This window comes from Lactuca sativa, chromosome 3 (genome assembly GCF_002870075.4).
Source record: "Lactuca sativa cultivar Salinas chromosome 3, Lsat_Salinas_v11, whole genome shotgun sequence".
Classification (NCBI taxonomy): domain Eukaryota; kingdom Viridiplantae; phylum Streptophyta; class Magnoliopsida; order Asterales; family Asteraceae; genus Lactuca; species Lactuca sativa.
In genome coordinates, this window is record NC_056625.2 from 213158199 (window position 1) to 213230287 (window position 72089).

Genomic DNA, 72089 nt, shown 5'->3' on the forward strand with positions numbered 1-72089 from the left:
AAGAAGGACCGAACCGAAAGTACTGTTCATTACTGTTCACTACAGTCCCTTCGGTTCTGGCCTCACTTCGGACCGAACCCTCGCCTTCGCTTCGGACTACTTCTCGGACCGAACCTTCGCTTCGCTTCTCGCATCCGGTTCAGCCTCTCGCTTCCGAGACCAGCACCACTCCTGACCAAACCTCGGCCTAGGACCGAGAGGTCTCGCTGGGAGGCTCTTTTCTCCCGGTTTTCAATTGAATTCGCGTTTTAAGCCCGTTTTTAATTATTTTAACATAGGATTTTCACTCAAAACTTTATTTTAAAATATAAGACCCCTAAATTAATGATTTAATCACATTTTAAGGATAAAACCTTATCCAAAAGGGAGTTGGTAAAGTACAAAAGTAGAGTGTTGACCTTACTTTAGTTTATGACGCAAGCAACCCCCACACCCACTCCATGACAACCCACACTCCTCCCCACCATACCTTGTACCTTTTACCCCCTTTCACAAGCCATCCCCACGATCTAAGGGCTAATCATACAACCTCTCTCCTCATTCTCTTCAAACACTCTCATTACGCCAAAGATTGAACTCCAACTTTTTTTCTCTCCAACTTTTCTCTCTAACTCACGATCTCAAGGCTGATCATTAAGTGTTCTTCCACTCTTGGTAAGTGTAACCCATCCTCCTTGTGATTCTTACACTTCATTCTACTCAAATCATTGATAGCTTATACAAACTCCATAACTGTCATGCTAGATTCTCGAAAATCTTCAAGACATTTCCAAGTGTCCTTGAGTTAAACACCTCCATTCTTCAACAATCATCTACGGAAAACACTTAAGGTGAGTTCATACCCCTACATTTTTATGTTTTCTTAAGTTTTTAGGGTGGGAATACAAGCTATAACACCAAGAACATAACTAAAATTTTCTAACAGCCTTCATCAGAAAAGTTGGACTCCATTCACGGACTGTTTTGGACCACTTAAACATTTTAGTTTTCAAAACTGTTTTAGGTGTACGTAGTTCCAGTTCTTAGCTTTAAAATGATTACTTGCACATCTCCATACAATTTTTCTACAATTTATGGTGAATTTTACAAAACTGCCTATCATTTTAAATACAAATCCGGACCAGTCTGTGATTATGGACTTGGTTACACAAGTTAGAGGTCCCTAAAAATTATGGGAGAATTTATGAACCAACTAGACTCATTTTCCAAACTCCCAGAAGTTACAGAACTTGATTTGGACATTTTATGATTTTTCTATAAATTTTCTAATAACAGTCATAGAAAATGTTATAATCAGAAAAGCACTAGCAATTTCATTTCACCTTGTAACATGTTGAGCAAGGTGTATATTATTACGTGTTTATGTATATTTGTAATATATGACATTCTTGTGATAATATCTAGACATAAGCCTGTTAACAAATGGATTTTTACTCGATAAATCATAGATTACATAAAGCGTTATTATTGAAGTATACCCATTACACACAAACGTTAAATAAACTATGTTATGTAAAAATTACGTACCTTACTGTTACTACCTTCGTTTTGATAAACTATAATAGGTATAGTTTACGATGGATTTCAAAATGCATACATTACAAAAGGGAAACTTTCATTATGAAGTGTAAATTCGTTAATGACTTTGTGAGACATTCTCTTCGCATAAATCATAAGTCATGTATTGTAACCAGAGTCTCCTGGAGGGAGAGCGTGATAGTTGTATATAGATCTATATTGGGCTTGACAACCCACACCAGAGCTGCTTGCAACAGCTAGACCGGCAGGTCTGTGGTGACAAGTGTCATTTCAGTTCTACGAGGCCCGAAGAACGTCGTTTTCAGGCCACCTAGGTCATAGTATGGTTATAATAGCTCACAGAAAGTATTAACAAACTTAAGAATTTACGAGAGTTTCACTAATATCATACGCGTTTGGATTGAAATAAACACACATTATTTTCTGTAAATAAGGAAGATTACTCATGCATTTCAGTCTTTGGATACAAGACTACATTATTCATTTTAAGGAAAATATCGGATTTTTCTGGAACAACTATACAATTACATGACGAGCTTTTTCATAATTATATCCAAAAACTTATGAACTCACCAACCATTGTGTTGACACTTTTTCAAACTGCTTGTATTCTCAGGAAATCGCTAATCAGGTAACAAAGTACTTTTGAGGATGGGACGTTGAGGCGTCAAACTTACCATATTTTGTCAACATATTGTAATTGAATTTGAAACATGTAATTCATACAATGATGTAACTCTTTCAATTATATATATATATATATATATATATATATATATATGTTGGTTGTGTTTACTTTCATCACTATTACCATTGTTGTTATGATACTACACATGAAGTCCTCCACCCCCGGACGTTTCCGCCATCCTTGGTTCGGGGGTGTGACAGCCACTACCTCAGCACGGAAAGTGCTCAATCTCTCGTCCATCAACTCTAAGATACCCTCCTTGATCGAACCAAAGATCACAGGAGTCTGCTCAAGTATGGTGCGAGTAATCTCTGAAGAGAGAAACTCCCTAGTCTGCTCATCCATCTGCCCGACCTTCGGGTCTGATCCTGATCCCCCTTCGGCACCTGAACTGTCGACTGCTGGTCGAGGGCGCAATACCACCATTCTGAAAACACATCATAATAAACTTTAGGATCATAAATATATCTCGAGGGATCACTACTATCACAAGTTTCCTGGTCTCATCTCAGTATTCTTGATTTGAGTACGGATCCTCTGCTTTCAGTAGTACGGGCCCATACTACCTTCAACATCTATACGTACTTTCCTTAAGAACTGCCTTGACTCCACCAAGTCACTTTACAACTACTGATCTCTGCTACTACCTTCCTAGGCTCGCCCTAGGGAACTTCTGACTCCACCCAAACCAGTCCTCAGCTGCTGAAGGCCTCCTTGTAATGTCAATTAGCTATTACCTGAATACCATCACATGTGGCGAGACTCAGATAATCCTTCGAGTAAAGGCCCGTCCCTACTATGGTCAGACTCATACCAGAGCTACGCAATAGGGCCGAATCTGGCACTCTGAGATTATTCAACCTTGTTCACATGTGACGTGACGTATTCACCTAATAGCTAACTCCCATTACTTAGAGTCCCACAAAGCACAAAGCAAGCAACATTCAGACGCAGAAAAACTACTCAAGCAACTCTATCCTCATAACAAGGACCTATACTAGCATACAATGCTAAGCTCATACTATCAGACATAACCTAAACAGGCTATCCTACTGTTGTCTACTTAGTACTAACATAAAATTCTTATCAAGCTGAAACACATAAAGCAGGCATATAAGGCATCCCCCTAGATCCTTAGTCCTATACTAGCATGCTGTTCTACTGAGACTGAAGCTGAAACTAAAGCTGAAACTGAAACTGATAATCATAACATAACTTGTATGGGTAATTTGGGAGTACTTACTTGAGCTCGGCTGATCGCATGCACCACACCTATTTTCTCTTTTCAAGGTTCTTTCTTTCTAAAATTCTTTTTACTTTTCTAAAACTCTTTTCTTTTGAAAACATTTTACCACTTCCTTAGTTTGAGTCCAGACACACCCGAAAGTGTGTCAAATCCCTCAAACCAAGGCTCTGATACCAACTTGTAACATCCAAAAATACGAACGAAAATTTTTTGTTTTAATAATAATAAAAATCATATACTGATCGTCACAACATAAAAACCATGTGTCAAATATCTCAACCCATAATAAATTGTCATGAACATTTATGCCAAATCAAACTATGAATCAAAACAAACTCCCAGGAATAAGACTGAAGCTGTGGTGTGTGCGATGCCATCATCCGAAGCTCTTCCCTTTACTTGCGGAAGTACCTGAAACCAAAACTAAAACTGTAAGCACAAAGCTTAGTGAGCTCCCCCAAACTACCTCATACCATACAAACATATAAATCACATACTGGGCCTTACCCACTGCATCGGACCGAAGTCCGGAAACTGACTGGGACCTTCTCCCCTGCACCGGACCGAAGTCCGGACTAACTGGGGCCTTGCCCCCTACATCGGAACGAAGTCCGGAAACTGACTGGGACCTTGTCCCCTGCATCGGACCGAAGTCCAGACTAACTGGGGCCTTGCCCCCTGCATCGGACCGAAGTCCAGAAACTGACTGAACAAAGCATAACATAAACATATCAACTAACATGAACACACATATACTGCATACTGCATTGGGCCGTGGCCCAGAACACATAACACATAAATCCTGTCTAATCCACGAAGGCATCAAACATGCTAACTACTGCATCGGACCGAAGTCCATAAACTATTGCTAGCTAAACGGGTCGGCATTATGGCCTTAGACTCATTCCTACTGGAAGGAAACTCACCTCGTAGCCTAGCTGTTGAAGGAACTGCTCCGAAATCTGTCTGATGTGGCTCCGACTTCACCCCGGCTACAATTCTCATAAGTATCCTCAATCAAATATTGATAATAATACTGAGGGTAAAAGGACTATCTTACCCTTGGCTAAAGTCAACTAATCGATCAAAGTCAACATTCAGTTGACCCGAATCGTCGAGTTGGGTCACCTACTCGTCGAGTCCTTACTCTCACTTTCTTGTTTTAGCCCGTTACTACTCATCGAGTTTGGCATAGACTCGACGAGTTCCTCTTCGAAACTAACACTCAATCAATCTGCATCCGACTCACCGAGTTGTATGAACAACTCGTCGAGTTCTCCTTCAACATATGAACACTCTGACTATGACTCGCCGAGTTGTATGAACACCTCATTGAGTCTGTTCTTGAGGCATGAAGATTGCCTGGGACTCGCCGAGTCAGGGCATTGACTCGCCGAGTTCTTCCATGAATGAGTCTACCCTCCAGCTCACTGAGTCCATCTCTCACTCACTGGTTCCACTAGGCATAACTCGAAAAAGGGAAAATAGGGGACTCGCGACTCGACTCGTCGTGTCTGAAGAACGACTCGCTGAGTCATATGCATGCAAACACTAAATACTTGATTCTGCTCGAAACAGTCCATTCCATTCATAGATCTAGGTTCTTGGGGCTTGATTAACACGTAAAGTTTCCAACTTTACGTGTAAATAACATCAAATGAAGGTTTTAGGGTTCAAAGCACACTATAAGAGTAGATCTAGAGCTTTCATGCAAAATAGCTCCATAAAGGTGCTAGATCTAAGCTTCTTGAACTCAAACCTAGCTAGATCCGAAGGCTAATCATCTCAATGAGTCCTCTATGTTACTACTATGCCAAGAAATGGTTCAAGAATAGCTTTAATGGCTTTGAAAAGGGGATTTTAAGCATAGAAAGAGAAAGGGCCAAGATATACCTTACTATCTTCTGAAAATCCTCAAGGATCTGGATCTCCTTCTTCTCCTCTTGATCTTCCTTCCTTTTTCCCTCAAGATCTTCAAAGAAATACACCAAATCTCACTAAAATGCAAAGAGGGCTCTAGGGTTTCGAAGATCATGCTCTGAGGGGTGATGGGGGCTGACTAGAGGCCCTAAAAGTTGTTTAAATAGGGTGCAAACCCTTGAAATTAAGGTTTCATCCAGACTGGCGGACTCGCCGAGTCCGGACTATGGACTCGTCGAGTCGCCAACTTAAACGTGCTCGAAGTCCCGACTCTACTCGACGAGTCCGACTACTGACTTGTCGAGTTCCCCTTAAAACTTGAAGAACATAATTATATAAATATCATACCAGAATTGGGGTGTTATAATATATTAATAAATCATAATAACCTATTTCTCTATTATTTCTCCAGTCAAGTTGCTTTGGTGAAGGCAACCCAAAATGACCATGCACAACCGGGTCAAGTAGTTACCAAATATGGTTACGGGCTTAGACACTAATCCAACACAAACTTGGTCAAAAAGTCAATGGTTAACGGAAGTCAACAAAAGTCAAAGCCCAAGGCAGTTTAGTACGCCCGACGTACTCAACATACGTAGCCTGACCTTACTCCTTCATTAAGCATTTAATCCCTTAAGTAATTTTCACCCAAACTTAGATCTAGCCTTAAAACATTGCCTTAAGTTAGAAAGTTCCCACCTTTATGATTTTCCATGGCTAGGGATTGTCCAAAAAATAAAACCCCATCTTATTAATCCATTAAAAAGCTCCAATGCAACCAACGCTTCTTCAATGAGTTCCTTATTCTCTAAGGTGCACCAAGAACACTCCAAAGCACTTAAAAATACCTTTTTTCTCACAAGGCTCAAACTAGGGTTAAGGTTTCAAGGGAGGGTGTTGGAGAGGTGAAGGCTAAGAATGGAATGGGTTTGGGGAAGTTAAGGAGCTTAAATAGGGATTAAACAAAAAAAATAGGTTTTGGGCACTGGTTGCGTACACCTAGCGTACTAGGGATGCCCTAGTACACCCAACGTACGTGGCTAACCCAAAAAGTGCCCTAACTTCAAACGGTCGTAACTTCTTCGTTCCAACTTCATTTTTGATGTTCTTTATATCCACGAAAATGTATTGAGGAGATCTACAACCATATCTAAATATCCTAGACTAAAAACTTCTTAAACAAAATTCCATATTTCATGCAAGAACCCGACTTATGACTTTTCCCGTTCTACCCCTCAGCCGAAAATATAATTCAAAGGTTTAGATCTCATAACCATCATTGTTTCCTTCCAAAAGGTCTAAACATTATATCCTTAAGGCCCAAAGCGTTTACACAATCGACTTCTAGCCCATGGCCCTAAAATAAGAAATGATGGGAAACAGGATGTTACACTGTTAGATTTGTATCTCGGTATATAGGATGTTGTTATGCGGTAGTGATCTTGGAAATCTAATCGGGAGGTTGTGGGCCAAGGGTAATCCAACCGAGAGGTTGTGAACCCAGAATGTAGTATTTATGGCAATCCAACGTGGAGGTTGTGGGCCATGGTAATCCAACTAGGGGGTTGTGGACCCAAGGGTATTCCAGTCGATGACTGATTAAACCCAACATGCATGATTATATATGTTATATGTTGTATGGTGGTACTGTGGGGGGAAACTCACTAAGCTTCATGCTTACATTTTCAGTTTATTGTTTCAGGTACTTCAGATGATTGAGGTAAGGCGAAGGCTTGATCATACACATCCTTCGGATTTTATGATATTCGATCTTGGGATACTCTGATTTGTAATTATAACTTTTGGAAACAGTGTATTGTAAACAATTATAGTTATTGGGTTGTTTTTGAAAAATGAAAATTTTACCGTGATTTTTGGGATGTTACAATCCATACCCTAACCCATGCAAACTCAAACTCAAACCCTAACTCGTAAATGCTTATAAAAAGGCTTGAATCCTTTGCATGAAAAACAAAAGAGCTTAAATATGCACTTATTAAATTCCTAACAAGTCTAGAAGTCACCCAAGAACAACCATATGGTGTTGGAGTTCTCCAAACTCCAAGAACTTCAAAGAAAGAAACTTAAATAAACCAAAATCACTTCCCAAGCCTATTTATATGCATGAAAACGAATAAAACAATGAACTTTATGAGTTACAATGCTTATAGAGAGTCTCGAAGGGGGAACTTCAACTAGACAAGGCTTCTCCAAGCACCAATGGTCTTCTTCTTCAACAAGAAACTCCAAAAACTCTCATAAGGCTCACCAACACACATATAGGCTAGGGTTCTAATTCAGAGAGAATAGAGGTTGAGAATAAATCCAACCCTAAACTTCTTATTACTTAAATATGGCTCAAGGCTCGAGACTTAGGATTTTGGGTTGTGATTACGGCTTCGCGTCGCTACTTAATGACATGACGCGCATCACAACCATTAAGTAGCCGCATTGCGACCCTCCCAAAAATCAAAGCAGACTTAACACACACACACACACAGAGAGAGAGAGAGAGAGAGAGAGAGAGTATGTGAAGACTAAATAACGACATCTCTAATATACATGGTCGATGTAAATAATAAAAATTTTGAAAAACAAATTATTAAGGGAAAAATAGTATTTTTCATATCTAAGTAGACCAAATACAATGACAAATCTATAAATAAAAATCATGTGGTTCTCTCATTGAAACCACGTAGATCCTTAATTTTTTACAATACTAAAAGTTAGGTCTTAAAAAAATTTCTATATAATTTCTAAAAAATATTAAAATTTAGATAGGTCCTAAGTCTCACCTTAGATATACAGTAGCTACACTTTTAAAATACACAACAAAACTAAGACATAAGGATTTTCGACTTAACAAAATAAAAATAAAGAATCAAACATATTGTAGATGTCTACTTTAAACTACTTTTATAGACAAGCAAAGAGTTGACACCTATATATCCTGAGACATTCTTATCAAATGGTCGTAATCAAATTCATATCCTCTTATCAAATGGTGGTCGTAATCTAATTCATATCTATATCTATAATGAAACGAGGGGAGGTGATAATACCACTAGGTATGGCCTACTCTCCTTTTTCTATATTAATAATTTTTACAATATTGAAAATAAAAATAAAAAGCTACCTCTCACAATTTGAAAGCAACATCATATAAATCATATAAAACAAGATGCTAAATAACATAAGACATGATTTGATGACAATGTCAAGCTTCAAACTTTTCCAAGTCTTGGTGAACCACGTCGTTTGTAAGATGTAACTTAATGTGACAATTTTGTATATAATTGATATTTTTATATGTATTTTCAACTATTATTTATTTTTATACAAATTTATGAGTTAAGACGGTATTCTAGTAAAGTTTGGCGGCATGTACAAACTTTGGAGTCATAGCACACCATAACAAGCTTTTTAGAACCTTATTAAAAAAAGTAATAAAATGTTGAAAATTGATATACTAGAGAGGGAGACCCAAGTCGATACAATATATATATATATATATATATATATATATATATATATATATATATATATATATAAAAGCAAAAAAAAAATAGAGTTAAAAGAAGTTACAAAGTTGAAACATTAGGGTAGCTATGTGAAATATGAAAATAACTAACCGATAGATAGCTAAAAGTTGTAGGGGCAAAAGTTAAAAAGCGTAGGCATGCATGAAAACCATTGAAGGGTAATGATTAATGAAAAAGACATTAGAAATTTGGTTGAAGAGAAGATCCAGTAGTGGCGTGCATGCGAGTCCTACGCGAAGAACACACACAGAGTAATCTTTAACCCAATTCAACTGGAGCACAAAACCATACTGTGATTTGTGATAAGCGTTGTGTGAAAATGTAAATCAAAAATATGGAACATGAACTGAAGCTGATGATTGATGATGGATTTTAGAAGATTGAGGGATCATGTTAATGAACTGTTCATCAAAATGTCAATAAGAACAACAACACAAAGAAGGAGGTATGGCATACTTACTGCTTTTCTCTCTTTCTTTCTTCTTTCCTTCTGTCATGATGTTTAATGATGAATCATGGACATAACTGATATACAGTGACACTGACTCGCATGCATGCAGAGTAACTTTTCAGGTCAAGATCCACTGGGTTTTTCACTTCAAATCTGATGATTTCTTTCATGAACTTTCACATGATAATTCTGTAACCTACATTACAATGAGAAAAAGACTTTTTTGTTAAATTAGTCGGGAATCAATTTAATTTGGGAAGTATTGATTTGTCCTAAAAATTGAATTATAACTGTTTAGGCTTTATATTACTCAACATACATATTAGTCATGTGGGTTGTTTTGGATTAAAATTCTGTTACTTTTATTCGTTAAAATTTTAATGTTTTGTCCCATTTATTAGTGTGATTGTTCAGTTAGACACAATCATATTTGCCTCAATATATGTTAGAATTTCACATCTCCAATCAAATGATTTTTTATATTAAAAAAATCTCACATACCTAACGTGATACTAGAGGTGAAGTCACCAATGACTCAATGGATATGTTATCAGCTAGACAAGTCTTATAAATCTCAATACAAGTTATTTTATAGAGAAAATATATGACTCCACACGTATAACATGGCAAGAGCCCCATTCTCCCATTTAAGAGACTTAATACACGTCTAATGTCATTAAAAAAAACAAACAAATCATGTTTAATGATCAATTCCATCGAACTTTCATATCATTGACTCAATATATGTCTAGCCATCTATGTTACACATTGTCCTATATGTTTTTACATATTTTGGTGTTGTCAGAATGTGACTTGGATTTTAGCAACCCGAATTAAGTAACCCAATCAGAACAAAGTAAAGAAACATGAATAACGATTTCGAAAAGATAAATGTTCGAAGTAGACTAACTGTCCGGTTATTTTTTTCCGGATTCACTTGCATATGAGTTCGACACAATAGTTGATAGAGTTTATAGTTATAAGTATTCATAGTTAGGGATTCCAATGTAATTACATTGAAAATTGTTTAATAATAGAGTAGTTTTTTGATCCTTGTCTGTATACTAAATAACATCGATTGAACCATATTAATACTTTGTGTTTGTATAATTGCTTTTCCTTTGATTGCTTATGTAACTATAGTCAAACCTCTGACCAGAGAGCACATTTAACAACAACAACAAATGCTTTTACTTGGCTTGTTTTTATTTCATTCAAGACACATTGAATCTAGTCAACAAAATTATTAATTACCATGATTACTAATTTATTTCTCTTAATGTAGCGAAACAAATGTAGCATTTTCCCCTATAGTAGAGAAGCAGACCAGTCCAAAACACAAAATGACGTGGCCACTAAGATAACGCCACGTCACTTATTGACTATCCTGTAAAGCTAGAATGAGATATAGAGGAAAATAAAGTACACCCCACACACCCACACTCCCCAGACCCTACACTCAACAACACTCTCGCAAAAACCCTTTCCCTTTTCCTTTTCTTCCCTCTCATGGCTTGTCGGCCAATCAAACCCTGAAGTGAACACCCTTTAAAGTGTTCTTCCGTTCGTCGGAGTGAAAGAGTCGCCGAAATCCTACTTTTACATTTTCCGACGACTCGAATTTTTGTTGTTGTTGTTGTTGTTGTTAATTTATTTAGTGGCTTTTTGGAATTGGTGGAGTATCGTCTTCTTTACTTTATATGATTTCTTGTTTCTCGAGCGCATTTACATTTTCAGTGTGTGTTGGAACGTATTAGTGAAGATCTCGAGTTCAGATTTGAGAAAAGGAAAAGACAGAGAGAAAAGATGTATGTGGTCCCTCCTCCGAAGCGCTCCGATCCTCTGTCTGGATCCACAAACGGGCAGGATAACTTGAGAATTTACCAGACATGGAAAGGCAGCAATGTAAGTGTTCTTTTGCTCGATCTCTTCGGATCAACCCGTTTTGTTGAGGTTTTGGTGAAAAATGTTTCATGAATCTCGGTTATGGCGACTTGCTTCTTAATTTCTTGGTAAATTTATGTAAGATCGACGATTAAGTTGCGGTCGCTTCGTACAATTTACCCTAGAGCATTGCAACGCTAATTTCACTACAATTTACGTGTTTTTCTGCACGGCGCGTTGTGGTGTTTACTCGTGATACGCGTACCCTAGAAATTTTTATCATTTATTAGCTATTTCTTTTCATGTTGCGAAGATATTATTAGATTGAATTCGTGTTCATTTGCTGTCTTTTTCACAATTTGACCTACAGAACACGCATACATAATAGTAACAATAATTCCTTCACAGTCATCATTTCCAGAAGAAATGAAAAAAAAAACACACACACACAATTTGATTTAAGAAAAAACAGACTTCTGTACATCAACCAAGAGCTTCAATGGTATAATGAGATTACAGTATCCATTCTTATGTCAAATATTTTGCATTGCAGATATTTTTCCTTCAAGGAAGATTTGTATTTGGACCTGATGTAAGATCACTGGTGCTGACCATATTCCTTGTGGTAGCTCCTGTTTCAGTTTTCTGTGTCTTTGTTGCAAGAAAACTGATGAATGAATTTGAAGAACACTGGGGGATATCAGTTATGGTTGTAGCCATTTTATTCACAATCCATGTAAGTTCCTCTCTGTCACTTCATATAGTTTTCAAATTACATTATCATTCTAAACTTCTAATTCTAAAGTCATTTATATAATTAAATGTCTCAGGTTTTAGTACTTCTCCTTCTAACCTCTGGGAGAGACCCTGGTATTATTCCAAGAAATGCACATCCTCCAGAACCAGAAGGGTTTGATGGAAATGCTGAAGGTAGTAATCAAACCCCACAATTAAGGCTTCCACGTATTAAAGAAGTTGAAGTTAATGGTGTCACTGTGAAGATCAAATATTGTGATACTTGCATGCTTTATAGACCTCCTCGATGCTCACACTGTTCTATCTGTAATAATTGTGTTGAAAGATTTGATCACCATTGCCCTTGGGTTGGACAGTGTATAGGCCTGGTATGAAATGTATTCTCTCTCCAAATTATCTTTATATTTTACATTTTTACTTATATTTGTTAGATATGACAAAACAGAACAAACTATACTACGTTTTGCATGTGGGATTGATGTGAATGGGAGAAAAGTCACAATTTTTTGTCCCACATAGAAAGATGGGACAAAGACTTGCTATTGATCTTTTGTCTATGCAAAAGACGTAAATGCCCTTCTCAGTTACAAAATTTGGTTCTTTTGTTATTGTTTGTTTTGGATATTTTCCGGAAACGAATTTTGTTGCTTTTCTTATCCCCATAGTTTCATTTTATTTTGGATGTGATGACCCTTAGTTTGACGCGATAAACCCATGTAAAATTACTATTTTGCCCTTATTTTGCTTTTGTTCTTATTTTTTACACTAAATTACTTATCTGTTCACATAAGGGGCAAACCGGTCATTCTACATGGGACAGGGTTCAAAAATGTTATGAAACCCTCTGATAAGGACCAAAAATGCAAAAGGATTCCTTTTTGGACGTAAATGAAAAGAACAGCTAAACACAGGGACTAAAAATTTAGTCTATTTTTTGGTATGCATTTTTAAAACGTGGGTAAACACAGTAAGGATCAATGTCTAGTGTTGCTTTGTTTATATTTTGTGCAATTTCATGTTTTTTGTACACTTTTCTTTAACTTTTTCATTTGCTAAAATCTAATTGCAGAGAAACTATCGATTCTTCTTCATGTTTGTGTTCTCCACAACACTACTTTGCATATATGTGTTCAGCTTCTGCTGGATCTACATTAAGAGAATCATGGATTCAGAAGACATAACATTATGGAAAGCAATGATCAAAACCCCTGCATCCATTGTCTTAATCGTCTACACTTTCATATCAGTCTGGTTCGTTGGTGGCCTTACTGCCTTCCATTTATATCTCATCAGCACAAATCAGGTCATCAACAATTTTCATTATTTATTTTTTTCCACTAAATGCAACAAATAGAAATTTACTTTCATCTATCCAATTGTATCCTTTTTTTTATGCTGATGTTTTCGCTTTTCAATCTATCTTTATAGACAACATACGAGAACTTCAGATATCGGTATGACAGGAGAGCAAATCCCTACAACAAAGGAGTCTTGGAAAATTTTGGAGAAATCTTTTGCACAAGCATCCCTGATTCCAAGAACAAATTCCGTGCATACGTCCCAAAAGAACCCGGTCTCGGTGGCCGATCGGTTGGCGGCGGTTTTGTGTCCCCCAACATGGGGAAGGCGGTGGAGGACATTGAAATGGGGCGGAAGGCGGTGTGGGGTGATGGTGGTGCCGGAGTGGATAGCCAACTTAGTGACAATGAAGGCTTGAATATTAAAGATGGTGGAATCGGAGAAATGTCGCCGGAGATAAGAACACAAGTTGATGAGGGCGATCGTGCGAATATTATACACGCAAGGCGGTCGAGTTGGGGGAGGAAGAGTGGGAGCTGGGAAATGTCGCCGGAAGTTCTTGCGTTGGCGGCAAGAGTCGGAGGCGGTGGCGGCGGCAGTACTAGCGGTCCGGCGGCGGTGAAGTTGTGAGTGGTAGGTTGGTTGATTAGTAGTGCTTGGTGGTAGATAGGATTTGGTGGTGATGTTTGGGTTGACACGGTGGTTTTATTGGTGTGGTTTTGTGAGTTGCGGGATGGGATCATGTGTAAAATTAGTTGGTTTTTTTTTTTTTTTTTTTTTTTTTTTAAATCATGTCTTTTTGAAGTTTTTTTCTTGTACATTATTTGGTTTAAAACTCGTGGTTGAGTTGATTTCTTGTCAAGTGTTAACAATGGAATTCGATTTGGTGTTTATGAAGCAAGTTTTGGGTTTGTTAAATCATTCAATCAAATGTGACGTTGTCTGAATATCAAGGACAACTGAGTTCTGTTACAAATACAGGCATTCGCATTTTCTAATGCAATTAGGTGGATTAAGCGGTCTGTTAGTAAACAAATTGGACAAATTAGGTGGATTAAATGATCTTTTAAATTTGCAGAATTCTATAAAATCACCAAATAATGTCGTTTTTAAGGAAAAAAAATCCAAAATTAGAATATATTTTTAACAGATTTAGCATAGGGATGAGCAACGGGTCGGACCCGGACTGTACCGACCCGAAGACCAAAAACCGTTAATTATCTCAACCGAAAACCAAACTGGTTTAGGGTGTATCGGGATCCGTTTCGATCCGATCCGGTTTTGGGTACCAAACTAGGTTTTGGACTGAATTGGACTTTGGGAGTGTTCGATACGGTTTGAGTCCGGTCCGGTCATGTTCCTGTTCTTATTCCTAGTTTATATATATATATATATATATATATATATATATATATATATATATATATATATATATATATATATATATATATATATATATATATATATATATATATATATATATATATATATATAGAGAGAGAGAGAGAGAGAGAGAGAGAGAGTTAAGTTCATATATAAACCTTAATTATTCTGTCAATGTGTGAACCAATGAGAATTTAGAAAAACAATAAATGATTAATAAAACAAATAAAAGTTAATTTTGGAAGCTTACATATAATTATTTACTAACCAAAAAATGAAGTCGTGTATTTTCCCTAAATTATGGTTTCGGTTACAAACTTTATATCTTTATCCGCTTTTTGAATTTGATGATTGTGATTCCAAAAGTTTAACATAAACCAAAATTTTCCAGAGCAAAAAGTTGCATGTCAAAAAAAGACTACGTGAGAACAATTATTCTTAAAGAATGAAAAGTTAATTGTGACTTGGAAAACGCGTAAATCAATCTCCAAAAAAATTGACCTGAAAAGTTAAATTTCAAAACAATTAATTTGTATTCTTAAAGAATGCACACATTTAATATACAAAATCAACCAAAAAACATGAAAGTATTCTTATAGATTTTCAATATGCAGATTTTATTATATCATATTCTTAGAGAATGCACGTACAATACTTAAGAGGGTTACTTTATTGTATTTTTCTTTACGAATGTTTCTATTATTTTTCAAAATCTTATATTATTCTTCAAGAATTTGTCCAATTGTATTTAGTTTTTTAGTCTTCACTAAAGACTTTTTTTTTTTGAAGAACCTAACTATTATTCTTAAAGAATAAGATATATGAACTTATAATTTATTAATTATTCTTCCAGAATGAGAATGATAAGAATAAAGTTGACTTGCATTCTTGGAGACGTTCAAATCGAGTTTTAATAAAAACGTGATAACGATAAGAATAGAAACTGAATTTTCAAAGCATTTAAAAATAGTAATTTGTATTTTTTTAAATTTAGTTTTTTAGTAATTAATGTGACTTAGTTGCCTAAAATAAATGTAATTTTCATTTATTTCTCTTAATAAAATATCTTAGTTTTCTACAATTAATTAAGGGTGATTATATAATAAGAGAAAATGACAAAAATAGCCAATTACACTAATTGCATTACAAAAATAGCCAAAAAAAATCGAGATTACATATTTAGCCACCCATTTCGTAGATGAGAAGGTCCCATCTGCGAAATGGGCTTCTCATCTGCGAAAGTACAACTACCTAAAGCGCAGTTGTGCTTTAGGTACTTGTACTTTCGCAGATGAGAATTTTTTTTTTTTTTTTTTTAATTTTTTCTGTATAAATAGGGGTAATTTCGCAGATGGAATAGGTCCATCTGCGAAATCCTCTGAGCCTATCTGCGAAATGATGCAATTTTTTTTATTTTTTATTTTTTATTTTTATTTTTATTTTTTTTAAGTTTGACTATGAAATGAATTTGTTTGACTACGAAATTGGCTTTGCTATATAAAAACTTTTGTAGAAAAAATATCATTTTGGTTGTTATTTGTTTGTGAAATACTCTCTACAATTTGCTCAAAAAATGATTGAATATTTGGTTTGTCTTGTAACCGGTGGGAGATGACAAGTTAATGGAACTAATCTGGAATACATATGTCCACAGGGAGGTATTTCTGAACTTGCTTTGATATTTTCTGAGTATATTAGTTATAGTGATTTTGTATCTTTGGTAAGAAGCAAAATTGGTTTGTTAGACAAATATAGAATTAGTCTTCGTTTCCACCATCCTGAATTAAATTATTATATAGCTATAGTTGAAGACGTGGATGTTAGAATGTTGATAAACGTAATCAAATGTAGTGGAGGAAGGGCTGTGAAAGTGTTTGTGGTGGTTGATGAAGTTGAGGAGGTTAATGGGGGCGGTGAAATTGGAAACCAAGTTGTTGGTAATTTATGCAGTTTTAAAGGGAGCAACGATCCGATAGGTACTTTCAATACTCCTAGTGTACCTCAGTTTCACAGTGTTGCTGAAAATGTTAATGTTAGTTATTCACCTATTCACTATGTGGATCCCGAGAATTACAAGTATGTTGGTGATGATGATGTTGGTACATATCTTAATCATGTGGGTGGTCGTTGTGATGATGTTGCCGAACAAGAAGTTAAACTTATGAATAGGCGTGTGGTAGATAAAACTAAAAAGAAAAAAAATTCAACTCAAAAAAATGAAAAAAATCATGTTTACGGGCATTATGTTGATGTTGGTGATGTATGTTTAGATATAACCGAGCTACAAAGTAATTCCGATAGAGATGATGAAGTTAAAGCTAAGTATCCCGATAACCTTTTTCACGGTATGCCCCCTATACCAGCATGGCCAGTTGATAATAATGAAGATATCCCAACACAGATGGTAGACATTAATCTTCAAAAGATTCAATGTGAGAGTATATTTAAAAACAAAGAACTTTTAAAGCGGTGTATTGGTAAAAAATGTCTTCGAGAAGGTTTCCAGACGAGGACAAGTAGATCCACCAAATCAAGGTATGAAGCTGTGTGTGTTTCGAAAAATTGTTCTTGGTTACTAAGAGCAAAAGCAATTAAAAATACTGATGGACTTTTCCAAGTGAATAAATTTGTTAATGTACACACATGTTCTTCAACATTGTTGCAACCTAATCATCGACAAGCAAACAAATATGTTTTGGGTGAATATGTTGCTGATGTTTTGGCTGAAGACTATAGTAGAGTTTATCGGGGAAAAGAAATTGTTAATGATATGAATGCTCAATTGAATATCAATATCTCATACCATCAGGCATGGCGTGCGAAGCAATATGCATTGTTGTCGTTAAGGGGTACGAAAGAGGATTCTTTTACCAAACTTCCGGCGTATTGTCACAACTTGGCCAAACATAATCCGGGTACTGTCACACATATTAAAACAGATGCTGATGATCGGTTTGAGTTTTTGTACGTCGCACTCGGTTGCTCGGTTAGTATTATCATGTCCTAATTTTTTTTTAATATTTATTTTGGTGTATTTGAATAGATATACAATGTATTGTAGGTACGAGCTTTTGTCAATTTTTGTAAGCCGACCCTAGTAGTAGATGGAGCTCACCTAAAGGGAGAGTTCAAAGGTACCATGCTACTTGCAGTTACTAAGGACGGACAAAATCAAATATTACCGGTTGCATATGGTATATGCAAAAATAAGTGTACTGATTCTTGGACATGGTTTTTTCAAAAACTACGTGATTGCATAGGAAATATGCAGGAGCTTACAATTATATCTGATAGGTCTCCATCTATAGCAACATCCGTTGCCAACATTTTTCCTCACGCTCATCATGGAATATGTGGTGTCCATTTGTATTTCAACATAGTATCTAGATTCGGCAAGAGTAAGACGGTTAAAGGAATTTTTTGGGAGGCGTGTAGGGCGTACACAGTTGATGCTTTTGATGCTGCCATGGATGTTATGAAAAAGACAAAAGAACCAGTATGGGAGTACTTAAAAAGTATAAATCCAGAAACCTGGTCAAGGGCACATTTTAAAGGGAACCGATACAATCTTATGTCGTCCAACAGTGCGGAGTCTATAAATGCATTATCTAGACACGCACGTAAGGTGCCAATACTTATGTTGATTGATTTTTTTCGTGCTACAATGCAACAATGGTGGTTTCAAAGACGTAACTTTGCAGGTATTACGTAAATTTGTAATATTAATGTTTTATTAGTTTCGATGTTATTGATTTTAACTTCTTCATTTTGGCTGTTTTTTTAGCGGAAGCAACAACAACACTTACCCCTTGGGCGGATGAAGTTGTAAAAGAAAACAAGAAATCTTTTACCAAATGGGATGTTCGCATGATCTCAAATACGAAATGCGAGGTCAAAAAGGGGGCACAAAATGTGATTGTTGATTTTCAACATATGACATGTACATGTAGGCATTGGCAACTTGATGGGATACCTTGTGGTCATGTCATAAGATGTTTAACAGTGAACAATTACCAAGACTGCTCGAGGTTTGCATTAAATGCTTACCTTACCGAAACACTGAGGAAAACATATGAGGAATCAATAAACCCTCTGCCGAAGCCATCCGAATGGGAGATCCCCGATGATTTGATGATTGTTAAGCCACCTATAATGGATAAACATCAGCCAGGCAGACCAAGAAACACAGACCGCATTCCATCCCAAGGCGAGGGTCCAATTATAAAAGAGTGTTCTACATGTGGTCAACTAGGACACACGAGAAATAATTGTACTGGAAGGGCGTCTGGTAGCAGAGCAGGTCACATAATTTCTACTGCAGAAATGACATATAATATTGGTGGTTCAGCGGGTTGCTCACAAACCTATAACGCTGATTTTGATATAAAACAACCTTGAAATTAAGAGTAATGACGAGTTGTTAGCTTATTATGTATTGTAATATTTTTATTAACTCTTACAAGACATTGCTATGCTTTCATATTTTAGTTAAGTTTGTTGATTATAACAATGAATGAAGCCTTTATATTATAAAATATAGTTTGCAGATTTATTTTAACAGTTACAACATGTTATTTAAAAAAAACAACAAACGATCCTTTGGCAACCTAATCTGTTTCATGATAATATTACAACAACTTTATAACTAATTTTTAAACTCAGGGAACTGCAACGGGTACTTCTCTTTCTCCATTGTTATATAGTCATCCCTAATTCTCATTTTGTCTTCGAAACGATCCTTTTTTACCATAATGTGTATCAACTGCTCATCCTTCTCAGCAAGTCGTTTTTCAGTCGTTTTGATTGCCTTCTTACTCTTTTTTATCCAATCTTTATGCTCTTTGATTTTGTTTTTATTGAGGTCAATCCATTCTTCAGCTTGTTTGCATTCCGAACCTATATCATTAGCAAGTTGAGTGAGAAGTCGGGATGACTCTTTGTCCTCTTCTTGTTGTGCTTCAGCCTTCTTTAATTCTTCAAAATTTTCATGTGACATATATGACCCGGCTGAAGAGGGTGTAAAAAAAGGGTCTACCGAATCACAGTAGTAACAATCTACTTCGTTGCATGAGCAAATTTCGAATTTGTGTGAGGAACTCATAATAAAATCGATATTGTATTAAACTGGAGCAATAAGTGGTATTTATACATACTAGACAGTAATGAGAAGTCCAACTTTGAAATGACTAGACAGTAATGACAAGTCACTGTAGTAACCTGCACATCCCAGTGGGTCCCTTAAGTGACAAGAGATAAATGACAGTTTGACATGACAAAACACTGCATAAAGCTGAAATTCGTAGTCCAAATATAACCATTTCGTAGTCAAAGTATTATTTCATAGTCTATTTATTTATATAAATAGATGTTTAAGATCTATAAACCAAACACCCAAATCACCTAAACGAAACGAATTCCCATTATTAGAAATGTCGTCGAATGCAGCAAGTTCTTCGAATGAAGTACCTGGTTCCAATTCTGAAAGGCCATGGACGACAAACGAGGTGTTAGTTCTAACACGGTGCTGGCTAAGTGTTAAGGATGGTGAACCGTTACTTGCTCCCCCGCATTGCCTAATTGGTGATGAATGGAGTCGCATCACATCTTTGTTTAACCATGAGATGGGAGAAGGGCAAAAAAGAGAAAAATCAGATGTTGTTACTAAGTGGACGGATGTAAAGGAGGAAGTGACATGGTTCAATCGAGCATGTAGTTATGCGAAACGTAACAATGTTCGTTGTCATGACGAAGAATAGTTATTGGAAGTTGTTACAGAGTTTTACATCTTTGAGCATGAAGGCAGAGACTTCGAATATGAGGAAGTTTGGAAGGTTGTTAGAGATAAACAGTATTTCAAGTAGACCGCTCTAATTTGTGTTAAGAATAAGCCATGGACTTGTGTTTTACGTTAATGCTTTGTTCGTATTATGTCGTTTTTTTCATGTAATTGTTGTGATGTTTTAATGGTTCATGGAATCTTGTTACTAATGTATTCTAATATATTTTGATAACTAATGCAATGGCCATTTATTAACTCAAGTTAATCATACGAGTTTCTCACATAATAAACTAAAATATATTAACTCAACTTAATCATACGAGTTTCTCACATACTAAACTAAAATATATTTTAAACATATGAAATACATACGAATTACATACGAAATACATGAAAATAACCTAGTACTCACATAATAAACTAAAATAGATTTTAAACAAACGAAATACATACGAAATACATAAGAAATACATGAAAATAACCTAGTACATGAAAATAACCTAGTACTCAAATAATAAACTAAAATAGATTTTAAACAAACGGGATATATTTCAAAATATTCCAAGGGGCTTCAAACTGGAATTCCAACCCGTTACTTAATGACTTGTATTCCTCCTTAGCAGCTTCCAAGATGACATCCTCAGTAGCATTTAAACGGGTGTCGTCAATTTTGGTATAAAGATCGTTGAATAATAGAACTTCGGTTTTCATTTCATACCATCTTGCTAAGATGTCTAGTTCGTCACGATCGTTTCTTGTAGCCATTCGGTTTTCAGCATTGAAAATATTTGTTAAACGGCTCCAAAACATTGGATCATTCAACTTGCTTGTCTCGTACACATGAATATAAGCATGTGTAAGAACCAAGAACTCTTCATTGCTCCATGATATATAAGTCATTTGGATTGAAAGAAAGAGGGTAGAATCTAAAAAACAATATTTGAACAACTATATTGGTTAATTTAATAACGTTTTGCATGTAACTTAGGGTCAATTTATAGTAGTTTCTACACAAAATCGTAGTCCAAACTTCTAATATGTCTGCAATTCATAGTCTAAATTAACTGACGAATGCAGTGTACTATACTTATAACACAACAGATCACTGTTCGAGTTGACAATTCATCCCCGGTTGAATGACAACACAATACATTGCTGTTTGAGTTGACAAGTCATTGCACCAGGAAAGTAAGGAGTCGTTATAAATAGATTTCAATATCCGTTGTAATTGTATTCTATTACTTCCCTCCTTGCAATTATGGACTCACCACGTATATGGAGGAACGCAGAGGAGGTCGCTTTGGTTCAAGCTTGGATTACAACTGTAGAGGTGGATTTTCCACCGGGTCCCCCACAAGTTCGTGCTGGATCATTTTGGTCTCGTGTCTGTCATTTGTTTCACCATTTAATGAACCGCACTCAATATCGAAGAAGAAGAGATGTCAAAGCGAAGTTTCTGGATATGAAAATGAAGGTGAAACAATTTCAACGTATTTATAACGAGTTGGATAACGAACATGCAAATACGGATGAAGACATTCTACGGCAAGTGGCTTTGGAACTATACCGCTTTCAATACGATGGTAGCGAGTTTACCCACTTAGATGCATGGAATGTTTTAAAGAATGTCCCTTATTTTTAATATGCATGTTGGTTAAGTTAATTGTTTTTCGTTATTTAAGTTGCTTGTTGTTGTATGTGTCTAGTCGTTACTATTTAATAAACGTCCATTTCTTTTAATGTATGTTGTTTCCTCAATAGCCAATATTTAGAAAGCAATAAAATAAAACTGGGGTACATAAATAACTAACACATAATACGACATAAAAAATAAACTGGATACATGGATAACTAATACGTAACACAGCAGTAAAATAAAAATGGAGTACATAAAAAACTAATACATAATACTACATAAAACATAAATGTGCTACATGAATAACTACTGCATTGAGGGAGGTAACAGGACCACCGTTTCATTTGGTATTTCCCAATGCTCATATGATGGTATACCATTCACCAACTCAGATCCATATGCAACTCGATACACATAATTAGTGAACTTGTATTCAACCATTCTTTGAATGGACTCAGATGTACGGGTTCTTAGACATGCTATAGCGTGGCCACATGGTATACCGCTTTTTTGCCATTTACCACAACTACATACCCTTCGTTCAAGTTGTACGTTGCTGGTGGCAAAAGTGTCATGGACTTCAAATGTATCCCCATACAAACGTTTTGCATTACAATTGTAAGACTTGTTGAGACTTTTTTGAACCTTACTCTCAACGTAAGGGGTCAACCCACCAGACAACCTCCCTGTAAAATTTGATATTTTAATAAAAATAGCAGCACAATAAAAAAAAACAAAATATAACAATCTCCCTTACCAGCCAGTTCGGCCCGTTCAGCATACTTTGATTTTATCGACGTGGTGGTTAACTCAATTATCGTTGTTATAGGAAACTCACGTGAGGATATAATTTGCAAAATTTCAGGGACGTCAATCGATTTAACATTGTAACGTATTTTTGGGAAAAATGCTCTTGTCCATTTTGAAATCGGTATATCGTCAAGCCAGTAAATTGGACTCATAAGCAAGGTGCAGAAAGGTGGTTGCCTACATGTACTTTGCAACCTTTCGAAACACAAGTAAAAATCATCAACGCTATATGCATTGCATGACTTCCAAAACAACGATTCGACTTCCGTATTGTTATTTCCGATAGACTCACGTATCTTTCGAGCTATATATTTAGGACAATATCCATGATAGGAATCCGGGTAGGCACTGTCAACACCAAAGTCTATGTTATCACACATGTTGCTTATGAAACCAACCTCTATGTCCTCACCTAAACAATCTCTTAACCTCATCATGAACCATCTCCATGATTCTTCACACTGTAAGGTTCCCAAACCAAGTGCTAAGAGTAGTGGTTCATGATTTCCATCTAAAGCCACTGCGAAGTACATTGTTGTCAGAAAGCTCCCAAGAAGGGGTAAATAACCCACATATATCAGCGGTATCATGCACCTAAGGAAGGTACGAATCTACATAAAAACGAACACATATTAGTGTTATGTAAGAACTAATCGACATACATTACCATGAAATATTGTATAACTCAATAAAAGAAGTATGTTATACCACGCAACCTAAAGCCACAAAACAGAATTGAAAGCGGTTGCTATCGGTTTTCTTAATGGCTGTGAAGGTATTAGGATTTGTTCTTTGAAGGTTATGCAAGAAAATTGGTAGTTGAGAAAAGGTTCTTTGGCTGTGACTACTCATTTTCAATACCGATAATTGTGCTCTACAATGATCACACAAATGGAATTATAAATAGAAAATATTGTATCTCTACTGATCAAAATTCATAGTTTAACCTTTTAAATTCGTAGTTGAACATTTTGAATTCATACTCAAACCCGTTCATTTCATAGTCAAATTTCACTGACCGACATGATAATACTACAGAATGTACTTGTTTGCATTTCATAGTTGACCTTTTTGAATTCATAGTCAAACCAGTTCATTTCATAGTCAAATTTCACTGACCGACATGACAGTACTACGGAATATACTTGTCTGCATTTCATAGTTGAACTTTTTGAATTCATAGTCAAACTAGTTCATTTCATAGTCAAATTTCACTGACCTACATGACAATACTACAGAATGTACTTGTCTGCATTTCATAGTTGACCTTTTTGAATTCATAGTCAAACCAGTTCATTTCATAGTCAAATTTCACTGACCGACATGACAATACTACGGAATGTACTTGTCTGCATTTCATAGTTGAACTTTTTGAATTCATAGTCAAACTAGTTCATTTCATAGTCAAATTTCACTGACCGACATGACAATACTACAGAATGTACTTGTCTGCATTTCATAGTTGAACTTTTTGAATTCATAGTCAAACCAGTTTATTTCATAGTAAAAAAGAATTGTCCGTAATATGATTTATTCTATAAATGGGTGTCACTCATTATGAAAAAATTTAACTGAGAAAGTAACTCCGATTTAAAAGAATAAGAAGGCTAATGGCATACTGCAATTGTGGAGGAGAACGTATCGTTAGGATTTCGGGTACAGCTAAAAACCCAGGAAGATTGTTCTACGCTTGCCCGTATTTGGTATCATGTTCTTACCGTCATTCAAATTTAAACCCTCGTGTTTACATCACACAAATTTATTTTCTTACTGTGGATATTAAATTTAACAGGGACCAAAATGCGGGTTTATCAGTTGGGTTGATGAAGAGAAGGACCAATCTTCTATGGTAATAGCTAAAGTAGCTAACTCTAATAAGCTCTTTCAATCAGAAAATAAGAAGTTAAAGATAGCGTTGGTTTGTAGTTGGGTGTTGTTCTTGGCAGTTCTTGTTTACAAGTTGTAAGCTTTTCAATATTGTTTTTATGGTTTTGAAGTTGTTAGGTCAATAAATTGTTGTATTTGTAACGTTAAAACAAATGTTGTGGTCGTTCTTATGTTGAATTTATTGATAAGTAATTAGTAGGTCATTAAATTGTTGTAATTGTCGTAACGTTATATTTTTTGTCATCCGTTGAGTAAACTCTAAAGATAAACTAATAATGAAATCCAACATTAATTTGTATATACATTTATATAATCCAACTACAGAGGAGCAAGACTAGACCCCCAAATAATTTTTGCCATCCGGAGACGGAACTCTAAAGCTGCGTTCTTTGGGTCAATAAGAACACGTATTGGTTGACCTGAAACCAATTGCTCCATAAACATACAAAGAAAAACACCGCAATCTCCCAAATGACTACTTTGTTGGGGAACGTTTTCTTCATAAATGAATTGCATATTCAATGGAATCCTTGGGATGTTCCTCCGCGCCCAATACTTAATCTTGTCCAAATAATTTGCCACCCGACGTTCAAATTTGGAAAAGATTCCTTCGGATTGGAATTTTTCATAAGCACCTCTACCAAGACTGTCATAAATATGCACTTCCATTGACGCTAATCGTAGTTCCCCAAATAGCCAATGATTAGGGGATGAATGAATCGGCAATAAGACCTGTATAAGGATCAGAAAATAAAATTATGTTTATTTACATCACAATACAAAAACATCACAATACAAAAACATAACAAAAAAACGATATTATTTTCAATATAAACTATTAAGTTTACCGTATCAACATCCCACCAAGCAACCATGAAGTTGGGGTATGTAGCAATACCAGCCATAAACGCCCTCCAGTCCTGTCCTTCTTCCAAAGCATGAGAAACAAAAAAATTTGGAGGCATTATTGTATGTCGGTCGCTCTCAAACCGTCTCTCCATCAAAAGTCGGTACCAAATGGTTATATGCTGCACACATGATACTTTTGTTATTGACTAAAAAACAATTAACTTTTAAAAGAATTAATTAACAATTTATTTACCGCTGACTCCAACCATCCGTCGTGTGTATGCCCAAACAATGAGCTCCAAAAATCTCTATCTAACACGAAATTAAACAAACGATGCTGCACATCGTATGAATGCAATACATAATTTTGGATGACATCCTCACCGCCTGCTACGTAAGGTTGCAGGCGCAACATGGAGAAGTCATGAGCAACACCAAAAACTGGAGGAGGAACGGGGCTTGTTGATTTCATATCAACCTTCTTTTTTGTTCTTCTTTTTTGCTTCGGTGTCGTGTGCAACTAAAAACAATATTCAAATGTTTAAATGTATATCTTTCAGATAATTCACATAAACATAAAATCATCAGTTTATAAATAAAACGAATACCTTGGTGTAAGGAGTGCATAAAAATTGTGATGGTTTTCGACTCCTAGGTTTATCGGGTGTAACTTCTTTGTCATCATCATCATCATGAAAATAATCTACATTTCCCGTTATTATTAGTTCGTCTTCATCCGGCACATCATCATCAAATTTGTTCCCTGCATTGTCATTCATCTCCTCCCACTCCTACATTAAAAATAATACTTTATACTTAATAACTAAATACACATAATTTAATAAGCAATAATATCTAAATAAACAAAATATTAATATTAATGTAACTATAATAACCTCTTTAACTTCACTATAATCGTTTACATCACACACATCATCATCAAATTTGTTCCCCGCATACTGAGTACTCTCCTCCAACACCTACATTAAAAATATAACTTTTTACTTAATAACAAAATACACTTTATTAAAAAGTAATTATTAAAATCGTAAAGGTAACATCTATAACAACCTTGTCGTCTTGAGTATCACCAAAAACATTTTGAGTTGTATTGTTTTTATTCATCACTTCATCTTGCACAACCTATATTTTCAAATATAAAATATGAACACAGGTATTCATATATGTTAATAAAATTTAATAAATAATGTAGCGTGTAACTAACCTGTTCATCATAATTTCTTTGTGACACTGTCGTATCATAAAAAAAAATGTCGTTCCAAAATTGGTCATTATTCACTTCTTTAACAAAAACCTCTGTAGGTTGTCGGTTCATAAACACATGCTGCTCCAGTGCATGTAGCCGTTTCAACACCTCGTCTAGCTTGTGTTTCCCACTGCCCCGACCTCTACGATGAGAGCGACCACTGGACGACATACTAGACGAAGATTCGTCTTGTCTCCTAAAATGGTCCCGTACTGGGGATGGAACTGCGTTCCCTTCACCATATACATACTCTTGAAATGACATATAATAAAAAGATGTCATCTCACCATCACCCGGTAACATGTTTTGTCTTGGTGGTAGCCCCTCCTAAAAAATTAAACATATTAAAAACATATAAAACTATAATAATCAACTTTATTAATAATAAACGAAATATTTTTAAACCTGCATCTTTGACCAAATCTTGTTCACGTCAACCCATTTCAATTTTTTTGTTCCGCTCCATCTTTTCATCCGAGGCAAGTCTTTATTTTTTCTCGATGCAAATCCACATGCACGAACAGCCGGAATCATCTCATATATCCATATCTACAATTTTGTACAATTACAGTAATAAAAGTTAAAATTAAAATAAAAAACATAAAAATAAAACAATTTAAATATAAGAAAATTTTTATACCCTTATTGGAGCCGTAAATCCTGAGACGGAATACTTTAAAGTTTGACCACGCTTAGGAAGTGATAAATAATGATGTATCTTATTCCATGTATCCTCAAGGTCAACATAAGTAAAATCCCATAGATAGCTACCCCAAGCGAAGCTGACAAAACAAAAAAAACAAAATTGATTATTATATAAATTATAACTTTAATAAAATAGAACTTTTAACGTAAAGAAAATATACCTATTCCAGAGATCCAAATTCTCAGCCAAATAAAACCAATCTTGTGGCACCCGATCGTTAATTTCTTTGCCCAAAAAACCTTCACACAAAATGTATATCAAATATACTCTAACTGCATCAAGGTCGTCAAGTGCTAGGAATGTTTGATTTAAAATTAAACTTTTCAGGTCGCCGATTTTCACCGAACTATTAGTATGGTCCGGAAATAGCCGTTCACGCAGTAAACATCTTTTTTTACTGCTTATTAATTTTTCCGACCCTTTCTCCCAATGTTTTTTGGATACTTCCCAAAATTGAAGCCGGTAATCAAACAAAACTCTTCCGGCCCATAAACCATTTTGGTATTGCCTACTCGAAAATATAAACGTTTTATTTCATCTGGAGATAAAACAAGGTCCGGCCGGATCTGATGAAGGAACATTTTATGAAACAATAAAGCGTCCCCTTGTAAACGAGGGACATCAATAAAATAGCCAAAGACGGTATTTCTGAAAATAGCACGTCGGACATCATCTAAAACTTCAAAGACTTCCCATATGTTACCGCCAGAGCCTTTTAGGTTCGCAAAGGCTTTCGTATTCATTAAACTAAAATCATGCTGCAAAAAAAACACAAAAACAAATTAGATAACTAAAAAATATTTTTTTTTAAAATATATGATTACGAACTGCAAATACTTTCTTAATTACTAATATATATATTTCCGATAAAAAACAATAACATACACATATATAAACAATTTTCCAAGTTATACAACAAATATATTTACGGTAGAAAACAATATCATACATAATTATATAAATATTTTCAACTTAAACATATTTTCAACTTAAACAAATTTTCAACTTAAACGACAAATATATAAACAATTTTAATCTTTCTAATTAAAACTAACATTATATAACCATATAAACAAAAAAATTTAAAAATAAAACGACAACCAAACTAACAATTTTGCAAGTTATACGACTACTTTATACAAATTTTTCAACTTATACGACAAATAAAAACAATTTCTAACAATATATATACGACAAATTTTCAACTTATACAAATGTTATACTTATACGACAAACATAAACAATTTCTAACAATATATATGACAAATTTTCAATTAATACAAATGTTATACTTATACGACAAATATATATACAAACGACTATTTTGCAGTTTATACAAACAATTTCTAACAATATATATGATAAATTTTCAACTAATACAAATGTTATACTTATACGATAAATATATATACAAACGACTATTTTGGAGTTTATATAAACAATTATAGGATAAAAATTTACAAGATTTCAGGTTATACAACAACTAAAAAAACTACAAAAATAACAAATTGTAAACATTATCTACGCAGTCTCTACTTGTCTCTACTTGCATTTAAACTTCAAGTATACTAAAAATATATTAAAACTATCAAACACAACAAAATTACCCTTTTTTAACACTAAATAATACAACAATTGATAAAAAAAAAAATAACTTTAAACATTAAAATCTAACCATATTTGCGGGATTGTTGACATAATCCTCCATTTTCTTCAAAAACTAGCCAAAATTCCGAGAGAAGCCCAAAGTTAGAGAGAGTTTTTGTGTAGAGAATGGTGAAAAATGAAAAAAAAAAAAAAAAAACGTTTTTATACCTAAAAATCAGCCATTTCGCAGATGAGAAGGTCCCATCTGCGAAATGGGCTTCTCATCTGCGAAAGTACAAGTACCTAAAGCACAACTGTGCTTTAGGTAGTTGTACTTTCGCAGATGAGAAGCCCATTTCGCACATGGGACCTTCTCATCTGCGAAATGGGTGACTATATATGTAATCTCGATTTTTTTTGGCTATTTTTGTAATGCAATTAGTGTAATTGGCTATTTTTGTAAATTTCTCATATAATAATTGTTAGTCCATGTTAATACCATGTTCCTTATAATCACATCTTTTCATTATATTTAATCTAATGGTTATAATTTTGTCACACATTCACACAATAATTGTGATTCATATTTAATCCTAACCCTATATATATATATATATATATATATATATATATATATATATATATATATATATATATATATATATATATATATATATATGTTCAGGTTCATTTGAAACCATTTTAATTTTGTGAGACCATAAAACCAAATTTAAAAATAATTTTAAAATGCAAAATAAATGAAAAAATCCAAAAATTCTTTTTTTTAAATATTATTTTTGGAACATGAATTAACTAAAAAAAATAAAATAAAAATACCGTTTTTTTTTTTTTTTTTTTTTTTTTTTTTTTTTTTTTTAAATACGTGAAATATTCTAATAGAATATTACACTGTACATATTCTAAAAAATAATTTTAAAATGCAAAATAAATGGAAAAATCTAAAAATTATTTTTTTTAAATATTATTTTCGGAATTTGAATTAACTAAAAAAAATAAAAAAAATCTCATTTTTTTTTTTTGAAAAATACGTGAAATATTCTAATAGAATATTACACTGTACATATTCTAAAAAATAATTTTAAAATGCAAAATAAATAGAAAAATCCAATTTTTTTTTAAATATTATTTTCGGAACTTGAATCAACTAAAAAAATAAAAAAAAATAAAAAAATGTGTCTCACGGTCTCACAAAATTAGGCCGTCACACATGAACCTAACCCTATATATATATATATATATATATATATATATATATATATATATATATATATATATATATATATATATATATATATAAGTTCAATTGAGAAAATAAAAAAGGTTGAGAATAGGAAAATCATTCTCAGCAACTCATTTATTTTTACCGTAAAAGACTCTATCGTACTGGCTAAGTAGGTACCCAGCAATCCTACTTTCATTTAAACCATTACACTAGTCGATTGTATCCTCCATTCATCAACAAAATTGAATTTATCCCCAAATCAATTCCCCCAATCGACTGGGTGATCGGGATCTACTGATAAAGGTAAATCCAGACGATTACTGTCACACCCCAAAACCAAGAACGGCGGAAACGTTCTGGGGCGGAGGACGTCATGTATAGTATCACAACACAGTAAATGTAAATAAGCAAACAACATCATCCATTGCATTAAATATATAGTTTTAATACAAGTGTGTTCTGTACAGTTATAGACACCAAAAATAATGTAACGCAAAATAATATGAGATGAGTCTTGAATGAACTCCATCTTCTCAAAAGCTGGCCTCGGTACCTGTCTACTGATGACCTGAGAATACAAGTTATTTTGAAAGAGTTTATCAGCATTAAGCTGGTGAGTTCATAAGTATTTTAGTGTCAATGTTTGTTGTCAAAACGTTTGAACCTGTCTCAATGTATAAGTTTGTAAAAATGTAAGTAAATGTTTGAAAGTGTTTGTAAAAGTTTGAATCTCTCAGAAAATCCTATATTTTCTATTAAAGTTGTTGGGCTGAAGTTTATTTTGATGTTGCGTCTTTTGGGCTCGATTGTATAGCTGTTTTGTATTCCGGTTTGGGCCTGTCCAAACCGAGAGCCTTTTATGCTTTGTATATAAGTTAATGGTTGCATGCATATTAGGTCAATGTTTTTAGAGATTTACGCATAGCGATTTATCTAGAGTATAACAGGTTTCTTTAATCGTTCTTGTAACCTATCAATCCTCTACAGTTGATGTTCTTAATCGAGCTCTTCTGAGGATATTGTTTAATCATTCAACACGTTTGATTCAATCTTGTCTTGTTCTTTTTATTGCGTTCATACAATTTTATATTTACATACTTGTTCAAGATCTAATCGATCTTCATAGATTAAAGGCTGTTTAATCTCATCAATTGGTATCAGAGCAGGAGGCTGTGTAATCGATACACATCTTTTCTGTGAAAAAGATTTCCATTAGGGTTTTTTCGCAACTATCGATATTTATTGAGCCGTCATCTCTTTATTGACGTATCTTGATATTTATTGTTTTGCCCTAATCTGCTTTATTACAAGTCTGATCTTTGAACAGGTTTTTACGATCATAATGGACGCGACGCAATCAAACCCTATTAATATTTCCAACAGCATCGGTTCAACGACAAAGATTCCAATCTTATACACCCATGACTATGAAGTATGGGCGCATCACTTTGAAGACTACGTGATTGGATCGGAGGATAATGGGTACCTCATATGGGAAGCTATCATCAATGGACCGTTTTCTCATTCTGCAACGTCCAGAATCATTAAGACACAAAAAGAGTACAATGATCTGCTAAAGGACGTGAAGGATATTGCACAAGATGAAAAGGACAAATTCCAGTGCAATATTAAGGCGTTAAGGTTGATTAGATTCGCCCTTCAGTCCGACACATTCAGATTGGTCAGCTCATGCACGACGGCAAAGGAAGTTTGGGATAGACTTCGTGAACTGTATTCTACAGACGAAGATCTTGAACATTCTATTCAAACCTTGCTTTTATCTGAGTTTGGAGAATTCAAGCAAGGGGCCGAAGAAACGGTGACCCGGACGTTTGATCGCTTCAATCATCTTCTCAGCAAGATGATCAAACACGATATTGAAAGGAAGCTTATCGAACAGAAGGTTACTTTCGTGAACGGATTGAGGTCTGAATGGAGAGCAGTGGTTTCCACAGTCAAAGCCCATGAGCAGTTTAAATCATACTCCCTGGCGAAACTGGTGGGTATTCTAAAGTCCCAAGAGAAGATTGTGGTACAAGAGAAGAACGTCGTTTCGAGTCTTGGTTCGTTGGCCCTCCTATCTAAAAGTAAAGTTGTGATGGAGGATGAAGACCTCAATTTAGAGGAATATGACCTCACGTTTGAGGATTATGCCATGATGGTGTCTAATCCTAAGAGGTTCATAAAGAAGAGATTCCCCAGCAACAAAAACCGAAACTGGCAGGGGAGTTACAGCTCTGAAAAGGTGAACAATGAACCGAAGGCTGAGGAGCCCAAGAAGGAACCGAAGGCGGATGGCGATTCCGGAGTAAGCTGTTTCTACTGTGGTGGGAAAAACCACTATGCTGAGGACTGTGTCCTTAAGAAGATGGCTGAAAAGGATGATGGAAATGATGAGGAAGCTGTGTTGCAGAAGAGACTGGATGAGTTGAGAAAGAAGAAGTCTACCGCTAACCCTTCTATTAATGCTCTTATTGTGCAGGGTTCGGTTAATAATGATGAGTTCGGTAGCACAGAAGTTTGGTCTACCGACTCAGAAGACGAAGAAGTGAGGAAGCCTACCCATGGCAAGGCTTATGTGGCCAAGGAGGAAAGCAGTGGAGGAAGATGCTTCATGGTGACCGACGTATCTCAAATGAGGGGATACAACACCGATGGAGGAAGCGATGGACCGAAGGTACAGGAGGATATGTGCTTTACGGCCAAACCACTCAGCCAGCAGTTCAATGAGCTCGATGAATTGATAAAGAAGGTACAATCTGTTTTTATTTCATCTAAAGTACCACCATCCTCATATGAGAAAGAACTAAAAAATGTTAATACAAGAATTTCTCATCTAGATAGTAGCTTAACTCAAACTCGAGTCACCAATTCTAACCTAACTGATCAATTAAGCAGGGTGGCGTCGAAGAGTGAGGAGCGAAGAATGTGGATCGAGTTAAAGGGGTCGGAATTAGTTAAAGTTAAAGACGAAAACATTTATTTGCAGAGAGATAATTTAAAATTGTTAAAACAGCGAAATGTTTTTTGTTTAATTGCTAAACGTTTATATTCTAATATTACTCAACTTCACTTGGATTGTGAGATAGGCCAAAAGATCCATCGCATGATTTTGCCCTTCCTAGAGTTTAAGGAGGATGAAATCGATGCCGAAGCCTACAATTGTGAGAGTGTGATATCGTCTGATGATGTCAATCCGACCTACATGTATGGACTGGACAAAATTGAGTCCTGTATTAAATCCAAAGACCACAAGGACTTGCTCAAATTTTTTTTGGATGAAAATGACAGACTTAAACTGAGAACCGAAACCATGCAAAAATTTGACTCTTTAAACGCCAACGTAAGCTCAGAAAACAAAATTGATGTTGAAAATGCATCTGAGCTTAACGAGGACGAAAACATGAGTGAAATTTCTGTAGAGGACACGGTTGACTGCTCAGAATTTGTTAAAAGCGAACCTGAAAACCACAAGAATCTTATTTCTGAAAATTCAGTGGAGTTCGCTCGATTGTCCCAACAAAAGTCCCCGATATTAGTTGAAAAAGCAGTTGTGTATCAAAAGGTCAGGACGACTCCGAATCAAGTATACAAGGTGACTGGAGTAACCGAACATCAAACAGCTGAACTCACAGCTATTGTTAACGAAGACAATGCTGATGGCTGCGATGAGTACTTCTGGGAAGCTCCAATTGATAATGCAAACGAAACCGTTGGCTTATCTGAAAGAACATCCTGGATGAGCAAAGGAAGATACATACCTGAACCTTTGAACAAGCCGAATAATTTCAATGAGCCAAGCACCAGTGGTACGAAAGATATTCCTCAGGAGGATGAACGTTCGACAAAAGAAGATATTCCCTCTGCTCCCACGGCTCAAAGTAAAACTCCTGAAGTTCAAAAGGAACCAGCCAAGGAGACAACGAAAACGAAAGCGAATGTTCATCATCAACCTAAGCAGATGAGGAATAGGAAGATAGAAAGGAACCAAAGATACAGGAAAAACCTTTCTGAACGGAAACAATTCTGGCATTCCCAGAATGCATACTACTCACACCAAGACAAGAATCTGAAGTATGAAAACAATCCTGTAGGAAAGCCTGAATGTCACAACAACCGAAAGTCAAGGTTCGGTTCACAAGAAAATACCAACCGAAAGCAAAGGTTCGGTTCTGAAAAAAACTTCAACCGAAACCAAAGGTTCGGTTCCAAGAACAACTCCAACCGAATGCAGAGGTTCGGTTCTGAAGTCAAAAGAGAACAAGACTCTAAGGTCAGTCCCTCCAATGATCAAAAGCAAAAGGGTCACCTAGAGCCTCCAGCCAGGAAGTCCTCTCCATCCAAACTCTCTCATTCTAATTCTTCTCGTTCTTCTAATTCGTCTACTTCCACCGATTCATCTCCATCTTGCTCTAAAGCTAATTCCGCTTGTTCTCAAAAATCTCATTCATCAGCTGAACAAAAGGGAAAGCAGAAGGTCAATGAATCCAAACCAGAGTCCAAAGCGAACATACCCAATCCTAACAAAATAAAAGTCTTTACCATTAAAAAGAAAGATGAAACAACTCTCATAAAACGAACATATCTAGTTGACATCTCTCTTACAGTTCCCGTTCCCATGAAAAGCTCACATGGACCCAAGAAACTTTGGGTTCCTAAATCTGCTTAATTTTTGCAGGTTATAAGTGACGAGCAGTTTGACGAAGAATGGTACATTGATAGTGGCTGCTCGCGTCACATGACAGGGAGGAAAGAGGAGCTCAGGGAATACAGATCTCTTGCAAATGGTGACAACGTCAAGTTTGGAAATAACTCTTTCGGCACCATAAAGGGATATGGAATGATAACAAATGGAGACTTCACTATAAGGAAGGTGGCTTATGTGGAAGGACTCCAACACAACCTCATCAGTGTATCTCAGCTTGTTGGAGGTACAGGTCTCAAAGTCTCATTCGATGATGAAGGTTCTGAAATCATAGAGAAAAAGACAAAGAAAGTGATTCTCAAGTCAGAGCGAAAGGGTGAAATGTTTCCTCTAAACATGAAACCCATCAAAGGAAACCCAGCCATATGCCTGTTATCAAAAGCTCAATCCGACGAAAGCTGGTTGTGGCACCGAAGACTCTCTCATCTCAATTTTAAAGATATCAACCGACTTGTCACTGGAGGTCACGTTAGGGGTCTTCCATTGCTCAAGTTCGACAGAGAGCATTTGTGTGCTGCATGCGAAATGGGGAAGCAGAGTCGTCAAAGTCACCCATCTGTAATCAACACAAAAGTTGTTGAACCACTCGAATTGCTTCATATCGATTTGTGTGGTCCTTCATCTATCGAAAGCATCGGTGGTAGCAAGTATATTCTTGTTATTGTTGATGACTTTTCACGATTTACATGGGTGTTCTTTCTAAAGCTCAAATCTGAAGCGACTCAAAAGCTGAAAGTGTTCATCAAGCAAATTAAAGTACAGCTCAAGAAGGTTGTTCGCAACATCAGGAGCGACAATGGCCTTGAATTCAAGAACAGGGAGTTTGAAGAGTTTCTTGCAGAAAAGGGAATTAGTCACAATTTCTCAGCTCCCTACACACCACAACAGAACGGAATAGTCGAAAGACGAAACCGATCTTTGTGTGAAGCTGCCCGAACTATGATAAGTTTCGCTTCCTTACCTCTTTATTTTTGGGCTGACGCTATTTCTGCTGCTTGTTTTACACAGAACAGGTCTTATCTCAATAAGCGATTCACGCTCACACCATATGAGATACTAAACAACCGAAAGCCCAATGTGAAATTTTTCCATGTGTTTGGCTCAAGGTGATTCATCTTTAACTCTAAAGAACACCGCAACAAGTTTGATGTCAAAGCCGACGAGGGAATTTTTCTGGGTTACTCGCTAACATCCAAGGCGTACAGGGTCCTAAACAAACGTTCAAGAAGGATTGAAGAGACATACTATGTGACCTTTGACGATAGCTATGTCAAGAAGCTACAGGCCAAAGAAGACACCGCTGGGGAAATCTTTCCTCAAACTGGCCAAGTCATAGTCTCGATCGCTAATTTATACGAGAAATTTCTGGAGCTCTTTGACGAACCGGAAAAAGCTTCTCTCTCAGAAGCAGGTGCAGCTGACAACAAAGTTGATCATATGAAGCAGATTGTCGAAGATGCTGCAAGAAGAATGCATGAAGGAGAATCGCCCACTGGTGACTCTCCAACCAACAATGCTTCAGTCGAGGGGGAGCCAAGTTCTCATATCGAGGGGGAGCCAAGCTCACAAGTCCAGGGGGAGCCAAGCTCTACAACTTCAACCGAAGGTCCTTCACCAACCGAAGGTGCCTCTCTAACCGAAGATGCCTCTCTAAATGAAGGTGCTTCAACGCCTGAAAGTCCAGCACCACAAGAAACCCCTGAACCTCATGTTTCTCAAGACTCATCTATTGAGGGGGAGCATGATGATATGACGATTGATTACGATAGCCTTTTTGAGCCAGAAGAAATGATCAATGCTGAACTAGACCCAACCTTTGATCCGAATTACCCTCCTCTTACCAAATGGACCAGAGATCACCCTATCTCTCAAGTAGTTGGTGATGTATCTGAAAAGGTTCTGAACCGATCTCAACTGAAGGCAAAACAGACATCCTTATTTTCAAAGGTTGAGTTTTGTATGTTTAACTCATTCGTATCACAAGTTGAACCGAAGACAGTTAACACTGCCCTCGATCACTCTGATTGGGTTCAAGCAATGCAAGACGAACTGAACGAATTTGAAAGGAACAAAGTCTGGCGCCTCATTCCAACTCCTCCAGATGCTTCGGTTGTTGGTCTCAAATGGGTTTTTAGGAACAAAATGGACAAGGAAGGTAATGTTATAAGGAACAAGGCTCGTCTGGTGGTAAAGGGATACTGTCAGGAGGAAGGGATAGACTATGAAGAGACGTTCGCTCCAGTAGCTAGGCTAGAATCTGTTAGAATATTTCTGGCTTATGCTGCTCACAAAAACTTTGAGGTTTTCCAAATGGACGTCAAATGTGCATTTCTCAATGGAGAACTCGAAGAAACTGTGTATGTGGAGCAACCTCCTGGGTTCGTGAACGAAAAGTATCCAAATCATTGCTATATTCTGGATAAAGCTGTGTACGGCCTCAAACAAGCTCCGAGAGCCTGGTATGAAACGCTTACAAAATTTTTAAAGATGTCTAAATTTAAACAAGGTTCGGTTGACCCAACCTTCTTTCGCAAAAAGGAAGGTAACCACCTTATGATAGTTCAAATTTATGTCGATGACATCATCTTTGGCTCCACGAATCCCAGCTTAACAGCTGAATTCAGAAAGCTGATGGAGACTAAGTTTGAAATGAGCTCAATGGGTCCTATTAACTTTTTCCTTGGTTTAAACATAAGACAGGGACCCGAAGGCATCTTTATTAATCAGGAAGCTTACACGAAGACTCTCCTAGCAAAGTTTGGCATGATGGGAGACTCAAAAGTCAAGGTCCCAATGGCATTCGGCTCCAAGCTTACCCCATCTATAGACAAACCGGCTGTCGATATCACGCTCTATCGTCAAATGATAGGCTCACTGATGTATCTAACTGCTAGCAGGCCTGATATCATGTTTTCTGTGTGTTATTGTGCTAGATTTCAGGCAAACCCACGCGAACCTCACATGCTTGCAGTGAAGAACATCTTACGCTATCTCAAGCGAACCACCTCCTTAGGTCTATGGTATCCATCCAACTCAGGCTTCTTCGTTCAAGCCTATTCTGATGCTGACCTTGGAGGATGTGGACTCGACCGTAAAAGCACAACTGGTGGCTGTCAATTCCTTGACGGGAAGTTGGTCAGCTGGCAATCCAAGAAACAAACGTGTGTGTCGTTGTCTACTGCCGAAGCGGAATACATTGCCGCTGCATCCTGCACATCCCAAGTGATTTGGATCCAGAGTCAACTTCGAGACTATGGACTCAATATGAAGAAGATCCCATTATATTGTGACTCTGAAAGTGCAATTAGGATCTGTCATAACCCAGTGCAACACTCTAAAACCAAACACATAGCACTGAGGTATCACTTCATCAAAGATCACGTGGAAGATGGAAACGTCGAAGTTCACTTCGTAAGAACCACTGATCAACTGGTTGACGTCTTTACCAAAGCTCTTCCTGAAACATCATTCAATAAAATATTGCAAGGGCTAGGTATGATGGAATCAGAGTCAGTACCTCACACTACCTCTCAACCTCAAACGTAAGAAGCGAAACCAACCGAACGTTCGGGTTCGGTTCAACCATCTCACTTGCTCATTACTTCAAAGGTAGTTTTTCTGTGTTGTATATTTCTTGTAGAATTTTGCTTTTCTTTGTGTTAAAAGTATTTTTCACTTATACATCTAAATTCCTTAGTTTCTTCAAAATTTTCCTAAACCGAAATCAACCGAAGGTTCGGGTTCGGTTTTTCAAAATTTTCTAGAACCGAAACCAACCGAACGCTCGGGTTCGGTTTTTCAACTTTTTCCCAACCGAAACCAACCGAACGTTCGGGTTCGGTTTTTCAATTTTTTTTTCATATTCTTTCCAAAGTTTTTTCCAAAGTTTTTTTTAAGTCTTATTTTTTCTTATTTTTCTTTTATATTTTTTTATCTCAAAAACTCCAAAAATATTTTTTTCTATTCGTATTTTTTGTGTGTTCGTTCGTTTGTGGGGATATATTTGCTGAATTACTTAAGTGTCCCTAGAAGCATGCTGCTGTATGTGTCCCAAGCCTCATAAGATTTTGAATAATAGCCTTCATGACCTGGTATACACAAACCTTGTCTTCCCAATAAGGCTAACCCATTTATTCTCATCGTGAGCAACCTCCTTCTTTTCTCACATGAGTTAAGAGATTCCTGCTTGGTCCTTATTCTCGCAGCAGAGGTACTATATCTTCTTACACCATCTCCATAACTCTTCTCCACTACATTCGTTTCATCAACATAACCCTAGAGACTCTCAGAAATTACCACTGAGGTTTATGGTTACACAACATCTGTGTTTATGATCTTAGTTTCGTGTCACTACGAGCTGAGTGAAACCCAAAATTCAACACCTAATGAATTGACGGTGAATAATTAAATTGCTCAAGTATTCACTAAAGGATTGACGAATGTACCCTAATGAAATCTCAAATTTTCCTTTGTGTGATTCCTATGAAATTGTTATTCACCATAGCATTTCTTCCCATGGGATCCAGTTTTTAATTTTTTTTCTGAGATTTTATATTTTTTCCAAGCCAATTTAAAATGAAATCCTACCTACTTGTTCAACAGGCTACACCGGTCTCACAAGTACTTTGTTCACTTTCTTTCTTATATCAAGAATAGAATTGATGAATCAAAGCGAAACCACCCTTAATTCGCCTAATTAAAAGAAGCCTTTCAACATTTATTAATAAGTGTTTGATCGTAATTCAATGGGATTCCACACTAACACTTTGAGGTCTCTCTTGACCTTGAAGGAAGAGATTCGTGCCCGGGATCATCAGTTTCGTGTCATTATTGACATCACAGAATATCCTTAAAAGAGTTGCTTTATTTCTTTTTCTTTTACACTCTTTGCACGAAAATCCTTGATTTTCCAAAACTCCGTTACTAATTATTTACAGGCTGGATTCTTACTCGATGGTTAATTATGAAGTTGTGGTCAAAAACTATCCACGTGGGTCATTAATTCAAAAATGTCGTTTAAAAGGGATAAGACGAAAGGTTGCTGACTCGGCGGGAGTTAAAGGGATAAAAATTCAAACGACGGTAAAAAGGAGACGCGCGTGAATTTAAAACGGCCGCGCTTTTACTGACACTTATGGACGCGTGTGCGAAATCCAAGCGTCATCACTCTGGCACAAAAGGCGCGTGTGGAAATGGAAACGATTTTCTCTCTGAAACGACGCTTGTTGGGCGGCGTAATCCTAGGAAACTGACACTCTCTCTCCTACGTGATCATCGCACGCCCCAACTGTCACCAATCAGTCACTCAAAAACCCGTTTCGTATTTCCATAGGAGATTTGAAACGATTTTTCTCTCTCCTATCACCCACTATAAAAAGCCGTCTACACCACCTTTTACCTCTTTACTGCCTCCAAAATTTCCAAAGAGCAAAAACTCTAAAACCATCTCCTGTTCATCTTCTTCTCCAAACCTGCAACAATGGCTGAATCTTCTTCCATTCATGCTACTTCACAGATTCTCCCAATCCGACCCCAACAATGTCTGGTCATTGATCTTAACCCACTGGCGTACGATTCCTATATGTCGCCGGTCATAGAATGCTTGAAGTACTCCCAGCTTGCTCCTGCACTATCAAGAATTGAAACTGTGCCAATGGTGGCCCTATCGCAGGTCTACGCGACTGCTTACTACGACAAGGCCGTCGACCGGGTATTTTTCGAGCTTGCAGAACACAAGACCTCCGTTTCACGCCAAAGGTTCTGCACTATGCTGGGGTTTGCCGTTGACCCTTCAAGAGTTCATCCGGAGACGATTCCGGTTGGCCATTTGTATAACATGTTTTACAACATGGGATACATAGAGGTTCTCACCTCTGTCGCTAAGTTTAAGAAGCCGTGCCTGCCGCCACAGTGGAATGGCCTATTTACAGTCCTTTTCAAGGGCTTGTCGGAGAGGAGCTCAGGTTCTGACGGTGCAAGTCGTCTTTTCCTGTCAATAATGTACGGGGTCTACAACGGGATAAACCTGGACTATGGGTTTGTCCTATGGCAACAGCTCATTCAGAGCCTCTCTTCTTCATCCCGACACTCTGAGGTGTCGTTGGCCCGGTTCTGGATCTTGATTACAAGATGGGCCATGGACAAGTTTGATGTTCCAACTGCTGATGGTGCATCGATGTCTTCTGTTGGTACATTCCATACCAAGAAGATCATCGTCTCAGATGCATCGAAATTTTCTTTCATTGGCTCCATCCCGGAGACAATGTATGGTTCTGTGCCCTCCGACAGCAGACTGATCCGGACGATCAAGGAGTTTAGGCCAACTGGTCCTAGGGAACTGACACCGGACATGCTAAGGTCGATTCATGATGCCGACAAACCGGTGGGCAGGGGCAAAAAGGCAGAGAAAGGGAAGCAAGCGTCCAAAGCACCAAAGGGCCCTTCTCCCAAAAAGAGGAAACAACCGAAGGCTGCACAGTCCCCACAGCCAAAGAGGAGGAAGACTCAACAAAAGCGAAAGCTTGTAATTCCCTCTTCTTCAAGCGAATCTGAGGGAGGAAGTTCGGACTCTGAAGGATCTCAAGGAGACGAATCTCCTCAACGAGGCAACACACCACCTCGTTCCCCAACCCCAGAGATGGAACTTCATCAATCCCCAGTTCCTTCCCCTCCACCAACTATTCCTACTTCCATTCCCACCATAAACCCCACTATTCCCCAACCTCTTTCCCTATACCTCCACCGATTTTCACCACATCAACCGAAACACCACCAGTAACTGAAACCCCTCCAGTAACCGAACCACCACAAACTGAAACCCATACAACCCAAACTACCCATACTCAACCACCACCCAAATTTAACCCCACACCCACTCAACCTGAACCCACCAAACCCACAACACCCCCAACTTCACCACCCCCTCCATCTCCAGAAAATGCCTCCGATGGCGAAAACCCTTACCTTGGTGGGGAACACATGAACTTTGATTCGGTCTACTATAGTCCGTTTCAAGTTCAGAGTGATGAGGAGGATGATGCTCCAGTAACGAAGAAGCATCTCAAAGAGCTTAACGAGAAGGTTGATCTACTTCTTGCCTCCTCTTCCACCCAGCAGTCCTCTCTTTCTGAAGCCGCCCTTCAGAAAATTGTTGACGCCTTCTCCAGGGCTCAACATGATTCGGTGGCCTCAGCAACTGCTGCGATCGATGCCTCTACCAGAGCCTGTGAGGCTGCGACCGAAAAAGTCGATAAACTATTCTCCGACGCTTCCGTCCTGCTGAAGTCCTTGCAGGAAAGCGCCGACGCCACCAAGATGACTTTGGAACCAATTGTTCAACAATTGGCCAAGTTTGTCTCAACGGAGTTGACTTCGTTCGCCACCCTACGCCAGAATATAAGCGACGACAACTCGGCACTTCGTTCCTCCATCGATGCCCGCCTGGCTAAGCTACAAGAGGATCTTGCAGCTGAGAACTCTTTGATGGACGTTTTGGCGAGCAAGACTACCGCCCTCAAGGTCAAGAGCACGCAACTTTCCAACTCCCAACAACAATTGGAAGCTCTTCGATCCGAAAGGGAGGTGATCAAAACGTGTGTTTCGGATGTCCACGCCGCATTATCAAACATCCTGGAAGCACACGATCCCATCTTAAACCATTCGGTGAGGCGTACCCTCGCTGAAAAACTCTCTCCGGCCATGGACCTTCTCAGCAAAATCGAAGGCCTACCGAGTTTCATGTCCATTCCGAAACAAGGGGGAGATGAGAAACAGGGATCGAAACCACCTCCTTCCTCCAAAGCTACTCACACAACCGAACCACCTTCTGTTGGTCATGCTTCGGGTTCGGGTGTGAAGAACAAGGGCAAAAACATAGCTGAGGAAGATGAAGATGAAGATGAAGACAAGGAGACCATTGCTGACATGTTGAAACGAAAGAACAGTCGCAATGCTGACGATGATGCCAGTCGTGTGGCGCGAGAGGCTGAAGAAGCCGAACGCAAGCAAAAGGAAGCCCACGATCTCCTTGAGAGCCGAAAGATGCTCTTCCCTGCCTGGACCAGGGAACGTATGATTAAAGAGGCCATAGAAACTCCAAGCATATTATGGCTTGAGCCGGTTATATCATTCGACTGCAACAACACTGTCGATTCGCAGTTTGATATGCCGCTGACTCGAAAGGCGTTCATCTTCCACGCCTTCTCTAACATTTTTGAAGTCCCGCATCCGAACGATGAGCTTGACAGGGAGCTCATTGACTTCTATCTGGAGGCCACTCGCCCTCAATACCTTACCTGGAGCGCCCAGAAGATTGTGAACGTTCGGGTGCTGAAGCCTTATGCCGTGGGGAGATTCACAAACGTTAAGTTCAAGCTCATTCGAGGATCTGCAAGAACTGCTCATCTTATCTCCCTGGCGGATCTGCCGAATCTAAATCCTCATGATTGGATTGTCCTGTACAATATCCTTTTGACCAATGAAACCGAATATGGTCCCATCATAGACCATGTCAAAAGGATGTTAGCATGCTACATCATGGAGGTTGCCCTAATGGATCAGGAGGTCGCCACAGTTTTCATGAAGAAACCGAAGATTGCACCTTTGGGATCGGCCAGTGATCTAAACCAAATGCAAATGGGCAAGATTGATCCGAGGCATAACTCGGTTATGTTCACTAGAGCCGAAGGACAGAAATGTCTCTTCGCTTTAGCTGACAAACACCTTTACACCACAGCTTGCTTGGAGCACGTTTTATCGATTATCAAGCGGTGTAAAGAGAACTCGGCTGATGACATCAAGTACTTTAATGATATGATCAATTGGTACATCCGGTTTAGACAGACCATCCTCTCCATCACCAAATGTCTATTTAGCACCGTAAAGAAGAAGGTACCTGCTTCAGCTGCCGGCCCAAGTAACAAGTGAAGGTCTCGCTCCAAATTGACGCAAAGGGGGAGATTGTTGGGCTGAAGTTTATTTTGATGTTGCGTCTTTTGGGCTCGATTGTATAGCTGTTTTGTATTCCGGTTTGGGCCTGTCCAAACCGAGAGCCTTTTATGCTTTGTATATAAGTTAATGCTTGCATGCATATTAGGTCAACATTTTTAGAGATTTACGCATAGCGATTTATCTAGAGTATAATAGGTTTCTTTAATCGTTCTTGTAACCTATCAATCCTCTACAGTTGATGTTCTTAATCGAGCTCTTCTGAGGATTTTGTTTAATCATTCAACACGTTTGATTCAATCTTGTCTTGTTCTTTTTATTGCGTTCAAACAATTTTATATTTACATACTTGTTCAAGATCTAATCGATCTTCATAGATTAAAGGCTGTTTAATCTCATCAAAAGTAACCTTCTACCAAGGCTTAACTGTTTTGTAAACTCGTCTGTTGTAAAAGTGTGTAATTACCCAAGTATAACTATCATTTGATAAAATATAGTTTGTACATTAATGCTTAAGTGAGATTATCACCAAAATATGTAATGGGTAAATCATTGTAGTACTGTAGCTTTGTATAATAAAAACTACTGTTGTACTAATTACTACTACCTTAAACCGGATTTATATTAAGGTATATTGTGATAAATTGTACCATGCTATCGACTGGTAACAACGACATAATGAATGGTCGTAATAAAAAGAAATGACGTTTGGCACCCGCAGACCTGCAGGTCCGGCTGTAGCTAGCAGCAAGGTGTAGGATAGTCAATCCAGTATAGATCTATACGCAAACTCACGCTCTCTCTCCAAGAGAATTCTGGCTACAACTCGGGCCATGACATTTAAGGCATGCTCCGACACAGTGGATCACAATTGTTAACGTATTCATGTATATGTAATGTTTCTCGTTCTAGTATAGTGGTATATTTTCATGTTTCTAGTATAACTGTATATGTACATGTTTCTAGTATAGCTGTATATGCACTTGTTTCTAGTATATCTGTATATGTACTTGTTTCTAGTATAGCTGTATATGCACTTGTTTCTAGTATATCTGTATATGTACTTGTGTCTAGTATAGCTGTATATGCACTTGTTTCTAGTATATCTGTATATGTACTTGTTTCTAGTATAGCTGTATATGCACTTGTTTCTAGTATATCTGTATATGTACTTGTGTTACCCCGATGGTAACTAACTATTGATGTACTGATAAGTATGAATATGGAAGTACTTTTATGTCTATACATGTATATATGATATATAAGTAATATGGAAACGACCTTCGGATGGTCACCCGAAATCCCACCAGACCACATCCAAATCGAGAAAAAGGAAATAGGGCGGATGGCCTTCCTAAGCCCTTTAAACATTATTTATATATCTATACATATATGGGCATGCAATTGAATATATAAAAGCATAAATAAGTTTTCATAAGACATTTGAAGCATAAATATAATTTCAAGAGAAGATCGACTTGATGTCGATCTATAAAACAATTTGAAAGCATAAGTTGATAAAACAGTTTAAGTATAAGACACATTTGTTTGAATCACAGTTTGAAAATAAGTTTGGATAGTAAAAGAGTTTGTAAAACATCTCAAAGTAAAGCAGTTTGATAAACAGTTTGAACAGTGGTGAAAATCGTTGTTTTCCTAGTTATTAATCACATGTGATTAAATGTAGTCACATGTGATTGAAGCAATAACTATAAGTATTTGACTTGTATTCCCCCCCATAAAGTATTTAAAACATTTAAAAATCATTTCAAAGGTTGATTCAAATGGTATGAACTCACTTGTGGTGAGTCGTTTGAATTGCAGTGTCGGATACCGTGCTAGGTGGCAAACGGAGACTTGTTTACACGCACGAGCCTAGTTATCATATAATAAGCATATATAACTAATTAGACAAATAATAACTAAATAAATAAGTTAAGACACTTAGGAAACATGTAAACACTTTTTATAAGTGTTTAAGGTCCAAATGGTTGCATCTAAGTTGCTACGGGACAAGGCAAAAGGGTTTGAAACATCAAATGGCCTTGCATAAGAGTTCACCACCCAACAAACCCCACCCTTTGGAGTTTACGGCCGTAAACTCATGGGTTTATGGCCGTGAACTCCTCACATGGTGGTTTTGGGTGTTTTAAAGTGTTATCTTGATCCTAGAACACTCCTAGCTTTGTTGGAATAACACATGAAGTAGTTTAAGGCCCTAGAATGCTCCATAGGGGAGTTTACGGCCAAAGGACCTTATCCCCTAGAGTTTACGGTCGTAAACTCCTATGGGGTGATGGCTTTTAATTGTTTTGAGGCCCTTGCATGTGTAGGATAGCTTCTATACTTTTATCTAAGGCTAATGGAGACAAGAGGCACACTTTTAGGCTTTCACTTGGAGTTTACGGCCCAAGATATGTTCCTTGGCCGTAAACTCCTTTTAAGGAGTGATTATGATGTCTTTTGTTCTCCATTTAAGTCCCATGTGTTCAAGGTAAATTGCCTTAAGGCCTAAGGTGTGTTTGTGGTGCATTTAGCCTTTGGAAAAGGGGTTTACGGCCCAAGAGAGGTTCTTGGCCGTAAACTCCTATAAACTTGTGATTTTGAAGTGTTTTGAAGTCCTAAATAAGCACAAGTATTAGTGGGTAAAGTCCTTAGGCTTAAGGGGGGTGAGTTAGGGCATCTATGCCCCTTAAAAAGGGGTTTACGGCCCAAGGAAGTTCCTTGGCCATAAACTCCAATATCTTGTGTTTCTTGGTTGCTTTTTAGTCCCAAATGTTTATACACTAACCCCTAAACAAGTTGTCTAACAAGGAATCGGGTCTAGGAAGCCTTAAAGTTCCATTTTGGAGTTTACTCCCCAAGAACGTTCTTGGGCGGTAAACTCCCGGATCTTGTAATCTAAACATGTAATTTGTGTTAAAAAGCATCTAACAAGTATTGAAACACATTTAGTAAAGTAGACTCACAATCTGGGATGAAAACCCGAAGATCCGTCAGAGAGAATATGGCTTTTCTCTATTTGGAATTGTGAATAATGAATTAATTTAATTCAGAAAACTATTTATAGTCCTGGAATATTTTGGCAGAAAATATTTTTATTCCTGATATTGGACTGTAACATTATGAAACTTGAAATGCTCAAATTTCACAAAACCAGGAGCATCCACTCTCCTGATAACTCCATAAACAGAAACCCTAATGTACACAAACTTGTTCGGAAAAGTGTGAAAATCACAGAAACTGGACTAGCTTATATTGGATAGATAATGTTCGTACAATGGAAATTTCGGGTTGTCACATCACCCCCCTGTTAGAGGGAATTTCGTCCCGAAATTAGAATTTAAGCAAATATTAAGTTCCAAATAATTAAGCGAAAAGATGAGGGTATTTCAACTTCATCTGATCCTCGCGTTCCCAAGTGAATTCCGGTCCTCGCTTGGCGTTCCAGCGAACCTTCACGATAGGGATACGACTTTGTTTCGTCTGTTTGACCTCACGGTCCATGATTTCTACAGGTTCTTCCACGAAGTTGAGGCTCTCGTTGATTTCGATCTCGTCGAGTGGGATTACGAGAGTCTCGTCGGACAGACACTTTTTCAAGTTAGATACGTGGAATGTAGAATGTACGTTACGCAGTGTGTCGGGTAGGTCGAGTTTGTATGCTACGGGGCCGACTCTGGCAAGAATCTCGAAAGGCCCTATGTACCTCGGATTAAGCTTCCCACGCTTGCCGAAGCATATCAAGCCTTTCCAGGGTGAGACTTTGAGAAGGACTCGGTCTCCCACCTGAAATTCCAAAGGTTTTCTTCGTTTATCGGCGTAGCTCTTCTGTCGGTCTCTAGAGGCTTTCAATCGTTCACGGATCTGAACGATTTTCTCTGTCGTTTCCCGAATGATTTCCGGACCGGTGAGAGTACTGTCGGAAGCTTGCCCCCTTGCTAATTGGGTATCACCCACCTCAGCCCAGCACAGAGGGGATCTGCACTTTCGGCCGTAGAGAGCTTCGAATGGAGCAGCCTTGATGCTCGTGTGATAACTGTTATTATAGGAAAATTCGACAAGGGGTAAATGAGTATCCCATGCTTTCCCAAAATCAATCACACAGGCTCGCAACATATCTTCCAGTGTTTGGATGGTCCTCTCACTCTGTCCGTCGGTCTGGGGATGGTAGGCTGTGCTCATGTCCAGCCTTGTTCCTAGGGAAATAGTGATTGCCAAAATCTTGAGGTGAACCTACTATCTCTATCGGAGATAATGGAAATAGGTACACCATGTAGCCGTACAATTTCCCTAATGTATGTTCTCATAAGTTTCTCCATCTTGTCGGTTTCTTTGATAGGCAGGAAGTGTGCAGACTTGGTCAATCTATCAACGATGACCCATATGGTGTCAAGTCCACCCGTTGTCTTGGGCAACTTGGTTATGAAATCCATAGTGATCCGCTCCCACTTCCACTCTAGAATCTCTGGTTGTTGCAGTAAACCAGAGGGCTTCTGGTACTCGACCTTAACCTTTGCGCAAGTAAGGCATTTACTTACGAAGGTAGCAATCTCTGCTTTCATATTAGGCCACCAGTATAGCTTTTTAAGATCCAGATACATCTTATCTGAACCTGGGTGGACGGAATACCGAGTGTTGTGCGCCTCGGTCATGACCAAGTCTCGGAAACCACCGTGTTTCGGTGTCCAGATCCGGTTCATGAAATATAAAGCTCCGTCACCCTTGGCTTCGAAGTTCTTGTCCATTCCCCTAAGGGATTCACTCGACACCTTTTCAGGTTTCATGGCCTCAAGTTGAGCCGCCTGAATTTGCTTAGTCAGGTGTGAATGGATGGTTATTGATAATGACTTGACTTTGCGACCAGAATATTCCTTCCGACTTAGGGCGTCTGCTACTACGTTGGCTTTACCCGGGTGATAACGAATATCGCATTCGTAGTCACTGAGTAGCTCGACCCACCGTCGTTGTCTCATGTTGAGCTCCTTCTGATCGAAAATATGTTGTAAACTCTTGTGGTCGGTAAAGATAGTGCTCTTCGTTCCATACAAGTAATGTCTCCAGATCTTCAGAGCAAACACTACTGCTCCTAGTTCAAGATCGTGGGTCGTGTAGTTAACCTCGTGTGTCTTCAACTGTCTCGAGGCGTAGGCGATGACCTTACCTCGCTGCATCAGAACACATCCGAGTCCTTGATTTGATGCATCGCAGTAGACTACGAAGTCTTCTATTCCTTCTGGAAGGGATAGTATTGGTGCGGTTCACAAGGCTCGTTTGAGCGTTTGGAACGCTCTTTCTTGCTTCTCTTCCCAGTCAAAGGCCACGCCTTTCTGGGTCAGGGTTGTAAGAGGTTTCGCTATTCGGGAGAAGTTCTGAATGAACCTGCGGTAGTAGCCAGCGAGACCTAGAAATTGACGAATTTCTGTAGGCGTCTTCGGCGCTGACCAGTTCTCAATGGCTTTTATTTTGGATGGGTCCACGTGGATTCCTTCCTCGCTTACCACGTGTCCTAAGAATTCGACTCTTCAGATCCAAAATTCACATTTCGAGAACTTCGCATAAAGTTTCTCTTTTCGTAATGTCTCTAGAACTTGTCGTAGGTGATCGCCATGCTCTTTCTTACTTCGGGAGTAGATCAGGATGTCGTCGATGAAAACGATGACAAACTGATCCAAGTAAGATCGGCATACTCTATTCATCAGATCCATGAAGACTGCGGGCGCATTGGTCAATCCGAATGGCATCACCACGAACTCGTAATGTCCGTAACGAGTTCGGAAGGCTGTCTTCGGCACATCCTCCTCGAGCACTCGTAACTGGTGATATCCAGATCTCAGATCAATCTTGGAAAAATAGTTTGCCCCTTGCAGTTGGTCGAATAGATCATCTATGCGCGGCAGAGGGTAGCGATTCTTGATCGTCAATTTGTTGAGTTCTCTGTAGTCAATACACATACGGAATGATCCGTCTTTCTTCTTAACGAACAAGACCGGTGCTCCCCAAGGTGAGAAACTTGGTCTTATAAATCCCTTGCTGAGCAGTTCGTTAAGTTGACCAGAGAGTTCTTGCATCTCGGCTGGTGCTAAACGGTAGGGCGACTTGGCTACTGGGGTAGCTCCTGGGACTAAGTCGATTCTGAACTCGACTTGTCGTTGCGGAGGTAATCCGGGTAGCTCTTCTGGGAAAATGTCGGGGAAGTCGCTCACTACTGGGAGGTTCTTTAGTTCTTTCGGTTCTAGGTTCGTGTCGACGACGTGAGCAAGGAATGCGTGGTATTCTTTGCGCAGATATTTCTGTGCTTGAATACTAGATATTATGCGAAGACTCGCACCAGGTTTGTCGCTGTAGACTATAAGAGTTTCGTTAGACGGGAGGTTTAGTCGGATTGCTTTCTCGTAGCACATGATGTCGGCGCGATTTAGACTTAACCAATCCATGCCGATAATAACGTCGAAACTTTTTATTGAGACCGGCATAAGGTCGATTGGGAATGAATGGTTATCTAAGGTTAGAAGACAACCTAAATATATGCTATTAGTACTTTCAGTTTTCCCATTGGCCATTTCTACTGTGAATTGTTCATTAAGTGCGTGTGGTTGTTGCTTAAGCATGCGAGTAAATTTGTGGTTTATGAAGCTTCGCTCCGCTCCACTATCGAACAGAATGCATGCATAGGAGTTATCAAGGAGGAACGTACCAGTTACCACTGTCGGGTCAGCAACTGCTTCCCCGTGGCCTATAGCTAGTACCCTCCCTGCTCCTCCAGTATTCCTCGCTTTGGGGCAATCCCTCTTATAGTGGCCTGCTTCGCCACATCCATAGCAAGTTGGGCTCGCACCTGAGCCACGAACCTAGGAGATCGGTTGTGCCGGGAACTTACAGAATCGGACGGTGTGTCCTTTTCTGTTGCAGTTAGAACACTACATTTCACGGCAGGCGCCGTTGTGGTGGAAGTTGCATTTGTTGCACTTCGGCAAACTTCCAGCATACTGCTTCCCCGGAGCAGTAACAGCAGTAGGGGTTACCGCAGCATGTACTGCCATGATTTGCTGTTTCTTTGAAGCTCGCTGCTTCTTCTTCTCATCCCAGAACTTCCGCTTGGTGCCAGCGGGTTTAGAGGGTTCTGGGATGGCTAGGGTGGTTGTGGTTGCAGGGGTCTTGACTCCATGGTCAATGAGTCTTTGTGCCAAACGCTTGGCATTGTCGAAGGTAGCGGGGTTGGATGCTAATACATTCCCCTGGTACGGAGGCACTAGCCCCCATACGTACCGTTCGATCTTTTTCCCTTCAGTGGGAACCATATTGGGGCATAGGGCCACCAGTTCGCTAAATCGGGCAGTGTAAGCGATCACATCGGTGCCCTTCATGGTCAGGTTCCAGAGTTCATGTTCTAACTTCTGGACTTCGCCCCTCGGGCAGTATTCCTCAGTCATGAGGTCCTTCATCGTTTCCCAGCCCATGTCGTTAGCCACGACGAGAGTTAGGGCTTTGACGTGGCTGTTCCACCACGTTAGGGCTTTACCCTCAAAGGTGCATGCGGCATATTTCACTTTGCACGCAGCAGGGCATGAACAGATTTCGAAGACTGATTCAGTCTTCTCGAACCATTGCGAGAGGGCAATGACTCCGCCGGTGCCATAGAAAGGCTTCGGCTTGCAGTTTGTGAAATCCTTGTAGGAGCACTCCCTTGAGCGCACAGGGATTTCGATCGGAATAGATTCCACAAGGGGTTCCACCTCTGCTGGCATCTGATGAGTGATACTGAGCCATGGCATTTTCCACTGCTGCAGCTACGGCAGCATTCAGGGCTGCAGTATCGATGACCGGAGGCGGTGGAGGTGCAGGATTATTCCTATTCCTGGGAGATTTGCGAGGAGGCATCTTTCAGCTATAAGTTTATAAAGATAAGAAAGATGGTAAGAATCAATTTGCAAGTAACGTGAGAGTGACCCATGGACTAACTAACCATAGCCCAACAGTTGAATGAGTGTTTGAAATCACAATAAGAAATATTAGTAGGAATACACAAGTGTACAAATTTTTCCCACAGATTAGATAGATTTCAATGGTACGGGTATTACTGATGTAATAAGTTCAAGGAAAATCGACCTAACAGTAGGTCCTACATCATACCAAAAGGACAAGACTGACAGTCCTAGATTCCTAATTAGAGTATCGAAAGTTAGGAATATTTTACAGATAAGTGCTACTTAGAGCACATAAGTTCAAGGCTATGCCTAAATCAAAAGACAGAGATGTACTAGACATCATCTATTGGCGATGGGAGTTCCTCGAGCGAGCCCTGAGGCGAAACACCTCTTGAAGGTGTCGGTCTTGAGCTCTCTGACGAGCTCGAAGTTCTAAGACTTCAGCACGGGAGGCAGCCAGCTGTTGCTGTAGAGTTTCGTTGGTTCTCCGGGTCCGTTCCATGTCTTCTTCAAGACGGCGGATGCGGACTGTGTTGACACCTGAGTTGGCATCAACCTCCATGACCCGGTCGATGGCTGCTCAACCTTGCTCGACATTACGAGCTATTCTGCGGATGATTACCGGCAGAGCTCTGTCAGCAGAGCCACCATCGCTGATGTTGTAAAAGGTTCGGTCCCCAAAGTATGGTAAGGGTTGACCCTGTTCGTCACTCCAGCGGTTCAGGTTGTTTGCCCACATGGGTGTAGGACCTGGAAACGCTGGTCGAGGGTTGTTGTTCGGGGCTTGACCTACAAGCGGTAGGTTGTTGACTTCAGGCTTGGAGTCAGATCCATCAGAAAAGCCTTCTGCGAGGTGATCATCCAAAGGGATTGGATGCTCATCTTCAGGCTCTTCATCGATCCACCCGGCATTGCCTTCATTGGGAAAGTACGGGTCGCCATGATGGAATCCAGCCATTTAGATCTACGCGAGAAGAGAGGTATAAGAATATAGTATACGTGTAACTAGTAACACAAAATACACCTATTGTATTTTAAGTTTTAAGTTCTACTGATCTTCTTGTGGTAGTGTTGGTAAGTTTTTAGACTTGTTAACATATCACAACCATTCTAGGGCATATCCTAATCACTCCTAGGACCAGCATAGTTGATCAGGCTATGCCATTCCCAGGACTGACCATACATCCCCGAGCTCACTTGTGATATTTAACAATCATAATACTTTTGTTCTTGTAATTGTGACACCGATTTTAGTATGAATGCAGACTAGTATACTTAATTAAATATTTTATTATTTAAAGTATAGACTCTTGGTCAGAGTGTTTTAGTCCCTTTTGGGTTTATAGTTTAGTATATCTTTTATGGGTTGATATACTTGATTCACTATAAACAATGCTTTGATACCAATCTGTCACACCCCAAAACCAAGAACGGCGGAAACGTTCTGGGGCGGAGGACGTCATGTATAGTATCACAACACAGTAAATGTAAATAAGCAAACAACATCATCCATTGCATTAAATATATAGTTTTAATACAAGTGTGTTCTGTACAGTTATAGACACCAAAAATAATGTAACGCAAAATAATATGAGATGAGTCTTGAATGCACTCCATCTTCTCAAAAGCTGGCCTCGGTACCTGTCTACTGATGACCTGAGAATACAAGTTATTTTGAAAGAGTTTATTAGCATTAAGCTGGTGAGTTCATAAGTATTTTAGTGTCAATGTTTGTTGTCAAAACGTTTGAACCTGTCTCAATGTATAAGTTTGTAAAAATGTAAGTAAATGTTTGAAAGTGTTTGTAAAAGTTTGAATCTCTCAGAAAATCGTATATTTTCTATTAAAGTAACCTTCTACCAAGGCTTAACTGTTTTGTAAACTCGTCTGTTGTAAAAGTGTGTAATTACCCAAGTATAACTATCATTTGATAAAATATAGTTTGTACATTAATGCTTAAGTGAGATTATCACCAAAATATGTAATGGGTAAATCATTGTAGTACTGTAGCTTTGTATAATAAAAACTACTGTTGTACTAATTACTACTACCTTAAACCGGATTTATATTAAGGTATATTGTGATAAATTGTACCATGCTATCGACTGGTAACAACGACATAATGAATGGTCGTAATAAAAAGAAATGACGTTTGGCACCCGCAGACCTGCAGGTCCGGCTGTAGCTAGCAGCAAGGTGTAGGATAGTCAATCCAGTATAGATCTATACGCAAACTCACGTTCTCCCTCCAACAGAATTATGGCTACAACTCGGGCCATGACATTTAAGGCATGCTCCGACACAGTGGATCACAATTGTTAACATATTCATGTATATGTAGTGTTTCTCGTTCTAGTATAGTGGTATATTTTCATGTTTCTAGTATAACTGTATATGTACATGTTTCTAGTATAACTGTATATGCACTTGTTTCTAGTATATCTGTATATGTACTTGTTTCTAGTATAGCTGTATATGCACTTGTTTCTAGTATATATGTATATGTACTTTTGTCTAGTATAGCTGTATATGCACTTGTTTCTAGTATATCTGTATATGTACTTGTTTCTAGTATAGCTGTATATGCACTTGTTTCTAGTATATCTGTATATGTACTTGTGTTACCCCGATGGTAACTAACTATTGATGTACTGATAAGTATGAATATGGAAGTACTTTTATGTCTATACATGTATATATGATATATAAGTAATATGGAAACGACCTTCGGATGGTCACCCGAAATCCCACCAGACCACATCCAAATCGAGAAAAAGGAAATAGGGCGGATGGCCTTCCTAAGCCCTTTAAACATTATTTATATATCTATACATATATGGGCATGCAATTGAATATATAAAAGCATAAATAAGTTTTCATAAGACATTTGAAGCATAAATATAATTTCAAGAGAAGATCGACTTGATGTCGATCTATAAAACAATTTGAAAGCATAAGTTGATAAAACAGTTTAAGTATAAGAAACATTTGTTTGAATCACAGTTTGAAAATAAGTTTGGATAGTAAAAGAGTTTGTAAAACATCTCAAAGTAAAGCAGTTTGATAAACAGTTTGAACAGTGGTGAAAATCGTTGTTTTCCTAGTTATTAATCACATGTGATTAAATGTAGTCACATGTGATTGAAGCAATAACTATAAGTATTTGACTTGTATTCCCCCCATAAAGTATTTAAAACATTTAAAAATCATTTCAAAGGTTGATTCAAATGGTATGAACTCACTTGTGGTGAGTCGTTTGAATTGCAGTGTCGGATACCGTGCTAGGTGGCAAACGGAGACTTGTTTACACGCACGAGCCTAGTTATCATATAATAAGCATATATATAACTAATTAGACAAATAATAACTTAATAAATAAGTTAAGACACTTAGGAAACATGTAAACACTTTTTATAAGTGTTTAAGGTCCAAATGATTGCATCTAAGTTGCTACGGGACAAGGCAAAAGGGTTTGAAACATCAAATGGCCTTGCATAAGAGTTCACCACCCAACAAACCCCACCCTTTGGAGTTTACGATCGTAAACTCATGGGTTTATGGCCGTGAACTCCTCACATGGTGGTTTTGGGTGTTTTAAAGTGTTATCTTGATCCTAGAACACTCCTAGCTTTGTTGGAATAACACATGAAGTAGTTTAAGGCCCTAGAATGCTCCATAGGGGAGTTTATGGCCAAAGGACCTTATCCCCTAGAGTTTACGGCCGTAAACGCCTATGGGGTGATGGCTTTTAATTGTTTTGAGGCCCTTGCATGTGTAGGATAGCTTCTATACTTTTATCTAAGGCTAATGGAGACAAGAGGCACACTTTTAGGCTTTCACTTGGAGTTTACGGCCCAAGATATGTTCCTTGGCCGTAAACTCCTTTTAAGGAGTGATTATGATGTATTTTGTTCTCCATTTAAGTCCCATGTGTTCAAGGTAAATTGCCTTAAGGCCTAAGGTGTGTTTGTGGTGCATTTAGCCTTTGGAAAAGGGGTTTACGGCCCAAGAGAGGTTCTTGGCCGTAAACTCCTATAAACTTGTGATTTTGAAGTGTTTTGAAGTCCTAAATAAGCACAAGTATTAGTGGGTAAAGTCCTTAGGCTTAAGGGGGTGAGTTAGGGCATCTATACCCCTTAAAAAGGGGTTTACGGCCCAAGGAAGTTCCTTGGCCATAAACTCCAATATCTTGTGTTTCTTGGTTGCTTTTTAGTCCCAAATGTTTATACACTAACCCCTAAACAAGTTGTCTAACAAGGAATCGGGACTAGGAAGCCTTAAAGTTCCATTTTGGAGTTTACTCCCCAAGAACGTTCTTGGGCGGTAAACTCCCGGATCTTGTAATCTAAACATGTAATTTGTGTTAAAAAGCATCTAACAAGTATTGAAACACATTTAGTAAAGTAGACTCACAATCTGGGATGAAAACCCGAAGATCCGTCAGAGAGAATATGGCTTTTCTCTATTTGGAATTGTGAATAATGAATTAATTTAATTCAGAAAACTATTTATAGTCCTGGAATATTTTGGCAGAAAATATTTTTATTCCTGATATTGGACTGTAACATTATGAAACTTGAAATGCTCAAATTTCACAAAACCAGGAGCATCCACTCTCCTGATAACTCCATAAACAGAAACCCTAATGTACACAAACTTGTTCGGAAAAGTGTGAAAATCACAGAAACTGGACTAGCTTCTATTGGATAGATAATGTTCGTACAATGGAAATTTCGGGTTGTCACAATTACGTGTTAATACGCCCTTCCGATTCATCGAAGCTGTCATATGTATTTGATTCCTTTTCTGTCGATTGAAACGAACCAGGAAAACGAAGAAAAGAGAGAAGAGCTTTTACCGAGAAACCCACCATTAGAGCCACTCCTTCGTTGATCGAGTACCGGAACAAACCATATCCATGCCCACCACTTTAGACCTCCCTTACACAACCTCCATCACAAGCAGAAGAAAACACCTACTGATGCTCTTCATCTTCTCCATCAAAGAACACCTGCAACAAATAAAAGGAACATAAAAAAAAATTTTGTTCTGCTCTTTGCCCTCTTGCCGAGACTCGAGACCTATCTATCCTTGCTCATCGAGAAACTGGAAATAGTCTTCGGTTTTGCATCATCGCCGAGTCCACCTCTCCACCTTCTCCCTTTCCATCGATACTCGAACCCATGCCTCTAGCCGAGACTACCTAAAAACATTAACCAACTTGTCGCCACCTCCTTCGAACAACCATCACTACCTATCAACTACTTCTTCCGAGCCAAGAACGAAGTTACTGTTCATCTTCTTCACCTAGTCCGAACCTGCAACAAATCGAATCAGTGAAGTCTTGCTTAAAAAAGAATATGATGGCAAGATTGCAGATGTGTGGTCATGTGGTGTAACATTATATGGCATGCTTGTTGGAGCTTACCCTTTTGAAGACCCTGATGAACCTAAGAATTTCCGCAAGACTATACAATGAGTTCTAAATGTCCAATACTCGATTCCATCTTACGTTCATATTTCCATCGAGTGTCACCATTTAATCTCCAAAATCTTTGTTGCTGATCCTGCTAAGCGGATAACACTTGATGAGATAAGAAACCATGAATGATTTTTGAAGAACTTGCCTGCAGATTAGCAAAAGAAAATGCAATGGATCAATTTGGTGAGCCTGATCAACCGATGCAAAGTGTTGATGAAATTATGCAAATAATTGCAGAAGCTACAATTCCTCCGGTTGGAGCTAATAATTTGAATCGCTATTCACTTATGAATAAAAAGTTTTTATAGTTCAAGTATCATTCATATATGAATATAACATATAATAAACTCATTACAGTTTACATTAGCTCTTGTCACATGTTATAGTCACATATGAATAAAACGTGTATTAGTTTTCCTCACAAGTTATATTCATATATGATGAACACATTTATCATAATTTTTTTACGGTTCATTTGTTATTCATATATGAATAAATAGTATGTTAATATAATTTTGTTACAATTCATTTGTATTTCATATATGAACAACTAGTTCAAATTTTCAAAACACTTCGTCTTATATTATGTAACGATTGTCTTTCGAGGTATAAATTTATTTGGATTCTCAAGTTTAATTTGGGCTATAGTAGAATTGTATATGGGATTGGGCCTCTTTGTTTTGAGCCGAGCCATAGTTTACCCATAACCCGTACGTGGGGCGTAAACCCGTTATACGCTGGGTGTAGCGATTTAATGAAACACGGGGAGGAGAGGCGTACGCGCAGCGTACCATATGGTACGCTCAGTGTACGCGGCCAGAGGAAAAACCCTAATTTTAGGGGTTTAAGGCCATATAAACCCCATTATAGCCTCCTTCCCTGTTTTCCCATCAGCCTCCCCACTCTCAAGAAAACCCTAAATCGTTCTTATCCTCTCTTTGTGTGTGAAGAAGTTTTTGTGAGTGTTTCAAGGAAAGAAAGTAGTGAAGAAGGAAGGGAAGAAGTTGGAGAAGAAGCTTGAGCTCAGGGATCTGGACTTAGCACCCTCTTGGTCAGCAAAGGAAGGTATAAAGTTCTGAACTTTCTGATGGGTTTTAGCCAAAAGAACACCCTATGTGCTCATGCAAACCCTAATGCTTGGATCTAGGTTTCTCTATTGTACATGCAATGTATCCAAGAATTACAATCTTAGATCTAACATATTATAAACTAAAATTAGGGTTTAGATAATTACCTTTGATTGTTATATAGCAATAACAATCACAAATCCTCCTTGTATTGACTTTAGAAAGCTTAGAGTCACAATTGTCACTCCTCTAATGGCTCACAAACACCAAGAGCAAGAGGATGAAGAATAAGGAGAGAGGAGGCTGCCCAAAACATCCAGAAACCCTAGTGGAACTCTTTTTCACGTTTTTGGGGCTTAAGGGTACTATATATACATGTAGGCTATTAGGGTTTTCAACTAGGAAACCCTAATTTGACTGCTTAAGCCCTAAGCAGCCCATTGACTCTTTTAGAATATCCCTTGGACGATTTCTAATGGGTTTTCCCCATAGAATTCGTCCAACCTATTATTCCAAGGTGATCCATAGCCCAAATGCAATTATCTTATAATTACAGTTCCAGTCCCTTAAGTTTAATTAATCTCTTTTAGCCACAAAATTAATTATCAATTAATTCTTGACTAATATTAATTAAACAATATGATTTCTCCTTTAATATATTATTCTCATAATATATTAATTAATCATAATTAATCCTTTCTCTCCATAATGGTCCATTAGAATTCAGTTACTAAGGACCAAGGATTTAGTATTGGACTTGAGTAAGGCCCAGTAAAGGGCTTTGGGCCCAATATAGCAAGTTGGGCCATTAATGGGCCAATAGTAAGCTTGGAAAGTCTATCTTGTTGTTGGATCTCAAGAAGTTAGATTATGGGCCAAGATTATTATGGGCTGATAGGGCCCATACGAGTACATAGGCCCAATTTAGGAAAATTGGGCCATTAGTGGGCCTATAGTGGGGCCATGGATGGACTTGGAAGGAATTGAAGGTTTGGGACATGTTGTGACCCATGCCATAGTAGGGGTAAAATAGTCATTTTACCCATAGGAGAATCCCTATTTTGATTTAGTATTTTATTTCCTTGATAGTCGGGAAGCAGTCGGAGCAACAGTCAAGTATTTCTCGTTCAGGAGTTCAGCCGTCAGCATCACAAGGTTAGTTTCCTTCCAGTAGGAACGGGTCTAAGGCCACAATGCCGGCCCGTTTAACTAGCAGTAGTTTCCGGACTTCGGTCCGATGCAGTAGTTAGAATGTTTGATGCCTTCGTGGCTCAGACAGGCTTTATGTGTTATGTGTTCCGGGCTACGGCCCAATGCAGTATGCAGTTTATGTGTTCATGCTAGTTGATATGTTTATGCTATGCTATGTTATGCTCAGTTAGTTTCCGGACTTCGGTCCGATACAGTTAGTTCTGGACTTCGGTCTGATGCAGAGGACAAGGTCCCAGTCAGTTTCCGGACATCGGTCCGATGCAGTTAGTTCCAGACTTCGGTCCGATGCAGGGGACAAGGTCCCTGTCAGTTCCGGACTTCGGTCCGATGCAGTTTCTGGACTTCTGTCCGATGCAGAGGGCAAGGCCCTGGTTAGTTCCGAACTTCAGTCCGATGCAGTTTCTGGATTTCGGTCAGATGCAGTGGGCAAGGCCCAGTATGTGTTTATATGTTATTGTATGGTATGTGGTAGTTTGGGGGAGCTCACTAAGCTTCGTGCTTACAGTTTCAGTTTTGGTTTCAGGTACTTCCACAAGTAAAGGGAAGAGCGGGATGATGGCGTCGCACACACCACAGCTTCAGTGTCCTGGGAGTTGATTTAGCTCTTCATTGATATGATTTGATTCAGTCTTGATACAGTTTTCTTGTGATACTTGTTATGGTTTTGAGATATTGACGTATGGGTTTTATTTTATGGTATTGATATCATGATTTTAGTATTGATTAAAAAAAAACTTTTGGGTCGTATTTTGGGATGTTACATATTAACATACTGCTTATTCATATATGAATAACAAATGAACTTTTACAAAAATCCGATAAATGTTTTATTCATATATGAATATAACATATAACAACAACTAATACATGTTTTATTTGTATATAAATATAACATGTGACGAAATATGATGTAAAAAATATATTTTAGATAAGAAAACTTTATTACGTGTTATATTAAATCGAAACATACCTGAAGATCCAACACCCTTGGCTTTGTTCTTCTTGAGATCCTAAAGATATTTAAGGCAACTACATTTCTAATGGTCATTTTCATGGCAGTAGTAGCATATGGCTTCTTGAGGGTCATTCACGTGCGGTATGTCAGAAAAGTCCTTCTTAGGGATGGAATTAGAAGCACCAACTTTCCTTTTTCCATTTTCCTTATCATTGGAATGAAAGGACCTTTTTCTCTTTACACCACCTTCCCTAATATCTAGAATAGAAGTGGTTGAGCTCCTTTGGTGGAACAACACTTTCTTCAATAGTCTTGAGCATTCCATGTAACTCCATAATACTACTCTCTAAACCATCCATATAGTAGTTCATAGTAAGATGCTTGCATGTACTAGTCAAAGAGTTAATAATGACATCAATAACCAACTTTTGAGTGAATTGGAAGCCAATAACTTCAATTATGTCAAAATACCTGTAACGACCCAAATTTCACATCCAAAAATTTTCTTTTTAAATCAATACTTTAGAAAACGATTGTAATTAAAACATTGTCTGGTCAAACCCTTTCATAACATACATTGTGTCTGAAAATCGAAACATGAAAACAATCAACTATCAGAGTACAAAATCCCTGAATGACTCATGGTGCGGAAACAAGGTGCGTGTATGATGTGCCACTACCGCGCCAGCTCCTTCCCCCTTGCAGAAGAGGTACCTAAAACAAAACTGTAAGCACGAAGCTTAGTGAATTCCCCCATAATACCTCATACCATACAAACATACAATGGACAGCTAGGAGATACGGGCCTCGCCCACACTCATGAAGATACGGGCCTCGCCCACACTCCGCTAGCTGGGAGATACGGGCCTCGCCCACACTCCGCTATCTGGGATATACGGGCCTCGCCCACACTCCCTTATCTGAGAGATACGGGCCTCGACCACACTCTGCTATCTGAGAGATACGGGCCTCGTCCACACTCCACTATCAGATAGATACGGGCCTCGCCCACACTCAGCTGCTAAACCATAACATACAAGTATCACACAGACAACGAGTATAAACAATTCTATCATACTGGCATATATCATAATCAAACTCCACCATGAGATAGAAACTCTGCCCACACACCGACACTAACATGTCGTCTATACGGGCCGGCCTTGGTGCCTTAGACCCGTTACTACTAGAAGGAAACTCACCTCGAAAAGTAGCTACCGAAAGTCTAAATGCTAGACGTCTGGCTGCTGCACCGGTAATCCTCCAGCTACAAATCCATAAACATAGATTAGCCACTCATAAATACCCTTAGGTCAATTGAATGACCCACCCCTGGTCAAAGGTCAACTCCTTGGTCAAAGTCAACTTCCAGTTGACTGGACTCGCCGAGTCGTGGCACAGACTCGCCGAGTCCTTCTCCTACTAAACCGGTCCTACTCGCCAAGTCCCTCTTCCCACTCACTGAGTCACCCTTAACTCACTACTCGAGACTATAGAACCGACTCGTGATCCGACTCACCGAGTCCAAGAACAACTCGCCGAGTCCCCACGAGCAGATCTCCTGCTCGCTTCCAAATCCTCACCAGAGCATCCCTTAAGAGGATTTGGGGTTTTGGGACTATTGCTACACATTTAATTGCTAATTTCGCGTGCAGATACGAAGGGTTGGACCTTCAACACTTAAACCCCTCTTACTCAGTGAAAGTTCATATGACTCGCCGAGCTTGAAGAACAACTCGTCGAGTTCCAGGCAATCTTCATAGGACTCGCCGAGTTGTTCATCCAACTCGCCGAGTCTAAGACCATCTTCATAGAACTCGCCGAGTCCCTTCGACCCACTTCCCATACAGACCAAATCTAAGACATGCAACACTTATAAACCATAGATCTATGCTCCTAGGGCATGCTTATCACGTAAAGTTTCAAACTCTACGTGCATGAATGGCCTTATAAGCTCAAGAAGGCAAATCCAAGCTCTTTAAGAGGTCATACACTCAATAGGGACCTCAATAACTCCAACCACAAAGACTTTACACTTCTAAGATGTCCATAAGGTCCCAATCTGATGTCCTTTCAGAACATAGAGCATAAATACATGGAGTTTGAGGTTTTAGGGCTTGAAAACCACTAATTTGGGACAAAAAGGGGTCTAATGAACTAGTGGTCAAGGTAGGAACATTTCTACCTGGATGGAAGCTTCTCACAGTGTAGATTCTGGATCTACCTCCCCTCCTTTCACACTTCAACCTCTTCCTTCTTCTTCTAAGCTCCAAACCTTCTTCACAAAGCCAAAATCACTCTCAAGAACAATATGGGGGCTAGGGTTTCTTTCTACAACTCTCTGGAAGTGTTAGGGACAAAGGAGGCCAAGGTAGAGCGTTTAAATAGGGTGCAAACACCCGGATTAGGGTTTTTGCCCAAACATGGTCTACTCGCCGAGTCCAAAGTTCAGACTCCGCGCCTTATCCCACTCCTACTCGGCGAGTTGGTCCTTCAACTCGCCGAGTCCAAGGAAAAAATGCACTATATTAAAATATTAATCACAAGGAGTATGTACCAGAACCCAGGTGCTACAAATCTCCCCCACTTATTTTAGACTTCGCCCTCGAAGTCTGTTGCTCGATCCTGAAACAGCTCGGGGTAGTGTTCCATCATCTCTTCCACCGGCTCCCAAGTCCACTCTGATCCCTTCCGGTGCTGCCATTGCACCTTCACGATTTCCACCCTCTTGTTCCTTAGATCCTTCGACTTCCTGTCGAGGATTGCCACAGGCCGCTCGATGTAATTCAGGCTGTCATCGACCTGAATATCCTCCAAAGGCACCACTGCCGAGTCGTCCACCAAACACTTCCGCAACTGAGAGACTTGGAAAGTGCTGTGGATCTGGCTGAGTTCGACTGGCAGATCCAACCTATACGCCACCTTGCCCACCCGGGCTACAACCCTGAATGGCCCGATAAACCTTGGGCCCAACTTGCCTAGCTTCCCGAATAGGATGACGCCTTTCCATGGCAACACCTTCAGGAGAACCATATCCCCGACTAGGAATTCAAAGTCTGAACGGCGCTTGTTGGCATAACTTTTCTGCCGACTCTGAGTAGTCTGAAGCCTGCTCCGGACCTGCTGGATCTTCTTTGTCGTCTAGAGCACCACTTCGGTGCTTCCCATGACCCTCTGGCCAACCTCTCCCCAACATATCGGGGTTCTGCACCTCCTCCCATACAATATCTCGAAGGGAGGACGGTCGATGCTCTCATGATAGCTATTATTATATGAGAACTACGCCAACGGGAGTTAGGTATTCCAACTACCTCCAAAATCTAGAACACATGCCCGCAACATATCCTCTAACGTTTGGATGGTCCGCTCGCTTTGACCATCCGTCTGCGGGTGAAAAGCGGTGCTGAAATGCAGACGAGTACCCAACTCGTCATGAAACTTCTTCCAAAACCTGGAAGTAAAATGCACATGTTTGTCTGAAATCACTGATACTGGCACCCCGTGTCGCGCCACTATCTCTCTGATATAGATGTCGACCAACTTCTCGGCCGAGATGCTCTCCTTAAGCGGGATAAAATGGGCGCTCTTGGTCAATCGATCCACGTTGACCCATATAGAATCCACTCCTCGTGCGGTCCTAGGTAGCTTTGTGATAAAATCCATCGTAATATCTTCCCATTTCCACAACGGGATATCCAACGGCTGCATCTTGCCGTGCGGTCTCTGATGCTAGGCCTTGACCTTCCTGCAGGTCAAGCACCGCTCGACGTACCAAGCCACATCCCGCTTCATGCAGGGCCACCAATAGTCCAGACGAAGATCCCTATACATCTTTGTCGCCCCGGGATGAATGGAGAATCAAGATATGTGCGCCTCCTCCATCAAGACCTGGCGCACGCCTCGGAGGTATGGCACCCACACCCTGCGGTGTAATGTCAATAATCCCCTGCTATCATAGTCGAAAGAGGAAACCTGACCCACTATGCGCTCACTCTTCCGATGTTCCTCCTTCATGGCCTCATGTTGGGCCTCCTGAATCCGTTCTAAAAGCGGATTCACCATTGTCATCCGCATGCAAATATCCCGGATCGGCACCGCCTTGCGGCTAAGCGCATCGGCCACCACATTGGCCTTCCCCGGGTGGTAAAGGATCTCACAATCATAATCCTTCACCACATCGAGCCACCGACGCTGCCTCATGTTCAAATTCGGCTGATCCATGAGATACCTCAAACTCTTGTGGTCCGTGTAAATGGTACACCGAACCCCATAGAGGTAATGTCGCCAAATCTTGAGGGCGAAGACCACCGCCCCAACTCTAAATCGTGTGTTGGGTAGTTCGCCTCGTGAGGCTTCAGCTGCCTCGAAGTGTAGGCAATGACATGACCTCTCTGCATCAGTACTGCGCCCAACCCTGAAATGGACGCATCACAATATACCACAAATCCTCTACGCCCTCTGGCAGGGCTAAGATTGGCGCCTCGCATAATCTTTGTCTCAGAACCTCGAATGCTACCTGCTGCTCAGGCCCCCATCAAAAGACCACGACCTTCTTAGTCAACCGTGTCAGGCGTACGACTATCTTGGAGAAGTCCTGAATGAATCTTCGATAGTAGCCCGCTAATCCCAGGAAACTCCGAATCTCAGATGGAGACTTCGGAACCTCCCACCTCACCACGACCTCCATCTTGGCCGGATCCACCGAAATCCCGTCCTGGTTGACAAGGTGCCCAAGAAACTTCACCTCGCGCAACCAGAACTCATACTTGGAGAACTTAGCATATAAGCTCTCCCTCCTCAGGGTCTCCAGCACCTCTCGTAGATGCCCCTCATGTTCCTCCTGCGTCTTGGAATAAACCAAGATGTCATCAATGAAAACTATGACATACCGGTCCAGCATCAGTCTGCACATGCGGTTCATGAGGTCCATGAACGTGGCAGGGGTATTGGTGAAACCAAACGGCATCACCACAAACTCATAATGGCCATAGCGCGTCCGAAACGTGGTCTTCTGCACATCCTCCTCTCTGACCCTCATCTGATGATACCCCGAACGCAAATCAATCTTGGAGAACCAAGATGCTCCCTGTAACTGGTCAAAGAGGTCATCAATCCTCGGGAGTGGGTAACGGTTCTTCACCGTTACCTTATTCAGTTCCCGATAGTCTATACACATCCGATGCGACCCGTCCTTCTTCTTCACAAATAGAATCGGGGCTCCCCAGGGTGAACTGCTCGGTCTAATGAATCCTTTGTCTATCAACTCCTGCAACTGTGTAGACAACTCCTGCATCTCGGGAGGAGCCAACCCGTACGGTGCCTTGGCTATCTGAGCCGCACCGGGGACTAGGTTGATCCTGAACTCTACCTGTCGCTCTGGAGGTATTCCCGGAAGCTCCTCGGGGAATACATCAACGTAGTCTCGTACCACCGGAACCTCGCTCACCGTCGCCTTAACCGCCTCCCGGGTGTCCATAACATACGCGACATATCCCGCGCCACCCTACTGAATGTAGCGCCTAACTCTCGCTACTGAACACACTGCGGGTCCACGTTGTAACCTCTCATCGTGGATCACCAACTCTCCCCCACTTGGGGTCCTGATCCGCACCAGCTGCTGTGCGCAATCTATCACCGCCCCATTAGGGCTCAACCAATCCATGCCTATAATCACCTTGTTCCCACGTAACGGAATGGGAACCAAATCCACCAAGTAGCGGTCCTCAAACAATCTTAGAACACAATCCCTGAACACTGCTGATGCTCGCTCCGATCGATCACCGGCAATCTCCACCTCTAAAGGGCAATCCAAAGTGCCCGAAGACTCAGGAAACTTCTTGCTAAGCGCAAGAGAAACAAATGATCGGGTAGCCCCCGAATCAAACAACACCTGAACTGGGATACCGTTCATATGGAATGATCCTAAACAGAGCACATACATATAGCATATCAAAATTATAGCAGTATAACATAAAGCATAAATAAAAAAATCATACCCGTCACCACATCGGGCGTGGCGCGTGCCTCCTCTATAGTCAGCTGAAAGGCCCGACTCCTCATCACTGGAGCCTCTGACTTGCCTTGATGGCCATCTATGATCCTTAGAGTCGGTGGAGCTGGCGCCTTCACTGGCGCTGATGCTGCTGTCAACAGGGGGCAATTGGCCCTCTTGTGGCCCCTCTGGTTGCAGTGGAAACACAACAACTCAGATGTCTGAACAACCGAGACAGGGGCAGTACAATCCCTGCTAAAGTGCCCCGTCTTGCCACATTTGTAGCAGCCTGACGATCCCAATCTACATGTTCCCTCGTGCGACCTGCCGCATTTCCTGCAGCGGCCCATCCCTCCTTGGCCTTTCGGCCTACCATCTGATCCCTTGGGCTTCTTCCCCGAAGCCCCAACCACCTGCCCCGCCTCTGCCTTCCTCTTCCGAATGTGCTCCAAATCAATCTCCCTTTCCCTCGCCCTGGCAATCATGGACTCCAGGGTAGGTGTAACACTCGTGTTTCTAGCCTAGGCATTTATATTGAGTTGATAGTCTAGGTTAACCTTTGTAACTCATTTTGAAGAAATGAAAAGGAATTATGTGAATATTATGTGAATTATGTGTTTTATGCTTAATTATTAGGGCTTAATTAATTAAGAATAAAAATAAGCGTCAAAATTAAAGTGTGAGATAAGCCCGATATCTTTACATAAAGTTGTAGTGGTTGAAACAAGGATTTCGGGGATATAAAGAATACCAAAATCCGAGTTATAACGAAGAAGTTATGACCTGTCGAAGTTTCGCGACAAAACCGACACGGTGCTGAATGTCGTAAAAAGTGAGTTTTCGATAAACTACTTTTTAGCCTTAGTAATCTAAACGAACGTCGTAGTATTCGTTAAACCGAGAAGTTCGATAAAAAGAACGCCCAAATCTGACTTCGTATGAGGAAGTTATGATTTTTCGAAGTTTTAGCGTAGCAGTAGACAGCTAAAAACTCGAATTTTAGATCGAGCGATTTTTAGCCGACACAACCTAAACGAGAATTGAAGGTCTCGTCATTAGGAGCACAACGGTAAAAAGTCTGACGAAAATGGACATCGGATGAAGAAGTTATGAATTTTTAACGGATTTCCTGTCCCGGTCTGTTAAAAATAATAATATAAAATTTAAAGTCAAAATTAGCCGACGAAGTCTTGGCACGAAAGTTATGGATTTTAGAAGTTTTGGTGCGAAAATCGAGAAATTTCGCATACTCACACTTTGCCACGTCACCCTCGCTTAGAATGTGACACGTGTCCTGTTGAGTCACTAGGCTGTTGAGTCACCAGGCTGCTGAGTCACTGAAACTACTGAGTCATGCGAAGCCACGTGTCCTCTTCTGATTCGACCGAGGAGGAGGCCCAATCCGTAGCAGCCAGCTCCCCAGCCGAAGCTTCGCCCTGCTGCCGCATGTGTCCGAGCCTCGCAGGTGCACCAGTAGACTCCGGTCCACTTAGAAGCCGCCAGCGAGCCCTCGCAGGTGCAAGCCATGTGCGAGCCTTCTCAGCCGTTGGATCAGAAGCTTCTCAGCCGTCCGATCAGAAGCTTCACCCTATAAATAGAAGGTTGCGAGCCTTCTCGGATATTTTTAAGAAATTGCCACTTTTAACCCCTAAACCCATATTTTCTTCATCTTAACATCCCGCAAAGCCCCGGTATCGATTGTAAAGCCCGGAATACCCCGCGAAGTGTCCGAGAAGCCCGGAAAATTTATCTTTTCAGTTTCGAAGCCCGACTTTTGCAGAGCCCGGTTTCTCAATAAAACTCCCGGTTTTATTAGAAACGATCGTTTTAGGAAACGAATTGCTGCCCGATTTTCACCAAAATAAGTGAGTGTGTAGTTACTTTCAATTTACACATTGATTTGAAGTATTTACCTTGAAATATGTGTTATGTGTAAATATGCAAATTGTTTATTCGATGTGACTCTTGAATTGATGTTTTATACAAGTTTTAAACTGTATATGCTTTTTACCTACAAAATATGTTGGGTAGAACATGGGTAGATGAAATAGTTGATGTGTGTTAAAATGGTGAGAGGCCTCAATATTGTTGTTGTTGTTGTTGCAGTCATCTAGCAGAGTATAGATGACGACCACGGACTTTCTAGATAGTCCAGTGGAACACTAGCAGGTTCGCAACTTGTAGGTGTTGATGAATTAAATGTTCATTGGCGTACTCCATCCCCTTCATGGTTGCCTTAAGGACATGTATGGCTGAGGAAACCCCTTAGCAGTAGTGTCCATCCCGATGATAATCCTTAGGCTAGGTCCCTTGTGATAGGTGTTTAGGGACGTAAAATGAGGACAACAGGAATGGGTAATCAGGGTTATTGTTGATTGGTGAACTTAATAAGTATATTATTATTGTGGGTTGAAAACACTATATGCTCACCAGGCTCCCAATCCTGACCCACTCAGTTTTATATTACAGGTAGTGGACCCCGAACATAGTCGGAGGACGACAAGAGATTTTTAGATTATAGGTCAGTAGTTGTAAATAACTGTTGAAAGGCTTATAATGTCTTGTTTATGCTTTTAATCTGTATCGGAACATGACATCCCGAGGTTTTGATATATATATATATATATATATATATATATATATATATATATATATATGGAAAATATATACCTACTTAATGAAGGATCTTGATAAACTTTTATCATATGTTGTTTGGGGACCAATTCCGCAACATCTTTTAAAAAGATTTCTCTGATTTTATTTTAAAAAGCATAATAAAATCGGGTTTTTTTGGCCGAGAAATATGGGGATGTCACAGTTGGTATCAGAGCATTAGTTTAAGCGAACTAAGAAATTGTAGAATTTCTAGACTTGAACTTAGAATGTTAAGTGATGATTGTGAGACGAGCACTACTTTATTTTAGGGAAGATGCCTAAAATTCCCTTATGTGCTAAATGCTATGTGTTTGCCATGAGTGCCATTATTTGTTCGGATCTATGGTCTGTTGCCGACCGGATCTGGAAACTTTATGTGTGTAGGATTCTAAGCGTATGATTACGAGATTAGAACTAACATGTAAACGTTTCGGAGTGATAAGGGAATTGACATGTCTAACAAGAATAAAGACCTAAATTCGCCTTATTCGGTATATAGATTGTAATGGCAAGAACTCGGAGTGGAGCTGGAAATGCAAACTGAAACCAACAACCTCAACCTCAAGTGGTGGAACAGGTGCCTATAGTAGGAGTTGCACCCGAACCCATCACCATGGCTGGTGTACGAACCACGATTCATACCATGTTGGCTGAACAAAGGGAGGAATTGAGGCAAATGTTGCTGAACGACAGGGATGAACCTTCAATTCCTGTCGAACAACGTAAACTAAATGACAATCGATCTGAAGAAGGGAACAACAGTAGATCGGTTGGTCATAGTGAACCGCTTGTGGTTGGGAGGAATAACCACGAGGGTAGAATGGAGAGAAATGGGTGCAAGTATAAGGACTTTATGACTTGCAAGCCATCGACCTTCAATGGAAAAGAAGATCCTGTTGGAGTAATGGACTGGATCTCGGAAATGGAGTTGGCTTTCATGACTTGTGATTGCCAAGGCAAGTTACAAACTACGTTTGCAGTACGTCAGTTCAGGGGTAGTGCTGCTCGTTGGTGGAGCACTTTGGGGAAAACCCTAAGCCCTAATGAGCCACTGCAATTAACTTGGGCAGAGTTCTTAGTGCACTTCAAGCGCAAGTACTGCTCGGCCCAAAACGTACTTGAGTTAGAAAACCAATTTCTAACGTTGCAGAAGGGGAGTATAACCGTTGACGAATATACGAATAACTTCACAGACAAAATGGAGTTTGCTTTGCGTATTGTCCCAGATGAGTTGGGAAAAATAGATAGGTACGCAAAGGGACTTCCATGGGAGTATGCGGTGCCAGTACGTCAGGCACTTACTTTGGTGGCAGCTATCTGGGATGCCAAGTCTGTTGAAGATATGATAAAAGGGAGAGCCGCCAGCAAGGTTGAAGTTGGCGAAAAGAGAAAGTTTGAAAGAACTTCAGGTTCTAATAAAAAGAACAAGTTCTCGAAGACTGGTTCGAGAAAGTTTGGAGGAGGAGCCGAAGCCAAGTGGTGTGACAAGTGTAAGAAGAAACATGCTGGGAAGTGCAGTATGGAAGTCACTTGTTACAAATGTGGAAAGCCAGGGCATTATGCCAATGAATGCACCTTCAATAAGAACGTATGTTTTGGGTGCAATGAAGAAGGGCATATTTTGAGGGACTGCCCGAAGAAGAAGGACGCAGCAAAACCCAATCTACCACCAAAGCCAAAGGTGAGAGACTTCCAGATGATGCTCGAAGCTGCGAAAGAAGAAGTCGATGTCGCTTCAGGTACCTTTCTCGTAAACGAATTGCCTACCCAAATTTTGTTTGACTCTGGAGCCAATTACTCCTTTATATCGCATGAATTTGGTAGAAAGCTAGCTTTGCCTGTGGATAGGCTAGTTAATGCCTTGTTAGTCGAGATTGCTAGTGGCAAGTTTGTACCTGTTAGCCATCATATGAAAAACATCCTCATTGACTTGGATGGGAATAAGTTCCAAGAGGAATTATTGCCTATCGAGTTAAATGGATTCGACATAGTTTTAGGAATGGATTGGTTTAGTGCCAATGATGCAGAAATACTATGTAGAAAGAAGATAGTAAAAGTAAACCCGCCAGGGAAAGAGTCGTTTATGGTGTATGGAGACAAACGCAAAGTAAATTCTAGAATCATTTCCCTAATGAAAGCCAGAAAGTTTTTGGCCAAGGGATGTACATCATACCTAGGGTTCGTGATCGATGCTAAGATGGAAAAGAAGGAGGTGCAGAATATTCTGGTGGTGTGTGATTATCCGGAAGTCTTTCCCGAAGATCTTCCCGGATTGCCCCCTGATCGACAAGTAGAATTTCGTATCGACTTGTTACCAGGAATGATGCTGATAGTGAAAGCACCTTATCGATTAGCGCCAACCGAAATGAAAGAACTTATGACACAACTTCAGGAGTTATTGGAAAAAGGTTTCATTCGACCTAGTTCATCACCCTGGGGAGCCCCTGTGTTATTTGTAAAGAAGAAAGACGGAAGCATGAGAATGTGCATCGATTACAAAGAGCTGAACAAAGTGACGATAAAGAAAAAGTACCCGTTGCCAAGGATCGATGGCTTGTTTGACCAGTTGCAGGGTTCGAGCTATTTCTCGAAGATCGATCTAAGGTCGGGATACCATCAACTAAAGGTGAGAGAGCAGGATATCAAAAAGACTGCTTTTAGAACGAGATATGGAC

At 39.3% G+C, this 72089-nt stretch overlaps 3 protein-coding genes across 4 annotated transcripts; 2 read left to right on the forward strand and 1 right to left on the reverse strand.

Annotated features, from left to right (window-relative positions):
- The first annotated feature begins 10819 nt into the window (after nucleotides 1-10819).
- On the forward strand, nucleotides 10820-14243 carry LOC111902028 (probable protein S-acyltransferase 7). Of its 2 annotated transcripts, none has more exons than XM_023897898.3 (5): nucleotides 10820-11291; nucleotides 11824-12006; nucleotides 12101-12394; nucleotides 13096-13329; nucleotides 13455-14243. In XM_023897898.3, exons 1-5 carry the CDS (start codon nucleotides 11193-11195, stop codon nucleotides 13953-13955), a joined length of 1311 nt encoding a protein of 436 aa, XP_023753666.1. In that variant the 5' UTR covers nucleotides 10820-11192; the 3' UTR covers nucleotides 13956-14243. The 2 variants fall into 2 exon arrangements, with proteins under 2 accessions (XP_023753666.1, XP_042754599.1); XM_042898665.2 differs by lacking the exon at nucleotides 10820-11291 and adding an exon at nucleotides 11345-11398.
- Nucleotides 14244-17081: 2838 nt separating this feature from the next.
- LOC128133071 (uncharacterized) lies at nucleotides 17082-18875 on the forward strand. The gene is made up of 2 exons (XM_052770081.1): nucleotides 17082-17694; nucleotides 17770-18875. The coding sequence occupies exons 1-2, from the start codon at nucleotides 17110-17112 to the stop codon at nucleotides 18418-18420; spliced, it is 1236 nt and encodes a 411-aa protein (XP_052626041.1). The 5' UTR covers nucleotides 17082-17109; the 3' UTR covers nucleotides 18421-18875.
- A 5858-nt stretch (nucleotides 18876-24733) lies between these two features.
- On the reverse strand, nucleotides 24734-25824 carry LOC111879656 (uncharacterized). Its single transcript, XM_023876112.3, has 2 exons — nucleotides 25669-25824; nucleotides 24734-25552 (listed from the first exon to the last, which is right to left on the reverse strand). Exons 1-2 carry the CDS (start codon nucleotides 25819-25821, stop codon nucleotides 25139-25141), a joined length of 567 nt encoding a protein of 188 aa, XP_023731880.2. The 5' UTR covers nucleotides 25822-25824; the 3' UTR covers nucleotides 24734-25138.
- Nucleotides 25825-72089: the final 46265 nt, after the last annotated feature.

Bases quoted from the DNA above. Each gene is read 5' to 3' on its own strand.
- LOC128133071 (XM_052770081.1), top strand. From the start codon at position 17,110: ATGGTAGACATTAATCTTCAAAAGATTCAATGTGAGAGTATATTTAAA. The intron at 17,695-17,769 runs GTTAGTATTATC...AATGTATTGTAG, and splicing joins ACGTCGCACTCGGTTGCTCG to GTACGAGCTTTTGTCAATTT.
- LOC111879656 (XM_023876112.3), bottom strand. From the start codon at position 25,821: ATGGAGAGACGGTTTGAGAGCGACCGACATACAATAATGCCTCCAAAT. The intron at 25,553-25,668 runs GTAAACTTAATA...ATCCTTATACAG, and splicing joins CTTGGTGGGATGTTGATACG to GTCTTATTGCCGATTCATTC.
- LOC111902028 (XM_023897898.3), top strand. From the start codon at position 11,193: ATGTATGTGGTCCCTCCTCCGAAGCGCTCCGATCCTCTGTCTGGATCC. The intron at 12,007-12,100 runs GTAAGTTCCTCT...TAAATGTCTCAG, and splicing joins CCATTTTATTCACAATCCAT to GTTTTAGTACTTCTCCTTCT. The intron at 13,330-13,454 runs GTCATCAACAAT...CTATCTTTATAG, and splicing joins ATCTCATCAGCACAAATCAG to ACAACATACGAGAACTTCAG.